The sequence below is a fragment of the Eulemur rufifrons genome, chromosome 15, assembly GCF_041146395.1.
Source record: "Eulemur rufifrons isolate Redbay chromosome 15, OSU_ERuf_1, whole genome shotgun sequence".
Taxonomy (NCBI): Eukaryota; Metazoa; Chordata; class Mammalia; order Primates; family Lemuridae; genus Eulemur; species Eulemur rufifrons.
In genome coordinates this window covers 43029959-43102047 of record NC_090997.1, presented here as the reverse complement: position 1 = coordinate 43102047, position 72089 = coordinate 43029959, and the positions used below count along the sequence as shown (strand labels likewise).

At 40.1% G+C, this 72089-nt stretch overlaps 1 protein-coding gene across 1 annotated transcript; it reads left to right on the top strand.

Annotated features, from left to right (window-relative positions):
• Positions 1 to 24825: 24825 nt before the first annotated feature.
• Positions 24826 to 54350, top strand: TBX18 (T-box transcription factor 18). Its single transcript, XM_069488415.1, has 8 exons — positions 24826 to 25536; positions 26678 to 26882; positions 29092 to 29193; positions 32265 to 32436; positions 38809 to 38976; positions 42179 to 42243; positions 47791 to 47885; positions 49447 to 54350. The coding sequence occupies exons 1-8, from the start codon at positions 25245 to 25247 to the stop codon at positions 50169 to 50171; spliced, it is 1824 nt and encodes a 607-aa protein (XP_069344516.1). The 5' UTR covers positions 24826 to 25244; the 3' UTR covers positions 50172 to 54350.
• Positions 54351 to 72089: the final 17739 nt, after the last annotated feature.

Genomic DNA, 72089 nt, shown 5'->3' with positions numbered 1-72089 from the left:
TGAGAAATTTTATTCTGCATGCGTTTTTTTGTCAGGAAGTTGTGGAAAGAGGTGTTCTATCAAATTAAGGAAGTACAGTAAGAAATAGAGAACACTGAGTCCTGATTAACAGGTGATCCAAGAATAGAGAGGGGAAAGGGAAACCCCCAGGATTCCCTTAGATCCCAGAACCAGAGCTGTGCCCTAGAGAGAAACTAAGACAGATTAGAACAGGTCAAAAAGCTCTGGGATGAGAACCTAATAGAAATATAATGTGTCCAAATATATTGAAGGGAGTATTTGATATCTGGTAACAGATAAGCTCACCTATAGTACCATTTACATAGTCATACTAATGTAAATACTGAATATACATCTAACTAAAATTATGATCTATTACTATATTCTGAGGAGGAGAGATAGGAAGTGTGCGAGTAGTGAGGGCATGAAGGGAGAAGTGTGCAAGAGAACTAATCTCTCCTCTTCCATGTTGAAAGTCAATAATTAAGAATTTTTAAAACATAACCAAAATGTTTGTATGCCCATAATTTCCTGAAATAAAAAAATACAAATAAATAAATAATCAGAAGACTAGGAAAAAACACATTTTATATATAAAACTATTCTGTTATCAGTATTTAGTGTTTTAACTGTGTTATTAAATGTTTGATATTGTCTGGATCTGTCCACCTTCATCAATCATCTTTTCAAGTATACACATACATACACGTGTGCACACATGCACTTCATTTATTTTTTAAAGCACTTTACTGAGATATAGTTCACATATCATACAATTCACTCAAACAAAGTGCACAAGTCAATGGTTTTTAGCATATTCACAGATACATGTGAGCACCATCACAGTCAATTTTAGAATATTTTAATCGCCCCAAAAAGAAACCCTGTAGGCCTTAGCTTTCATCTCCCCTCAACCCCCTCAACCTCTTCCAACCCCAGATAACCACGAATCTACTTTCTGTTTCTATAGATATCCCTGTTCTGGACATTTTGGAAACATGCAATATATGGTATTTTGTGACTGGCTTCTTTCCCTTAACATAATGTTTTCTAGGTTCATCCATGTTGTAGCATGTATCAGTACTTTATTCCCTTTTATGGTCAAATAATATTCCATTGTATGGATATACCACATTTATTTATTTATCCATTCATCAGTTGATACTTGAGTTATTTCTACCTTTTGGCTATTATGAATAATGCTGCTATAAACATTCATATACAGGTTTCTGAGTGGACATATGTTTTCATTTCTTTTGGGTATATACTTAAGAGTGAAATTACTGGGTCATATGGTGACTCTATGTTTAATCATTTCAGGAACTGGCAGACTGTTTTCTAAAGTGGTTGCACACTGTTTTACATTCCCACCAAGAAACATGTGAGAATTTCAATTTTTCTACATTGTCCCCAACACTTGATGTTATCTGACTTTTTGGTTCTAGCCATCCTAGTGGGTGTGAAGTATTATCTAGCCCCACCTAGTGGGTGTGGTTTTGATTTGCATTTCCCTAAGGGTTAATGATGTCAAACATCTTTTCTTATGATTATTCACCATTGGTATATCATCTTTGGAGAAAAGTCTATTCGGATCCGTTATCTAGTTTCTAATTGGATTATTCATCTTTTCATTATTGAGTTGTAAGGGTTCTTTATATAATCTAGATCTGCGGTCCCCCCGCAATCCTGGCCCACAGACCGGTACCGGTCACCCGCCTGTTAGGGAGAAACCGCAGAGCTCTGCCATGCACCCCGTCCCCCGTCCCCACCCCACCCTCAGCCTGTCCGTGGAAAAATTGTCTTCTATGAAACCAATCCCTGGTGCCAAAAAGGTTGGAAACTACTGTTCTAGATACAAGTCCTTTATCAGAAACATGATTTTCAAAATACGTGTAGCTTTTTATTTGACATGTTTTGGTAAACCTCTACAGCTGCAGTCCTCAACTCAAGGTCTACGGACCGGTACCTGTGGGCTCCACGCCCGCCCCCCCGCCTTGTCAGTCATGAAAGTTAGGAAGTGGGGGGGCGCACAGCAGGATGTGAGCAGTGGGGTGAAGCAAAGCTTCTTCTATTATTTATAGCTGCTCCCCATCGCTCCCACCACTGCCTGAGCTCTGTCTGCCTCCTCCTACCCCCCAAGCCCTTCCCCCCACCCTCGTCCGTGGAAAAATTGTCTTTCATGAAGCCGGTCCCTGGTGCCAAAAAGGCTGGGGACCGCTGCTCTACAGGATCATAACTTCCCTTTAGACATTTCCTGTATTCGAGTTAACTTCAAGTATGCTTTGTAATTAAATCCTTAGAATTAAAAGTAGGTGCATTGAATACATATCCAGCATTATCCTTTCCCTCATTAACAGTTCTCATAGATTCATACGTATTGCACACACCAACAGATGGAGGTTGTACATATGCATATTGTTATGGTTAGGTAGGGAGGGGTCACTCTGGAGTTAGACAGCCTAGGTTCTAACACTGGCTTCGCTACTTACTAGTTGTGTTGCTTAGGATATTATTTCACCTCACTAAGGCTTTATTTCCTCACCTATAAAATGAGGGTAATGATAATATCTACTACATAGTGACATAAAAGTTATTAAGGTAGGCTAATATAGTAATGGCTTGATCATAATTTCAGACAAAAATGTAATTGTCTATTATGTTTATTGTTATAATTATGTGTACTCTGTTCCAAGTATTCTAAAAAGTTTGTCTACATTATCTAATTTAACCCTCAGAAAAATTATATAAAATAAATATTATCATAGATAATATTTTCCTTCTCTTAAGATGCAGACATAATTTTAAAATATTATTGTTGGGCCGGGTGCGGTGGCTCACTCTGGGAGGCCGAGGCGGGAGGATTGCTTGAGCTCAAGAGTTCGAGACCAGCCTGAGCAAGAGTGAGACCCCATCTCTACTAAAAATAGAAAGAAATTAGCCAAACAACTAAAAATAGAAAAAATTAGCCGGGCATGGTGGCGCATGCCTGTAGTCCCAGCTACCCGGGAGGCTGAGGCAGGAGGATCGCTTGAGCCCAGGAGTTTGAGGTTGCTGTGAGCTAGGCTGGCGCCACGGCACTCTGGCCCAGGCAAGAGAGTGAGACTCTGTCTCAAAAAAAAAAAAAAAAAAAAAACTATTGTTGTATAATTATAAAAACACATTTAATAACTACTTCCCGGCTAAAGATAATTACTAGATTAGAATATCTGTAAAAATTATTTAAATTTAATTTCTCAAAATCCTGGTTTTTTTGCCTACTATTGTGGAATTTAAGTATTTAAACATAGAATGACTTAAAGGAATACTTCATTTGTTTAATAAAGAGTATTGACAGTGTTTATTTTGGCTTTCAGTTAAGTTCTTTAGCAACTATTCACTTTTTTATTAAATAGATTTTCATAGTCTTTCCTGAAATGTGTTTTAGTGATTTATATTCACTCATCACATTAATAAAATAAATGTTAAATGTTTATTTTCAAGGTGACCAGAGAAAAATATTTCAGGAGACAATTTTTTAAACAGTACATATTAAAAGGGAAAAAAAAAAAAGTTTTGTGGCATGTAGTATTAAATGCAACTGTCCCTGGAAACAGTCATCAAGTCTTTTATATATTTGTTCAATTTATAATTTATAGATGGGATTATAGTGCCAATTATAAAAAACATTTTAGCAGGCTGCAAAAATTTTGTATAGGCAGTTATTGTTACCAAATATATTAATTTGTGTAAAGGCTATTTGTCTTTGGATAAATAATGGATATGCTCATATTCAACAATTATTTAATTGAGCACAAAACACTGAAGCCAATGCTGACATTTCATTGGTATATTTTTTCATTTACTCCTAAGAACAATGAGTAGAGGTAGGTTTGATTATTTCCAATATTCACACAAAAGAGAAAACAGAGCTTGCATGTCCTGACAAAAGTTCTTCAGCTTAAAACACTAATATTTAAGAAAAATCTATTCTACTGCTTGCATCACAAGTAGATGATGAAGTCTTAATTAGTGAATAGAGTGGATACTATTTTTTCTCCAACAACTCTTCCTTGAGGAATTGATCTCTCTTTCATCCCAAAATAATCCAGTTGTTTTCCATCCTTGATACTCTATAGCATTGATTCTCCAAGGGTGGTCCTGGACCAGCAACAGCAGAATTACCTGGGAATTTGTTCAAAATGCAAATATCCCAGACCTACTGAATCAGAATGTGAGGATGGAGGGCGGGTGTGGTCCAGCTTTCTGTTGAAATCAAGAGGTTTCCTAAGGTTCCTAAATTCTCTTTATATCTCTGTTCATGCTTTTAATTGTTCAATTTCATCAACTCCCACAGCCTCAAGCATCACACATATACCACTGACTTCCAAAGCCCTATTTCCTCTCCAGAACTTTGAATTAGTGAATGACTTTGTCACTGACATATTTGTTAGTGGTACAATCTATTACCATTGCACCAGCTGGTACAATCTATTACCATTTGTTGGGGATACCACAAGAAAAAAGATAAATATTCCCTCAGGAGAAAATAATAGAAATTGACAAATGCCTGCAGAACATTAAAATTTCATGTTTTACAAGCATTATCCCAACATTCCCCAGTTTACTAAGATCACTGTTCTTGCTAAACTTTTTCTTTTTGAGTCCAATATCAAAAGTATCTTTATCCACATTGAAACTTTCTGACTCTTCCCTTTCCTTCAGCCCACATACCTGACCAATCCCCAAGTCTTCTTGCTTCTTGAAAAACATACCTCACACGTATCTCCCTTCCTCATGGCCAGTGCCTTGGGTCTTGTTCTCACCTATGCTGTAGGAGATTATAGTATAATATACACTAGACTGCAACAGATTACTACCTGTTTTTTCATTCTTTTCTTTTTCCCATCCAACATACCTTTCACAGTGTTGTCTGGCTTACTTGCCTAAGATTTGAGATCTTGCCACATCATTACCTTCCTTAAAAACACCCAAATAAACAATGAAACACTTTAATGGCTCCCAATTGCCCACAAAGACCAAACTCTTAACTAAAACATTTAAAGTCCTAAATGTGGCTTTTTTCAACTTTCCAACCACATGTCCTAGCCTCCCTGGGCTACTTTCTAGTACCCCAATATGTCATGAACTCTCTCTCCCCCATGACTCTCCTGAGCTCTGTCCCTGTGTAGAGTGACTTCATCAACACTTCTTCCTCTGGCAGTACCCTACATCAGGACTCAGCTCCAATGGTATCTTTTCTGTGAAGTCTTTCCCATCTCTCCTGACAATGCTGCTCTAATACCAGGCAAAAGGAGCCTGCTGTTTCATGCTCCTAGGCTATTTTGTTTTTGTCACTAACAATGTCTCACTAGATTTTACCCAGCTTGGGTAAAAGGATTGTATTGATTGAGCTGTTGTACCTCTGGCAATTAGCTCAGTGCTTGGCACATTAGTAGGTGTTTAATAAATAGAGCTTGAAGTGATTTATTTAACCCAGTTTTAATACGTTTGGTTTCCAGATTGCAGCCATCTGGAAGGAGAAAAATTTTAGAGGAAAATTCTACCTTCTACACACGGGCACACTGAAACAGGAAGAGGTGGAGCTGACAAGGAAAACAGAACCTCATAGGCACAGTCCTCACAAGCAGGTAGTTGTGGGGATGCCAGCCTTTCACGCCACGGTGTACTCAGGTCTCCTGGGTGATGACACTATATAATTGTAGCTCCTCGTGGTGATGCTCATTAATCATAAAATGATTAAAATGTATTTTACATGTTTAAGGGTTATGGAAATAAGCTGAGGGATAGGGAGGGGGAGAAAAAGAAAAAGAAATTAAAGAAAAAAAAGGAAATAAGCCATGTTTAGTTAAGTGAACACTTTAATAAAAATCTTAGGATGTTTAAATTGGTACTCACCTCCCTTGAAATTAGATTCAAAAAATAAATGAAATACCAAAATAACATTGGCTTTAAAATATGAATCATCTTTCTTTTGCACACGTACATTCAGACATGGACAGCTCAGGCTGATATGGCACATGGGACCCATGGTGAGAGGCACCGAGGCTCCACCTAGCCCATTGCTGTGCTTTACATGGCCTCCCCAAGGCAGCGAAACATGTAAAGCAATGATGTCCATGTTCCAGTCCTTTCCCTTTCAAGAGGCTTCCCAGAAGTTGTCACCACCTCTGCTTACATCCTGTTGTCCATAATTTAGCACATGACCACACCAAGCTATAAGCAATCTGGAGAATATAGTTACTATTCTGGGAGTTATAAGTCCAGCTAAAGATTATGGGCTCCAATACTAAGGAAGAAGGAGGAATGGAGGCTGCAAGACCACCAGCATCCTCTTAACCAGTGTTTTAAGCTTCCATTATCCAAAGCATTCCCTAATATGCAATCTCATTATCATTCTCCATCAACAATCCTTAAAGGAAGCATCCCTGTATTTGAAAGATCGGTGCCCCTCCCACATCAGCATTTTAATGTGTCAAACTAGAAAATACTTTAGAGACCATCTACTCTAGTGGCAGTCTGTAAACTGTTTGTTACTAGTCTATAAAGAGATAAGATCAAAAATTGAGAATAAACACTTAAAAATTCACAATAATCTTACATTTCTGCAGCATCCAAGCCCATGATCAGTATACTTACCTCACTGAATAGAGCAGAGACCAATTTGAGTGTTATCTAATTCACTTGGTAAGTCACCTGTGGCACAAGCTAGTATAAGTCATATACACTAAGACCATGTATCAGTCCAAAATGGATTGGAAATTAAAAAAAAAAAATCATCCTTTACAGAGAGTTTGAGAAGAAAGCGTCTACATCTATATAAGGGAAGAGCTGGGGCCAGAACTTGGGGTTTCTGACTTCTTGTCCAGCATCAGTTGCCAGGTTCCTCACTCCTCTCAGATGTTGGCACTGATGCCATCAACCTACTTCTCTGACCACTTGGGGAACTCCAGAGCCATTCCTCATCAGAGTCCTAAACCCACTGTGGGAGCTGCTGAAATCTGCTTAGCTTCTCTATGTCTAGACTCCAGTGTTCACAGGATGGGCCCTGCACACCTGGGCTTCGTGGATACTTCCCCCAGCACTTGCCTCCACTCTATCTCTTCTCTTCAACACCATTCTAGACCCTGCTCCAAACTGCATACACTATAGAAAACTGTCATTTTAACTCTCACTAGCTCTGAAAATCTCTACTGCCTAAATGCCACCACTACAGTATTCTCCTTCCCAAACACACACACACACACACACACACACACACACACAGATAGGGAAAGCAATCTGGACTAAACCCACTCTCATTTGAATCAATAGTCACCCTTTACTAGTCTGACCAAGTTATTGAATGACTAATTCACTGAATAATTGTTGAATTTTTTCAAAATTTTGGTTTTGGTGATTATTTACATCTGTAGTTTTCACGGGTGATTTGATAGGCCTGCTCAGTTCAATGTCAGTTTCCCACGTGATTCACATTTCAGATGCTGAAGCATTTCTCCAGGACTCAACATTTAAGATGTGAACGGACGAGCTTTCCTTTAAACACACTTGACAGCCTTGTCTATTTCTGGAGCATATGCCCTGTCCCTGCCCCTACCTCTGCTGGTGAGAAAGCTCTTAAAATTCTCCACCACCTGGTAAAAGAAACAAGCTGGATGGTATCCTGCAATTGGTAATTTGGCAAATTGATTTTCAGAGAACTGATCTAGAGCCATCACCAAGCGCCACCTCCTCCTCTAGTTAAATTATTTTTCCATTCACAATGTAAATGTTTTCAGCAGCTAGAAGCAAACTTTTGGGGGAAAACTGGCCTCCACCAAAAGTATTGTTTTTACATATACTTATGGTGCCAAATAGCATACCAACCAAAAAATACTCAACACTCACATCATCTCCACCCAAATGTGTTGCTTCCTGTTGACTTCTTCCCTTGTGCTGCAACGAAGGCTCACAGCAGTCTGTGTGTGGATATGGGAGTGTGGAGGGGAGGAAGGAGAAAGCAGAGAGGAGAGAATGAGAAGAGAAAGTACAAGAGTAAAGCCTCTCTTTGCCTTTACCTTTATGTAGCACTTTACCATTTTAAAGCACTTTCAAATATAGCATCTCATCCGATCTGCACAATCAGTTAACACATTTGCCAGGACCCACATTACACTCTCCAATTTTTCAGGTGAGGAAATGGCGGCTCATAAAAGTTAAAGAACTTCCCCAAAGTCATACAGGCAGTAAGTGAAAGAATCTGCACCAGAAACAACCTCTCAATTCTTACTCCTTGCTTAGCCCTGACTCTTACTTGTACACCTTTTGACATTTTTGCCTAAAAGAATATCAGCCAAATATTTTTACCTACATTTCCTTTAGGTATTATCATTAGTGTGCCTCTGGCCATGCTTTCCCTGGCCTATTAATAGAGTTAATTGATTTTTGAATTTCCACATAGTTTATTCAGCTATAAACTCTTGAAGGCCAAGGCCAGGTCTTGTCTGTGGTCAGTATAGTTTGCAACATATATCTCCTGGCATTCAGTGGATCCCCATTTAATTCTCCCTTTGGCTAGAGGTTTCCTTGGGTGCTTTGAATATGGCCAGTGAGCATTGGCCAATCAAGCAGTTTCTAAGGTTCTGGGAGGACATCTAAAACACAAGTTCAGGAATGAGAATAATATTAGGCTATTTTAAACAATAAATGCAATTGTTCTAAGACCAGACAACACAGAGGATTTTTTAGTCTTTTTAACCCAATACAGATTAGCTTGCAAGTCCATTGCCCCTCCTAGAAACAGAAGATTTCCATTTTACCTCTCTGCTATACTTTTCATCTGGAAAATCTGAATGTACTGGTGTTAAACCAACTATCCTAAATGGTGTTACAATATACTGTTCAGTGAGAAGGTAAATGCAAGAGTGTGTTGGGAGAAGAACTTAACAAGAAGGCTGCAACCACTTTAGAAGTATAAAACTCCTTCCACAGGGGAGTTGGGACACTAAAACTTCCATCAAAGCACATGAATATGACATCAGTGGTCTGTTATCCCCTCATAAATGAACCAGACCTAAGCAAAGGCGTTAGAGCAATGTCAGCCCTCGTCAAGCTAATAACAAAGTTTGACATCTGTTAAATCATTAAAGATACAAATAAAAATGTTAACCAAGACAGAGGAGGAAGGGAGAGTGCTGATAGCATGTATTAGGACTAAAAGACCAGAGAAGAGGTGATTAATTCCTGGATTTTGGAATATTACTACAGCTTGTTGGCTAAACTTTCCCAAGTTCCAAGTTATTGGCAACTACTCTGGTAATAAAAAGACTATGGAAATCTGTAATAGACAGCTTTAGGGCTTTTGACATTGATATGGCTGTTTCCACAATAAGTGGATATCCTTTGGTTCCTCACACCTTCATCTTCCTCCAGATACCTTGCTTCAATTCTATGAAATATAATTCTCCCTGACCTCAAAAAGAACTTTGTCCTTCAACCAGTTCCATAAGAGCAAAAACAAATAATGGCCTATAGAACTCATCCCAGTTTTTACACCTGATTAAACAGCAGATTCTACTTTCTCTGTCATTTGAATCCAGGGGCACACTGGCTTTGGAGTTTCTCCTGCACAGAAAAAAGAGGAGTTTCCCTTCAAAACTTGTTACAGAGACAAAGCTAGGTAGTCATCGAATTGCTTTATTTGTTTTTCCTGGGCGGAAAGAAATACTGTATTTCCCCATATTCTTCTGCAGGTACATTGGGCTTTGGGGTTGACCTCTTGCCAATAGAATGTGAACAGAAGTCACAGTGTTACTTCCAGGCTGAGGTAAGTAAGAACAGGTTTGCTATCCCCATATCCTCTCCTCCCTTCCACAGCATACTTGGAAGTCAAGTTCCAAATGACGCGGCTACAAGAAAGAGCTAACCTGTGGGTTCCTGAGTCACCAGTTGGAGGAAGGATACACAGAAGAGCCACCTGACCCACTCAGGTCTCTTAAGTGAGAAGAAAATTGATATTGGGTTATTCCATTGTTATTCAGGGATTGTTTTATGCTGTAGTTAGAATTAATTTCCATGACTAACAAATAATTTCTAGAATGCTGATATTTTCTAAAAAAAAATAAGTCTAAGATTTATACGATAAATGTACCTGAAGCCTATCATATAAAGATTTGTATGATAAATGGATGGGAATGAATATGCATCCAATTGAGCCCAAGGAGCCTAACTGGCCTGAACGGGAGCAGAGACCAGCTTCCATATATGGGTACATGGGGACTTCCTACAACTACAAGTCAAGAGGAAAAGGAAGTATCATTCTATATCTTTGGACCTGACAGTTAAGGACAGATCAGAAAGAACAGCCAGAAAGCATTAGCTCACTACAAGGGACTTTCACTGCTGTGTGGGGGTGGGGCTGGGGAAGGGAGAAGCAGGAGAATCCAGAGCAGGAGGAAAAGACAAGTACGTAGGACGACTCTAGCAGGCCTCCAACATGCAAGACCCAAGCTCGTACCTAGGTATACCGGGCAATGGGAATTTGGGTTGACCATGGAGATGGCATCAGTAACAGAGGCAGTAGGAATAAGTTTAGCAAATGGAGGCACTCAGCAGTAGCAGCAGAAGCTCCAGAAGCACCAGTCTTCCAGGGAGGAAGTGCAAGAATGCTGGGCCAGCTGGCCTGGATGGAGGCTCCGGGTTGGGCACAGCATGAAGGGCTGCTTGGAGGAGCTCCTGTTTAAGGTGAGCACAGGGGACTTAGGGAGGGGGCAGGGCTGCAGTCCCAAAGACCTCGCTAGTAGAAGCAGCAAAGAAATGACTTTTTGTGAGAATTTATTGTATCCTTCTAGGATTGCTCTAGAAAATGGACTAATGGTTCAGCCTGCATTCCTATTCTGGAATCTGTTTCAGGAGAAGAATCCAGAGGCATACACTTTAACACAGCATAGCTGCCTTCTCACTCCTTCTTCCCACCTCCATTTCCCTGGGAGAGCTTCAGGGAGTTGGCAAACCTGGCTAAGCAAACCATGCCATAGGAATAGGTAGACCTCTAGGGCCTCCCTCTCTTGGGCTGTGTAGGCCGCATTGCCGGCTGCATGCCACACTGGAGGCTAGGAAGACACAGCTCAACACCCATTATCTACGCTCATCAGGTGGGAAAAATTCTTCTCCCATGTGCCTTTCTCCTTCTGCCATCATAAAGCCTGCTTCCCTTCCACCATTTTCTGTGCATTAGCTAAGGAAAGGAGCTGGATATTTGTTCTGGATCATTTGATGTGTACCCCTCAAACAAGCACAAGCATGACTGTGTGTAGCCTAGCTTACATGGAGATAAGACAGCAGGACTTGACAGAGAAGGAGCCTACATGTGCCAATTCCCTAAAAGCTTAGCTGTTTCTGTCATCCAATGGCAAGAATGTTAGCCTTCCCTCTTATTATACCAAATTAGTAGATGTTATAATTAAAGGGTCATATTTTATTCACTCAAAAGTATTTATCAGTTCAGTGGTGCAAAACATTGAGCTAGCTCTTTTGGAAACACCGATGTAGACACCTTTCCTGAACTCATGGAGCTTATATCCAATACAGAAGATAAGAAATGTTTGCAATAATTTATGTGCCTAAAAGAGGAAGAAATAAGATGCCATGTGGGTTAATTCAGAGGAGGACAAGACTACTCTCAGCTGGAAAGTAGATTCAGGATGATAAAATGTTGTTGCTACGTGGTGCCACTGGGATCATCTTATATAAATATTTCAGGTAGCCACTGAGGATGTTGAGTGATTACTCGAGCTCATGAAGCCAGTGACAGAGCCAACAAGCCTTGGGCCCCCTCTTCTCACTCCAAGTCCTTGCCCACCCTGTTATATCATGTGGCTTCTTGGCAGCTTAGTCATGAGGCTGTCTCAAGCTGAAGTAAATTATCTGTTGTTCTAGATTTGACCAATCAATGCATAAACATTATGAGGTTTCTGACCTTAGGAAGATAACAATTTAGTAGAACAGGTCAAACATGCACATATACTTCTCCATGCTTATCTAAAATATAACTAACCTTGAGAAACATAATATAGAGACTTAAATACACTGCATTTATATTTAACCTATTATCAACCCATACATTTTAGGAGGAAGAGGAGGGTGAAAGTTTAGTAGATGCCAAGCAAGTAAAACAGGGACAAAAAAGGGAAGACATCTCTGGAGGCCAACTGTCTGGATAGTCTTAGGTGGTAGATCCAGAACAGAGAACTTATCTCCATAAAACCTAGCACCACTGCTGGGTCTTAGCAGGTACTCAGTTTAAAAGCTCTACACAGGAAGTGGTAGTATGAGAAAGGATGAGGGAAAGAGAATGTTACCCTGTGTTTTGTTCCTACCCCTCAGCCCCCATAGAATACTGACTTTCTGCAGTGACCTGAAAAACTTTAGTACTACCCTCTCCCTCCAAAATAATATTCAGATACACTTACCTTCTTTTGGAAGTTATTCACGCCATGACTCATCCCAATATCAAGATGATCCAGGCAGTTCCCACCCCCACTGGTGACTAGGAGTGGGGCTGCTACACGGAGCCACAGAAGGGCCTGCAACCTCAGGAACCGGCCTGCTCCTACCCTTGCTGATTCAAGGAAAGGCCCATATTACCAACAACCACTTCTCCCTCCCAGAAATTGCCTCCACTCTAAAGAGTGGAGAGATCACTATAGACAGGGAGAGAGGGCAAGGGAGCTCAGAGACCTTGCTTACCTGACTGTACTGACAGGTCTTAGAGTCCAAACTTCAGCATTGTCATTTGCTCTGAGGCCCAAAAGTAGAAGTGTCCTTGAATGTTGCGCAACTGTGGAAAAAGAGGAAGGAAACTCAAATTTGTCATTTGTTGATGACAATAAAAACAGCAATAATAGCCTAAATACTTATCTTCATGTTTCCTAGGTGTCAGTCTCTGGAATATCCTCTCTATAAACCTGTGGGATAGATTGTCTCCATTTTATAAAGAAAACTGGGTCTCAGAGAGAAAATGAGAGAGAGAGAGAGAGAGAGAGAGAGAGAAAGTGCCTTGCCAAGGGTTGTTGCAGAATCCTAAGTGCAGAAGCCAAAAGCCAGAATCCAGGTCTGTCTGATTCCAAAGTTCTTTTCAGACACGAAATTGCCTCTATATAGAGAAAACAGCTTTAATCTATATATAACAAAGTAAAAATAGCTCAGGAAGAGTATCTGTGTGTGTTGAAGTGAGGCAGGGACAGTGGTTTCCCAAATGGAGTAGCATGTAAAACAACATGCCATTGCTGCTGCTGCTAGTAGTATCATCATCATCATCATCACAACCACTTTATGGAATATATTGCTTACTATAAGGAATTAATATGATTTTTCCTTGTGTTTGATGAGATTCATGTTTCACTTTTTACCCTTGCTGCTAGGAAGTTCCTCTTTAATAACTGTCTGGTTCTCCACATGCATATCAGAGTTCTTATTTTCTTCTCATCTTGACCCTGGATTGTGATTTCAATTTCACCAAGTCCTAATCTTTTACTCACCATTTACATATTTATTATATGTATTCTCAAGAGACTTCTCAAAATTTTAGTGGAATAAGGTAAGGTATGCATTACATTAAAAAGAAAAATAATTTACCTGGGCAGGGCTTTCATCTGTAGCATCACACAGATTCTTTAGTCCTTTGAATTCTATTGCTAAAAAAAAAAAAAAAAATCTGAAGAAAAATCAAGACACCATCTGGCTGCCTTTGGAAAGACGGAGGTAATTCAGGTCTTTGATCTGCTCTGCACATGCACTAGGAGAGGGAGAGAGGACCAAATCTCTCTGACACAGACAATCGTTTGCTTTATTAAACAAGTGTCTTGTATTACACACAGAGAGTATGCATTATGTGGATGCACACAAAAAATTATGATGAAAAGTAGATACTGAGCATACTGAGTACTTTGGGTTTAGAAACATTAACGTCACAGCTGTTTCTAATAATTTTTCTCTAAATGCAAGCTTATTTCCACAACATGTACTAATGTAACTGCAACTGCCCCAAAATGTTTCATTTTTCTGAAATGAAGTCTTAGAAATAACTATGCAACCGAAAGTCCATAACCACCTTAGATCACCGCCCTGTATGCAGGGTACTTTGCTTTCGTTTTTTTGTTTTTTGTTGTTGTTTTTTTTTCTTCTTTTTGGTCTGCCATCATACAAGATGGGGGCAGTTTGAAACTGTTGACCTACTTATAAACTTGTGAAATAAGCCCTTCTAAAAAGGGGGGAAGAGAACCTTATTAATGAGAGAAGTCAAGAAAGTTACTAGGTGGAGTGCCCTGGGATTTAAAATGGAAATGGCAATGGAAAAGCAGTTCATTTCTCGCCCACTATCTGGGGAGGTGATAATAGTAACAGGGCGTGGGAACTTGACTGGGAATATCCCGCTTGTGGAGACTTAAGTCTTTTTTGTTTGTTAGTTGGTTGATTTGTTGCATTAAAATTCTGGGTTTAACTCACACTCCTGCGCAAGTAAAACGTATATTAGCATTCCTTTCAGGCTCCTCGTCCAAATTACCTTTTATTTTCAATTGCCTCCTTCCATCTATGTGGATGCCCCCTTTTCCCGTTGGCTTTATATTTCTATAAACGGTTGGGAGACTCCTTTTACAGTCTCTCTCCTCGGAGGTTTGACACTGTCACACACAGGTCATTGCCGCCTTTGGGCTGGTTTTGAGCGACTCTGGGCCGCCTCCATCGAGTCCACAGTAGAGGGCAACTTACAGGGCTTCCCTTTCCCCCTAGGTTCCAGTGGGGCACTGCTCTGGTTCAGCCTGGGGTTCCGAAATCTCCCAGAGCTGCCACGGCGCCAAGTGGAGGAGTAGGCACTGAGCCGCGTACAGGGCGCCGGGCCAAGCCTGAGTAGGCGGGATGCGCCGGGCGAGGCTGCTCAGGCGGGGCTCTGGGCAGTGCGGCCGACGGTCCCCAGAGGGCGCCATGTGCCCCCACCCGGTTTCCCGGGTGGCGCCCGGCCGCCCACAGCTTAGCGGGGTACTTCGTGGAACCAAACTACCCACGAACCCCTTTCTGCTGGGGGTGGGGGGTGACACGCAGACCAGAGCCGGCCGGAATTATCCCCCAAATCTGGCCGAGCTGTGAACAGGCACACTGAGGGGTAGTTAACAGTCTCTGCCAACCTGCGTCCTCCCCCCTGCGGAAATACATTATCCCGCCACCCCTAGACAGGCCAGCCCGACAAAGGTTGTTATCCCTGCTGTAACGCTGAGGAAGTTAAGTCCAGGACGTGGTCAGGGTCATGAAACAAATACATGCGTTATCGCGTGGCAAGCGGAGCTCTGTCCGCCTCCCTCCGCCCGCCAGTCCTCTGGAGCCGGGCGGGCGGCGGGCAGGGGCGGAGGCCGAGGCCCGGGGCCAGGGCGTATTCGGGTTTAAGCCAGCGGGGGGAGGCGGTGGGCTCTGCGGCTGGCGAGGTCGGCGAGGGCCTGGGGACGCCCGAGCCCAGAGTGAGTGGTGGCGCGCGCGCCACAGAGCTTCGGGGCCACAAAAAGGCCCAAGCTCCCCCAGACGCAGCCACCGGACCTCCGCAGACAAGCCGCGGACGCCCAACGCCCGGGCGCTGCCAGCAGCAAAGCCGGGGCTGCGCCTCCCAGGAACTAGAGTTTCTTGCCTGGAGGCTTAAGTTTTCACTCCCTTGGCTCTGAACCTATTTTCATTCAAAAATTTGGAAGACAATTGCAGCCCGAACTCCCCCACTCCATTTTCTTCCGCTCTGCTGGGGTAACCCGAATTGACTGCCCGAGGCGAATCCGCACACTCAATCACGCGCGGCGGCCCTTCGCGCGCGCCCTCTCTGGGATGGGCTTCTCCTCCCAGGCTGCCTGGGCAGGGTGGGAGCGAGGCCCGGGACATCGCTCGCTCTGTGCGGTCACAGGGGCTCGGGGATGTTTCTTAGGGTCTTGAAGAGCATTATTGACGCCTCTCCGGGAGTCGGGCGTAGTGCCGAGCGGGTGGCGCGCGTTGGCCAGGGCTGCGCGCCCTTCTCGGCCAGCGCTGGGAGGCGCAGGCGCGGCGCGGGGGCCACTACTAATCTATAACCCTCTGCGGGCTCTGAAACGCAGGGGGCTGAGAGGCCTTTTCAAGACAGACGCCCCGGGAGATGATGTATTTATTCTTCGCACTTACTGTGTGCACTTAGCACCGAGAGGGCTGTTCTTCGCACTTATCAACAGAAACCCACGGTTCCGCAGCCCCTGACTCCCTGTGGTCACTGAGCGCCTAGATGCAGCCGCCGGCGCGGTTCTCTGCCCTAGGCGTTCCAACAGGTGGCGACGGCTGCGGCGACCGGTCGGGACGACTCCCGCTTAGCCTGACACACTCGGCCCCGGGGGCGGGGGGCGGCCGACGACTTCGCTCCGGGGTAGGCGGCATGGGCTCGGTAGAAGCCAGGATCCGGGAATGGGCCGTGTGCTCGGGGAAGTGAATACTCAGGCAGGCTCAGGACTCCAAGGGGCTACACCGCCGCCGCGGAGAGCTTCCCTAGACGCCTTCCTTAAATTTCTCGTAAAAAGGGTTTCATTGTTAATGGCTGAGACGAATCTCCCTTTCAAGCGACTTGAGGAATCAGAGAAACTCCTCAGGGATCAAAAAAAAGTTAGGGATTGTTACTCTTTCCTCCACACCTCCCCCACAGCAACTTTGCCTCCTGCGTCTTTTTTGATTTTACACGCACACACCTCGCTGGAGAATTCTCCATGTGAATTAATTAGGGGGGTCGTTTAGGCGTGGCCATGCCTTTCTACCCCAACACACCCCTTCCACAGATGACTGCAAGCCCGCGGCCGAGTCGGATTCCTGCTCGGCCCCGCTGAGCCCTGCTCGCTTCGGCCGGGCGAGCCCAGCAGCTGCTTAGAGTAGTGGCTGCAGCGGGCGCGCGGCTGTGAGCGCGCAGCTCCCCGCCGCCGCAACGCTGAGCTAAGCTCCAGCCGCTCGCGAGAACCCCGAAGCCTTGGCTGGGTTAATTTTTGTCGATTGTTCTCATCACGCTGAGATAGTTTGTAGCTTGAGGCGGTTTTTATTTATCACCCTGCACATTTGAAATACAGTCAGACATAAAAATAACTGACTCTGGGACTCTGGAGCAATATTGGAGCCATCGGGGAATAATTTGGCTAACTGACTTGGACGTTTCACCTTCTAAACAGAAATGCAACTTTCAGTCAAACTGTAAATCAGATTGTCTTCGGCAATGAAAAAAAAGGCACCAAAACCAGAAAGAATGGAAACTAAATGAAAGAAAACTCAAATATTGACCAAAGCAATACGAGCTTCAGAAACCCAGACTGGATTTTAATTTCAGGTGTAGAACCTCATTGGAAATGTGAATTTCTGAAAGTTTTACCAGCGGGATCCGCCCCAGGGATTTTAGGGTGTCCCCGAAACTAGACTGATTTCTCCCTTTTTACTTTATTGCTAGTTTTGTTGTTAAGTAATATGAAGTAATAACTACTTAAAATATTAATAAACCCGAACTAAGCTTACTCTCTGGTGAAGTCAGGTTGGGGTCCTCCTATAGAGCTCTCATTATAAATGGAAACAAGGAGACGCAGAATGGCCCGGACAGGACAGCGTGGGAGCTCAGGAAGCCGCTAAAACGTGAATAAGAAGGAAATCAGAAATTTCCACGATGCTTTCCTTGTTACCAGCTTTCCACGGATAGATGAAGAAGAATCTGATAGTTTTTTTCTGCGCCTCAGGGATTCCTCTCCACGCATTTGGAAGCCCACAATATTAACCGCTCTGTTTCTCCCCGCCTCACATAGACCCAGCCAGCGATCAAAAGCCTGGCCCGGAGGAGCCCTCAGGAAGGCAGGAACTGGAAAAGAAGAGAAAACCAATATGGGCGACTACTAATAATTGATCACAAAGGGGAAATTGAAAACACAACCAAATAAAACTTCTGCCTGAGAAGGGCGCATCTGCTATGATTTTGCATTATTTCTCCCCCCACCCCAAGTAAATTTCATTCTAGCGCAACAAAGTAGAGACCAGTCTCGCTCATTTCCCAGCGCTCCACTACGGAAATCTGAGGATGGTTTTCTTGAAGTGTACCCACAGCGACCTTATTTGCAGGCACCTGCCCCACTTTTAGGGGATTTAAACAGGTATATATTTGTTTGAACTTGATCAAGACCATTCGCATTACTTGCTTCCAGTATTTCTCCAAATAAACTGTAACAAGAGAGCTGTGACTCTTAAAATCCACAAAATTGACTTAAATTTAAAGATAACACAAGGAGCTTCAGGTAGAAAATCAGAGGGATTATTTTAAAATAACTCTGATAGTGTAAGGGAAGATACCTTGGTAGTTGATAGTACTTGGTACCCATAGATAATACTGAATAAATCATTATTGCAATCAAAACGTGGTTTCAAAAGCTGTAAATTAAATAATCAAAATTAAATCTAGTATTCTCATGGGGAAAAGATCAACAAGTAGTTGAATTTTTCCTCAAAAAGCAAACTGAATTAGTGCCATTTTGACATTTGCATGGTCCAGTTCTTAATCTGGTGGTTTTTATACTGGCCTCAAGCTGGCTTTTCTCAAATTGATATCTCTGCTTCTTCAGAACGGGAACTCAATAAATGCAACATGCCCTGCTGACGGGCACCTCCTGGGTTGTGAGTAATCCTTTGCCAATAGATGGCCTGATGTCCTTTTCAGTATAACCAGCTGGGAAATAAAAGAAAAATGCTTACTTCTCCACATATTTATTTTTATTTGTTAGGGTTTTTTTTTTCTTTATTTCTAATACATCAAGATGAGTTCCTTCTCTTAGAATCTTAAACCACAAATATCTCAAAAAACATATATTTCAAAAATTAAATCTACAGATGTAATACACACTGTGAACCCTATAAAATGCGTTTACAATGCTGACTTAAAGAAAGAAATTTATAACTTTCATATGTACCTTCCTTGTGCAATAGGCAACTGCCATATGTTTCCGACTTCCATAATTCAGTTTTCCTGGACATCTGTAGCAGGTAGTGAGTGCTTCTTAAAGTACATTTTATGTAATTTGAGAAGGAACCTTCACCAAAGACTAAAGGTGAACAGGAAAAAAAAAAAGCACAAGTCTTTCTAGAAATGCTAGTTATTCTAAATTTACATTACCTATTATGCATGGCCTGAGATAGTTTTTTTTTCCTTCCCCTTTCTTCATATGACTGAATTTGGAAATGTAGTAATTTGGAAATTCCAAAACATATAGTAGAATTCTTCTTGGTACTGCTACTCTTTGGCCTTTTGCTTGAAGATTTTCATTTGGCTCTTCCTGGAAACTCTATTTGGAAATCTATTCCAGTATGACTATTTTATTTGAAATAAAGTTTAAGAATGTTATATTGAAAAGGAAAAAGAACCTAAGCTCTTTCATTTATCATCTCTCTTAATTGTTCATGATACACTTCTTAAAGCATGGAAGAGTTTACACAATTAAAAGTGAAAACAAAACCAAACCAAAAGTCATGTAGAAAAGTCATAGCTTCTTGCCAAATTTTTGCTCATGTGTTTAAATGCAGGGCTCATTCCCAATGTTAATAGCTCACTTCTTTTTGCGCAATTCCAGTGCTAGCTTTAAATTAATCTGTTAAAAGTTCTTTCATTCAGCTGAAACTGAAATGCCTCATCTGTCAGTACAAAAATATGAATAAATTCCAGCCACATTTTTCATTGTTTATGCTTTCAGCAGATTATATGAATGTGCACAAAATTTCCACTGTTTAAGAACTGTCGGTATCTACAGATGTAAAATACGAGAACAGGACCTAATTTACAGCCAATTAGAGAGTGTAATAATTTTTATTAAAAGCTAAACACCAAACCTAGTGATTCTTTAATGGGGCCTAAACTGGAATGTTTAGTTCCATTTTCAATTCATTTTGTAAAACCAGCAGGCTCAGGGTAACCTTTGTCTATAGGGGAAAATAGCATTAAATATTTAATTCAAAGAATATGAAGCTGCATATTTAAAAATATCAATTTAAGCATGATTCTATACAGCATAGACTATCAAAATGCCTGTTAACTAATTTGAGAATATTATTTAACTTCCCGATTCAGTGTCTCAGTTTGATTCATATCCAAATCAATTTGTTGCAGTATTGGTGTCAGCAATGTCCAGCTACCCATCTTCAGGTATTCATGTACATATGGCTGTTAATTTCATTACCTCCTTCAAGCAATCAGGTATTAGTAATAGAGAAAAGTGTGGCCTTCTTGAAAATCTTCTGTTACTGACCCTTCACTGTAGTGTTGTGAGAGGGGTGTGGGTCAATAAATAAGGAAGAGAGGGTGGCGGTTTTCCACCGCACAGTGTGAAAAAAATAATCGCAGTATGGTGTGGAGACAGAGCAGATGCTGCCAGAGATTGATCATGAAATCAGGAAGCTCATTAGCCCAGCGCATGAGTTTTCTTCTGGACGCATCACAAATTCATTATTTCCTCACTGCTCCCCGGCTTGGATCAGAAGCCCCCTTCTCCCCTTTACTTTCCCTTCTCCAAGCTGGAGAACTTGTGGGTAGAGGGAGTGAAGGAGGAAGACAAGCTTGCTCTCAGAGTACACACTCATTTAACTCTCCTGAACCCGCTCACCTCCCCTGAGCTACAGTGAGAAATCAGCATTGATTGACAAATCAACGCTAAAGAAGAAACTCTACGAGCTCGAGCTCGACCGAGTCTGGCTCTCAGACTTGAGAACCGCAGGGGTTGTTGGCAGAGAAGAATGGAAAACAGCGGCCCAAGTGAGGAGGTGATGTCCGTGTGTGCCAGTCGGCGACTGGAGCGAGCAGAGAGGAATTGCTGCTCTGGATCTCTGTCTTCACCCGGCCTGCGATTGCAGCGGAAGCCCCAGACCCGGCTGGAAGTCTGCGAGAGCGCGTAGCCGTCGAGCCCCCGACTGCCTGACTTTACTCCCGTAGCCTTTGCAAACATACAGGTTATAACATTATTTTCATTAACCAGTATCAGAGGGAGAGGCCAAAAGAAGAGTACGTGCAAAGAGAAGGAAGAGAATGAGAAAGCGGAGGGGTAGGAATGAAGAGAGGGAGCCGAGCCTCACTGTGCGGAGGAGCTGCCTGGTGACTCCAAGCGGCGTCTGAAGTCCATGTCCCCAATTAGGATATGGCTCCTTCCCAGATTAGATTACAAAGGAAGGCAGCCAAAGAAGTACTCTTCTTGGTGCTTTGATTTGGCCCTTGCCCCACCTCCACTCTCCTGCCTGTTTCTGTATTTTTAGTCAGTTAAACTTTTAGCTAATAATAAAAATATTTTTACGAGTGGGAAGGAAGTCTGGGTCCAGACTGGAAAGTCGGGGACCACCTGATGCGCCCGGAGTTCAGGGGCCAAGAACAGACTTTTCACGTATGCAAAGTGTTCACCTCCCTGTGTCAGGTCTTGAGGCTGGGAAATCAAACACAAAGGTTAAAAACTCTTAGGCGATTGTCAAATGTGAAAGAAAAAAAATCAGTCTATCTAGAGATTGAAGTTCTGACGCCTAGGGCTTTTAAATTTAGAATTAAAAAAGACAATTATTTATAAATAAAATACAAATACCTTATAAGTCAGGTAAGCTCAAATAGCAAACTAGATATATACATACGTATATATATATCAATGCTATGTAAACAGGCTCCAGGCTAAAATACACAGTGGGAGCCAACAGAGAGAATGAGTTTTTAAAAAGAATCTTTCGGAACTGTCCAATTTCAAACTGCACCAAGAAAAATAAAGAAGAGACCGGATATGCTTTTCATAAGTCCATCCCCTCAATAGTCAGTGTTACTTTCTGGGGAGACTTGGATTCCACAGTGTACCCTTGTTCCAGATCAGGACCCTCATGGATCTTCTGTCCTTCTGTTTCTCCCCAAGTCCCTGAGACTGACTCATTCTGTTAATGTTCTTCTCTGAGTGACTTTTATTTGATATAGAGTACGGCTGGCTGCTCTCGCAAGAGGCCTGACAGTTTATTTCAGTTTTAATTGTTTCCTTAGCATAGCTCATACTGAGAAAAGATATTTTCTCTCTTAAAACGATAGGAGCCTCACACTCCCCAATACGTAGACCCCCTCATCCACCAAGTTTACACTTGCACAGGTGCATACGCGCATGCACAGCCGGGCACACAATCACATGGACACGTGCACACGCGCGACCGCGCTTCGCCGACCTGTCCTCCCTTTCTTTGTTCTCTCGATTCATAAAGCGCAAGAGCCTGGCTCTGCCTTGGCAAGAGCGTGCCGCGCTTTTGAGGAAAGGCCTTGCTAGGGTGATGGCTTCTCCATCACTCTGAAGGCCAGGACTCCGCATGTCAGTCAACTTGGGGATTCTTTCCCTCTCGTGCCAAGGAGAGGTTCGACACCTCTCCCCCAGGGGCCAGGGTCGGGGTGGGCTGCAGTCTGCGACCCATTGTTCCTGGGTGGGGATAGGGTTGGGTGGTCCTGCGCGGTCCAGGAGCTTGAGCCAGATTCAGCGCAAGTCCGAGGCGACGAGCGGCGGCGCGGCTCCACAGCTGTGATTCTCGGTAGCCAAGACTAAGGGGCGAGTGCCCTGGTCCTGCCCTGGGCGCCCCGTACACACTTGGATTATTTCTAAGGGCTACATTCTGTTTAGCATCGCAGACGTCGGTGAGGCCAGGCTTTCCATTTTGTCGACTATGCGGTCACCAGTCCCCAGGTGTCCGCGCGTTCTGGAGCCTGCTGTCAAGGGTAAAAGCGAAAGAAGTGGAGGAGGAAAAGAGGAGGGCTCGCTTCTGTGTTATCCTGAGAGCGCCCCGTGGGCCTGTGCAGTCCTTCCTAAATCAATTTGAGCAGTGGGACATATAAAAAGACAAGAACTCATCCACAGAATAGGCTTCATTCACATCAGAAATCATGTTTGCCCCTGGCAGTTTCTGGGAACGAGTAGCTCCCCCTTACTGGCCTTAGGACTCGGGCGACTCCACCTTTGGGCCACAGCGCCGCCAAGTCTCCAAGGCTGCAAGGGCCACTCTGAGGAGCAAGCTGGTCGCTCCTCCTTCGGGTCAACAAGAGCCTGGGCCCGGGTCGGGGCGCTCTGTCTTCTCAGGCAGCTGATGAGGGCTTCAGGCGCCCTAGCCCTACAGAGCTTCGGGCTTAGACTCCTGCCAAGTCCACCCCCACAACCTCATCCCACTCCCACTCCCAGCCCAAGCTCTCCAGATGGCCCCTCTGCCGCCAGCGCCTGCCTTGGACCGAGCTTCAGAAACAGAGTTTATGCTTATTTTTTAGGCTATGATATAGGCCTGGGATACCACGGAGCTTGGAGGCCCACCTATGACCCGACAGTTCCAAACTGGTCCAAAGCTAAAAAACAACAACAACAACAACAACAAAAAAAAAAACAACAACAAACAATTTCTCCCAGTAGAGTTTGTTTCTCAAGCGTTTAAAAGAGCTCTCCTCGGTAAGGAAATTACAGAGTCCTTTTTGACCCTAAGGTTGCTGGGCCTGGCTGGGCGGCGTGCACGTGCCTCTGGGTACCGCCTGTTAGGTTCCCGCTCCAGCCGCGCTGTTCGGACTCGGAGGAACAGCGCGTACCCCCTAGCTGCGGTAAAAAGATAATCCCAGAGGCAAAGCTACTCCCGGAAGCTACTCTACCGAAAGTTTACAGAGAAGTCCGAGGTAATCGCTCAGCAAATGGTTGTGGAGGTTGAACTGAACGAGAAAGAGCCAAAAAGCAATCTTTTGTCGTGTATTTTACACCGAAGATTAATAGAAATATGCATTATTGATTTTATTCTACATGAGATTTGTTCTGTTCACACCAAACATATTTTTGTTAATCCTAATAAAATGTTGAATTGAAACTACAAAACAACTGTACGTATAAATGTTTGATATCATTCAATTAAAAAGCTCTACCTTCTTTTGAATTTGTTTTAAAGAAACAAGTTGACTCCTTAAAAGCCTGAGATAAATGTGGTAAATTGTCAAAAGCAGGACAAATACAAAGTTACGTTAAATCACAGAGAAAAATCTTTAGTGGGGAACTTTATTGCGTCTTAAAACTAATTTCACTTTGAGAAGTTTTAAGGGGTTTTAAAATTGTCCATATCATTAAAGACATACAGAATGACAATCTCTTGGCTTACGTTTTAAAATAATTACCACTCTTTGAAAGAAAAGGGAGGCTCTGGAAAGGGCATGATTTTTCTGGCTGGTTTATAAAAGGGATTGAGCGTTAATGTAACATTTTGCATTCCTAAGTATAAAGGATTTACATATTTTTGAACCCGTCTCCCTCAAGAAAAACCTCACAGTAGTAAAACTTAAATAAGCCAAGTGCCATAGCAGATAAAAACTGGGAGCTACTAAACTCAGGAATGTTTAAATGAGAAAGGAGGGGCCTTGTAGCTGTGAATACTCCATATCTCCCCAAATGTTCCGAGATGTAGTAACATTAAGTGATACAGAAATGGGACGGGAATTTAAGGTTCCTTGAAAGATTCTTGATGTTCTAACTTGGTGAACGTCTGGGTTTGAAGCCAGGAGCCTCCGCCTTTCTAGGTCCTGGGGAAGAAAGCTGGAGACTCCAGGGCTAGAGTGGGATATGAGCTCCAAGACCGACCGGGTTCACAGAGCGAGGGACTGGCACATCCAAGCCAGACGGCGGCGCTTTTCACTCCTAGTTTTTCGCAACCATGTAAGGAAGTGGGCGCGGGCTGCGCGGAGTCAGCGCCTCTTGATTGGCCGGCCGTCTCGGTGATTGACAGGGCCCCAGGCTCCGCCCACACCGCTTTATTGACACTAATGAGCAAGTTCTTCCCACCGCTCTCCTGCCTGGAAGTGCTGACAGATCAAGGCAACAAATTTCAATTACAATCCCTAATTTGTGTCCACAGAGTGTTTTTTTACCCATGTTAGTCCTCTCTGGCGCATCAGTCGAGGCAGATCTTGGAGCAGCAGGAGGAGGTGGAAGGGGTGGGAGCGAAGGAGTGCATCAGTGAGAGCGCGCGCGAGAGACCGAGGGAAGGAAACTTGGCGGGCGCGTCGCTGGTGCCTCGGATCCCAACACGAGCGAGAAAGAGGAAACGCCAAATTTGTTTTTTGCCTGCGGCGGGGCAAGGGGCAGATCTCGGGAGGCCCCGAGAGCAGTTCGATTTTTGGTGGGGAAGAAAAGCGAGTGCGTGCGTGTGCCCGCGTGGGTGTATATGAGAGAGGGGCGGGCGGGCGCCGGGCGGCGGGGATGGCCGAGAAGCGGAGGGGCTCGCCGTGCAGCATGCTAAGCCTCAAGGCGCACGCCTTCTCCGTGGAAGCGCTGATCGGCGCCGAGAAGCAGCAACAGCTTCAAAAGAAGCGGCGAAAGTTGTGCGCAGAAGAGGCGGCTGGGGCCGCGGACGACGGAGGCTGCAGCCGCGGCAACGGCGCGGGCGAAAAAGGCTCCTCTGAGGGAGAGGACTGCGCTGCACTCCCGCTGCCGGCTGGGGCGGCGTCCGGGCCGGCCCGGAGCTGCGCAGACCTGGAGCGTGGAGCTGCGGGTGAGTCGGCCCCTTCCCGCTTAACTTCTCCTTGGCGCGTCCCTTCCTGGGTCCCGCCGGCCCACACTGCCGCCGGGAACCTGAACTTCTGCGAGTCTGTGGGTGTGCGTGCGAGCAGTGTCCCTACGTGGCCGAGGCAACTCAGCCATGAGCGCACTGGCCGTGGGTGTCAGGCGCAAAGCTTGGCGCGCAACCTGGTCACCCTCCAGACGGTTAAAATGCCGCTTCCAGCCTCGTCTCATAGGCAGCCGCCGCCCACTCGGCGACCCGCGCCTGCAGCCGCAGCAGTTTGCGGCGCCGGGCGGCGCAGCTCTGTGCTTCCTGAATCTGCCTCCCTTGGGGTTCCAGCCAATGGGTGCTCTTTTTCTTTACTAACTTTTAAAAGCATGGGGCGGGGTGGGGGAGCGACGGCATAACCCCCCCGAAACCGGAACGGATGCCCTAAACCGTTTGTGCAAACCAGGAAGAGGGCGGCGTATTTGCAAACGTGGTTTGCCGGGGGTAGCTGAGCCGTTCCCGTCCCTTCTCCCTAGAATCCTGCCAAGGCCGACGGCGACCGCCGACTTGCTTTTCACACTCTTCTAGCGGCTTCTCTGCTTGGCTAGAGGCGTAGGCCAGCCGGGGAGTTTGGCGGGAACGGAGTCCTCAGAGCCTATTAGAGGATGCCTCCGGTCGGGCCCAAAGCGAGGCGCCTGAGACGCCTATAGCGAAGGGAGGCCCAGAGTCTTGGGATCAGAGTCCCGGACGCCCGGCGCGTCTGCTACGTGCGTTTTGGGGCTCGGGTTGTGTCCGGGGCTGCACTGGGGACTCTGCACTGTGGAGCTCATCTCAGACTCCGTAGGGCATGCGTCCCAGACCCTGGCGGCGGCGTGACACCTCTTCTGCTGGGGCCTTTGCTCCGCGGAGGCCCAGAGGGTGAGGTGGACGCGGCCTGCGCGCCTCTCCCGGGCTCGGGACTCAGGGGCCGGACAGACCACACTGTCTTAACGATGGGCCTATTCGACCGGATGGCACCAGAGCTTTCCCTTTTCCTCCGGGTCATTTTCCTCTCCCCCGCCACCAGCCGAGAGCGTCCGTCTCCACGGCCGGCTTCCCCTCTGGACCCCTCACTGGTTTCCCCTCTCTGTCCTTTGCTGTCCAGGCGGCTGTGAAGATGGCTTCCTGCAGGGCGCTTCCCCTCTGCCATCCCCGGGAGGCTCTCCAAAGGGGTCCCCGGCACCCGCCCTGGCCCCACCCGGGACCCCGCTGCCTTCGCCGCAGGCTCCTCGGGTGGATCTGCAGGGAGCTGAACTCTGGAAGCGCTTTCACGAGATCGGCACGGAGATGATCATCACCAAGGCGGGCAGGTAAAGGGCGAGCTGGCGCAGAAGCCGCCCCGTCCACCCCCAGCACGCTGGGCCCTGGTCTCACTCCACCCCTAGTTCAAAGGAGAGGGTTAGGAAGAAGGGCCTGCAGCGCGATGGGCGCTCTGGTTAGCATTTTTGGACTGGCAGCACAAGGCCTGGGACGGTGGTTCACTTTGGAGGCTGGCTTTGCGTATCTACCACGAGTGCAGTCAGCGAGGGGAACAGCCCGACCTCTCTCTGGTTGAATGCCAGGGAAAAAATTACTGTTGCCGCCGATGCTACAGCTGTCGCGGTTGATGTTCCGTGTAGTTACAGATTCGAGGTCATATTTACAACAGTCCAAGCATTTATTTAGGCTCTAGTTATCAGTTCTGGATTTAGGGAACAAATTTCATTTTTTTCTTTTCTTTTTTTATTTTTTAAACACAGTTAACTTTTCAGTAAACTATGGTTTGCTTTTTCATATTTGAAACTTCCAGGCTGGTTCTTTATCAAAAGATTTCCTCGCAATATGAAAACAGGAAGGGTTGTGCTATTTTTATATTAAACTAAGATAAAAAAAAAATCACTGGAATCACCGTAATACATGTTTAATACTGTATAGCTGCAAGAATAATTACCTTGATTTTTTTTAAAAAAAAAAACTTAGCTGTTTATAGATTCACAGTGCCTGGTTAAATTTTTTTCCTGAGTGGAATCCAACACATTAGCCTGATTTTCTGAAGGATACTAAAAAAAAAAAAAAAATTATAAGACGTTATATCGGTTTTTTAAAAGTGTGAAATTTGCACTTTCCTCTGTTAGCAGAATAAAGGAATTTGTTGGCCAGATCATATTAATTTGAGGTAGGCACAGAAATATTTGCATTTTAAAGTTTTCAGTTCATTTAGTGCAATGAAATCTGAATAACATGCTCCCTTAAAAGGAACGACGTTAGTTAGAAAGCACACACAATTCTTTCAGGGAGTACACATGGTAAAAACCTGGATAGCATAAAAGTATCCAAACTTATTAGAAATTACAAAAACATATTTTATTGAATCCATATGCTACCTTCTACATTTTCACAGAGCTTTTATTAATGATCCAAATTCAGTCTTCAACAACACAAAGCAACAGTTGTCTTATAAAGGATGTAGTTAAAGACCTTTTCTCTTTATCTTACAGGTGCACTGAAATAACACTAAAACAGCCAGCATATTAAACTGTTCTCATGCCTAGTTAGGAATAATGGACTTTCTTTTCTCTGGAAGTGGTCATTAATAGTATTATTGTTATAGAAAAAATTGGTAAATAACAGTACTAAAATTTGTGTTATAGGTTAAATTAGCAAAAATTAGATTAACTGGAAGGGTCCTAGACATAAATCATTAGATGAAAATTTTTTACAAAAGAACTCCTGAGTTTGTTTTTCATATACAATTATTCGCTGGTGTATTCTTTGCTGCTGTGGCTTTTTAAAGAGATGGGTGCATTTACTTTAGCATTTCCTTTGATATACATCTCTGGAAAGCCAAAAGAAATGCAAATTTTCATTTGTTTTAATTAGCAAAGTTTTGAGTGTGTGGTTAAATTAGAAAGCATTTTCCAGGTATGGTGGGGGAAGGAATGATTTGGTAAATATACATTATGTTTAGTTTCTGCTTTCAATAAAGAAGTTTTACTATACCTTTCAAATTTAGAGCAACTTTTGCACTTCACCTTTACCATGCTGCAGACAGGAAGTCCTGTCTCAATAAAGAACATATTGTTTGGTTATAGCATGGCACATTGGCTCCTTGTGGTTTTTTATAACCCTTTTAAAGTTTCACATTATAATATATTTTATCACTTTCAGAAATTCAAATTTTTTATTTCTACCATTTGGTACATTTTATTATTTGTATTATTAAAGTAAATATGCATTTTGTTTTTTAAAAAAATAAAGTGCTTTCTTTAGTGCCATTACTCTACAATTCTTTTGCTTTTAACTATACTGACATTTCAGTAAACATGGAACACATGTACATAGAGTGCAACAAATTACATTTTAAAACCTCAGTTTTGATGTGTCCTATGTTCTGACTCCTTGAATTATATTACCAAAGTGAATGCTATAATTTTGCCATATTAAAAATAAAGATTCAAGAGGTTTCTTTGCTTATTCATTCTCTATCCTTAATCACAAACAAGAAACCCAAACGCTTTTTCTCCCCTCCCTTATAAATAGGCGCATGTTTCCAGCAATGAGAGTGAAGATCTCAGGATTAGATCCTCACCAGCAATATTACATTGCCATGGATATTGTGCCAGTGGACAACAAAAGATACAGGTACAGTGATTAGATACAGGGCAATAAGATAACTGCTAGAATTTTGTAGGCTAGTGCTTGTTTGATCTGTGGGGACTGTGATCTTTGTTTCCAGAAGTCTGTAGAATTTCCAGATCCATAATCCAACACCCATGGGTTCCAGCAGCCCAGATGGTGCCTTCTCTTATAGCAAATGTGGAAGGTTAATTGTTGTTTGCTTTTAATAGATACAGTAATGTTTTTAAGTATTAAGGACTTTTAAATGGGGCTAGTTTGGTGTTGCTAAACTAAATGCATCTTTCATATTGGCTCACATGTCCCTTAGAATTTTGAGAGAAAATGTTATGAAAAGTTTGTAGATATAATTTATATTAAAGGATATGTTATATTTTCTTCGTGATCTTTTTGATCTTCACAGAAATTCCCTTTATGTTGTTATGTTCAAGATCATGTCTGTAGGCTTTTTTAATTTAAGAAAATTATTTAAGGTTTCTACAAGAAAGAAAAATAAAATCTTTTAATTTATTATGATATTAAGATATCTCTAAACTGGTAGTTAAATATTACCTTTCTTTTGTTTTTTAGTTGATAGTTAACGTAATAACTTTTTAAAAAACCTTTATAATATGTTGATTTTGAAAGAGATTATATTTATATGGGTACGAAGTAAACTTTGAAAAGATACACGTTCTTTAAACCAACCTTTGCTCTTTTTCTTCTGCAAGAAAGCAAATCAGCAATTTTCAGTGACACTGCTTTTTATTTTTCTGAAGGGTTAAAAATGCTAACATATAAATAAGGAGGTTTTAAGTGTTTGGAAGATCAGAAGATGCCATTTTAAATTTTGGTCTTTGTTTCTGGTTTTTAAGGAACAGAGTGTTCAGCAAGTTTTTAAATGAAATCAGATTTGGTTTTTAACACTTTAAAAAATTTAGGGAGTTTTCTTGAAACAGGCTTATGATGTCAAAAATACTCAGATTTTAATTAGTATATGAACATATGAAATCCTACAAAAAAGGGTAATGAAAAGGACAATTTTATTATTTGTTTTGTGTATAAGTTGTATTACTTATTTAAGTCATTATGGAGTTTTGCTAAAATTATCTACTGCATGACAGAAGCTAGAAGACATCGAAGTTCATTCTTTAAATATACTTGGTTTAAAACCCATATTCCAACTTCGGTTTTGTGCTGAGGAAGATAATATTCTTAATGAGCTTAGAAATTATCCCTTTCTTTTCTAAAGTTGTCTCCTATATCTGTCTCCAGATCTTTTCTCTATATTTTGGATGGTTTTTTTTTTTTTATTTAACCGATTCTTATTTACTCTCACAGAATGCAGAGAAATTTCACAAATTAATATTAGGACACCAGATTTTAAAATATCAAATTGTAAAACATAAATTTGCTTTCATTTATGTTGCTTCCCAAGAAGAAATTTGTTTTTAGCATTTATCTTAGTATATTCTGTAAAGAATGTGTAACATGTAGTATTTATTCTCTCAGTGGGCATGGAAGTTTGAACTATTCAATATGCATACTTTTTCAAGGTTTTGATAGAGCATATTACTCTATTTATTTTGGTAGTATCCCAGTTCACTTCCACAGTGCAGTTTTTTTCTTGCATTTCTAAGATTTTCATTTTATTTTCCAACTTTTTCAGCAGTGTTAGAAAAAAAATTGCTTGTACTTTGATTCAAGAGTGGCATTTGATCAAGTTAAAAATGATTGTCACTTATTAGAATGCAAAATTAATATTCATAAAGACCCACAGTTAGGAATTTATTGATTGAAATTATACTATACCAATGAAAGGAAGGTTTTTTTTTTTAAAAAAAAACTTTTCTTAATTTTGTGATATGTATTTTTTCTAAAGAAAAGGGAATTAAAGATATGTTAAAAGGGAATTAAAGATATATTGAGCTTAAAATGAAATACGTGATCATGGTTGAAACAAAGGGACTCACTAGAGATGTTAAGAAAATGTTTCATGCTCTTTAAAAAAGAAATTTGTAGACTACACAGAATTTTCTGAGACTGCTTGCAAATTATTGCTTTAAACTGTATGCCGTATTTTAACACACAAATAGAAGAGAAACATCTAAGTATGTAATTTTATTTTATACTCTTTTCTTCAATACACTAGTTTCTAGTTTTTTAGTTTATTTTAAATTAATATTAATAAATGGTAATCTGAATACAGGGTTAAATATTAAGATCTTATTTCTTACTTGAAATATTTAAATGTATTATTATTACTGAATATATTTGACATATAAACAAACAATAGAATGTGTTTTAATTAGAAAAGTAAAATTAATTACATAATGCCATCATTTTCAAAGTTTGATTTATTTTTTGATTAGCAGTATTTGAAAACTATTTGAAAGAATAGTCAATAAAGAAATATAGGTGATAAAGACCTACATTTTATGATAATACGAAATTTTTTAATTTAACTGAATACTTTGTCCTCAATATATAGTGTCATAGCATTAGAAAAAATAATTCAAATGATAACAGATAAAACTTTTTTTCCTATTAAAAGTTCCTAGAACTTTTGACAATTTCCTCTTGCCTTTCTACTGTCTATCTCATCAGCCTATACATAGCCTAAAATGGGAAGTGATCTTGAAGGAAGTAGAGGACAGTTTTTGAAACAGGCTTGTGATATATAACTCTCGTGTAGATATAAGCTATAACTCTCAAGTATTTTTGAGATTTACTTAAAGGTGGGCTTGACAACTTAATAATTTCTTCATTTCAGTTGAATATCCAGATGGAAAATGGAAAATATCAGAATACAGATGGAATGTCTAATGTGAATAAGTGTGATTCATAAGAATTAAGATCCTTGTAGTTACGGTGGTGACAGTGTGCACATTTTTCAGTAAGCCCTGAGTTGCTAGTAAGCCATTGCTACCTCAGAAAGTTTCTGAAAAATGTTCGAAATCTTATTTTGGATGTCAAGAGGAAATCAATTGATTTTAGACCTGAAAAAAAAAGAGTATACATTTTGTCTGATTTTACTGAGTTGGAAATTTCAAGAAATGCATAGACAGTACACTGAGAGCCTTGTCATTACCCTCTAGGTATGTTTACCACAGCTCTAAATGGATGGTGGCGGGTAATGCTGACTCCCCTGTGCCACCGCGGGTGTACATTCATCCGGACTCGCCTGCCTCGGGGGAGACTTGGATGAGACAAGTGATCAGCTTCGACAAGCTGAAGCTCACCAACAATGAACTGGATGACCAAGGCCATGTGAGTAGACGGCCTGTCTAATGCATCTCCATTGGATGGCACAGGGATATCTAACTGTACTACATCTACTGGAAGGAAATGGACACTTCTAAGATCATAATATTTGTTTCTTGGTTGATCAGCCTGTGCATAGTTTGTACAAAATAAAGTTTATATTTGCATAGGCTTGGACTATAAGGCATTTAATAGGTTAAAACTAGATACTGCATTTGTACTGGAATGAAAGTACCCAAGGCAGAGACTTTTTTAGCCAAAACATTTGTGTGAAATCCCATGAGGTGCTAATTATTATACTCTGACTATGAATACTTTGGAGTTAGGTTAACAGGGGTAATGATTTATTGTGTCCTGCCTGCGTCTAGCTCTTTTCCCAGCTGAGGCTCATTGCTTCTCAGTAATTGCCCAGGCTTATACTGTTTGTGTGTTCCTTCTGCAAGTTCCCAATTGTTTTCTAATAACATCTAATGTGTCAAAATATGTTACAACAATAATTTCCTTTTATTCCTAAAACTGCTGAAACATGATACATAAGTCAAAGTTCAGCCATTTCAATAATACATTTTTAACACTTTATTAATTTTTATGCAGTATTGTTCCTAGGCAAGATTTCTACGTTATTATTTCAATAAATAAGTAACTCTGGATACATGCTGATTTGTGTTCAAACCTAGTATTTTTATTAGGTTTCTGTTATTTGAGTAGGTTTTGATTGCGACAGGATTGAAATGCCTTTTGAAGAATATATCCTACACAAAAGAAACACCAACTTGTTTATTTCTCGAAGTGTGACATAAAGATAGCATATTTATGAGAAAATCTTTTTAAACAAAAATGCAAACTGTCACAAACTAGTAATATAGTGATGACAGGATATGGTTTGCAAGTTGCTAGACAATATCTTAGGGAATTGACATTAATGAAAACATCGAGTACAAATTTCATTGTGGTACAAATGCAGTATCTAGGTGTTTTAAGGTACATCTGGTAAAATCTCACATTGCCAGTGCTTTTTTGTCAATTGAGTGTTGCCTTTTCAGATTTAAAATGGAAAAATAGCATGGTAGGTTTTGTTTCTGAATCCAACTTCATGTCCTATTTTCTAGTGCATTACTTTGTGTCCCTTCTTTTTATGCTTTATTTTTATAATTTAACACAGTCAAGCTGTCACAATTATTTTTCACGTGACGTCAGTGAAATAACACTGATTTCTTCATCTCACTGAGGGAGCTGACTTAAATGTTGGCAGAACATCCATTGAGGGGTTTTTGATTTTTTTTTGGAATAGAAAATTTTAGAGTAAATGCCATTAGTGTTACTTGTTGTCAAAACCTTAAGTATGCTATACTTTTCTGAGTTCTATAGTTTGAGAATGTATGTTTTAAAGAGATAATTGGGCCTAAGAACTATGTATTATCATATGTAAGGTACAAATGTCTTAGTAATTTAAATTACTATAATCATTTTACAGTTCTAATTCTTTCAGTTCAAATTATTGGCCTTATAGCTAATATCTGATGTGTCAAATATTAGACATATATCTAGTAATTTATCTACCTATATAATTTTAACTTTGTAATTTCACTAGACTTTATTTAAAACAGCATTCTCCAGAATTGGGGGGGGGTGTGTGTGTATGTGTGTGGGGGTGTGTGTGTGCGTATGTGTATGGGTGTGTGTGTGTGTATGTGTGTGGTGAGAAAGAGAGAGAGGGAAGAGAATGAGAAAAAGATTGATTGATTTTAAGGACTTGGCTCACCAGATTGTAGGAGTTGGCAAGTCCAAAATGTGTAGGGCAGGCTGGCAGACTGGAGACCAAAGGAAGAAGTGATGGTGCAGCTTAAGTCTGAAAGTAGTGTGCTATCAGAGCTCCCCCTTTGGGGATCTCAGTCTGTTTACTCTCAAGGCCTTCAAGTGATTCGATGAGGCCCACCTAGATGATGGAGGGTAATCTGCTTTATTGAAAGCCTACTGATGTAAGTGTTCATCTCTTTTAAAAAATACCTTCACAGCAACATCCAGACTGATGTTTGACCAAATATCTGGGGACTGTGACCTAGCCAAGTTGACATAAAATTAACTATCACACAGCATTTGTTTAAAACACAAAAGAATAGATTAAAAATTAAAATTTGATTGCTTAACCCTAAATAATATAATATTTTACTATTAGGAAAATCAGAAACATAGCAGAAAACAGGCAAAATCTAGAGAAGTGTGTGTTGTCTTCCAGTGAAATTTCTCTTTCAGGGTTGTGGCAGGATGATAAATGGGGGTAATTGATGTGTGTGGGAAAAGGAAGAAAGATATATTTGTGCAATTTGGAAGCAAGGAAATTGCCTTTGCAAATGGTAAACATGTATGTATGTACTAGTTAATAGTAGAGGAGAATGTAGGAGGGAAAGTGCTCTTTTCTGTTATCCATTTTAAAAACACTTTTGAAGACTATAGAATGTGGTAAAAGACACAAAGCCATGGTCTGTGCTTTTGGTGAGTTTCTAGCCTAGGTGGGGAGAGAAGATGGGCACACGGGTTAACATCCTGCCAGTTTAGAGAGATATGGATGCCACCATACTCCAGCCAGGAGAGACTGGGAAGACTTTGTGAAAAAAGTGTCTGTTGTGTTTATTTACTCAGTTTGATGACCTCAGAAGAGACTAGATTAGAGATTAGGAATTTGTTTCTAATTCTATTGTTGATTGTGACTCAGGGTTTAAAAAGACAGTACTGCCATTATGATAGGACTTTCTAATTCAATAGTCCCTTTCCTGATACAGAGACTCTTGTGGACCTACCTCTCTGCCCTTATGTGCCTGAAGTCCCTCCCTCTGCCACCCCCAGCACGCCACCTCCCCCCATTCTAATGGAAGTAATGCTAATCTCAAATAAAGCTGTAGACTCAAATGAGAGGTGATTTTCTTATTTGCTTTCTAAACTGCTTTATTCCCTTTTTTGCTCTTCTTAGTTCCCAGTTTTACTCTACTAAAGATGTGCAAGTGTGCAGCATAGTGACTTGAGAACTCCATGTGTAGACCTAAGACTTCTATTAGTTTAACACAAAGTGGTTGCAGAATCAAATCCTTGCAGTGCTAGGACTTGACCTAGGATCACATGAGACATGAGATGGTGTGCCATTGTGGTTTTCCTCAAAGTCACTTTTCAGCTGTCCAAATATCAGGGATATTTGGTGAGAGTCCAGAGTGGAAATGTCCCACCACTCCACAGCTAATTTTTGAATGTTGTGAAGACTTTATAATCCCCACCTGATCCTTGGGGAATCCACAGCCAGCTTTATGCTGGCTTTTATACAAACCAAGACTGGTCCTTGGGCTACCCATGTGCAGATGGTTAGTCTGCTTTGGTTGGGTAATTCCTTCTCATCATGTGTATGTTTCCCTGTTCACCTGGAATTTCCCATCTGAAAGGAAACATTTAGGTGAGAATTTCCTGGAAAAATTAGAAGACATTTGATAGATAATGGTGCACTTTAAACCTCAGCAAGAGTCATAACTCTAGTGCTGGGGTGCTTTGGAAGGAAGCATCTCCAAACAGCTACAGCCAGGGGCCTGTGGGAGGGCCTGTGCCCCCAGCTGCAGAGCACTCTATACTCACTCTCTTTCTATTTCTCCTTGAGAATCAAGTGGAGAAACAAACTGTTATAGGGGAGGTTGTGGAGGTCTCGCTGGCGGAAGGAACTTGCAATGGCTGAGGTACGACACATTTGTGTTTGTGGGCACGTTGCTTCCACTCTCCAAGGCTTGGTTTTCTCATGGGTTATATTAGAATCATAAAACTTTGAGTGAATCAAATGAGTGCATGTTTATAAGGAGTGCTTTATGTATAGCATCATGTGTAAAATAGAAATAGGGCCACTTTGCTATGGTGCTTGTGATTCATTGTTACAGCCTTGACCCCCTACCATTTGAAGTGAGTCAGTACCTGCTATCACCAAAACTTGCAGGGAGCCACATTTTTGTTATCTGTTTCCCCTTGGTCCTTTGCTTGACAAATTCCATCATGGGAATTCAGGTCATCTGGAAAATTTCCAGTCAGCAGGGAGTGTTTTCCTATTGAGCTGTTCTGTAAGACTAGATGCAGCTGTCTGTCAATCAAACATCAGGCATTTTTGACTCATCAAATCAGAAATAAACAATATCATGCTTCTTAGGACTCAAATAAAGCATCTTTAAAGTAGAAAAACGTATTATTAGCCTGTACATGGGCAAGCACTCTGCATTTGTAGACATAGATCCATGTGATTGTCTGTGTTAATAGGTAAGGCCAAAAAAAAAAAAAAAAAAAAAAAAAAAAAAAATTCTCCATCTAAACCTAAACAGAACAGAGAGCATAGAACATACCCATCAGATAATGTGATGGACAGTATCATTGTGGTCTGCTTGTTTATAAAGCCAGAAATTCTGGGTCTGCTTGTTCTATTAAATAAGCAAAACATTATTGACCACTCATGATTATCAGTTTGACAGTTTATTAGAAAGCCAATAATGCTATCTTATAAAGAAAAACTGAGGCTTGTTTAGTATTCCCTAAACATATCCGGGGATATGCTAAATTTTCCTAGGTAATATTGAAAATATATTATTTTGATTGAATAATCTTCAGGGTATTATTGGCAGTTGCTCCTTAACATACAGACATAGGCATAAACATCAGCCGTTTCTGTGCCCTACCCCAATATACCCCACCTGAAGTCATTTTTGAAATATAGTAAGGATATGAACAAATAAAAGTTAAAAATATATAACTCCATAGAAAAATCTGCTTGAGAGAACAGAGTGTTCATAAAACAAAAACCTACTTTTCATTGACTGGTAAACAGAAACCCATAAAATTTTTGTTTCCTTCGTTCCAAGTCAGTCCAATCTTCTGGAATTGGCTATGCACTTATTTTTGGTTTATAAATGCTATTATTGTGTTCCTTGTTATTTGCTTACCGCTGGCATTTTGTTTCTTAGTTTGGAGAAGAGAAAGAGTTCCCCCTTAAACTCTCCTATTCCACAAGATACCAAGTGAATGTCATTTTGAGAAATAAAGAGGGAGGGGGGGAAAGTAGGGTTAACATTAACAGTTATTATATTGTTGGCCATTTGCTGTTTTATGTTCATATCTAAAAGAGTATGTTAAAGTCAAAACTTCTGAAACACCAGTCAGGGAGTTGGGGCTTAATCGGCTGCCTCTTTGGGCCTAGTCCAGTGATAATGCCTGCCCGCAAAATATATATTCATAATGAATGCACATAAACGTGGTGGGGGGAAGACCAGCCGTGGGCCAAGGGACCTAGCTTCCAGGTCCAGCCCTGAGGATTCAGAAGTCTCTTGCTTGTGTAGACCTTAGCTTCTTATCTATAAATTGGAGTATTAATGTCAGTTTTTTCATACTTAAATATGTCAAATGTAATGTCACACAAAGCCCTGCCTATCAAACAGGGAAGGGGAGTGCCTTCCCAATTAGAGAGCAGGAAGCAGACCTCAGCTTCCCCCTCGCCTATTCTTTTTTCCCAACATATCTCTGGAAAAAAAATAAAATAACTACCGGGTCCCAATATCTACAAGATGCCCTCAACCCTGCTGATATATTGTAGTTCTTCCACTGTTGTAAATAATGTGATGCACGTCTTTGTACACAAAAAGCTTTTCTGAATTTAGAATATTTCCTTTGGGTAAATTCTCAGAAGTAGAACCATTGGGTAGAAGTTAGTTGAACCATATTATCAGATTTCCCCAGCAGTGTCTGAGAGAGCCAGCGTTTCCATTCTTGGGAGTCTGGGTTTTGGAAGCCGCCTTGTGATGGAGGAATGGACACAGGGCTCTCCTGGCAAACCAGAGACTTTGTGAGCCACATACAAAGCAGATGCTGGTGTGTCCTTAGAATCCCCTTTGCCTTTGAATAGACATATGCAGTCACTGATTAGGGAAAGATTCCCTCTGAAGAAAACCTTATGTGCAAATACTTATTTTTAGAGGGTGGTTGTGGTGCAATTTAAATAATCATTTCAATCTCATTTTTAGTTTTATTGGTTTGGACTTTGTGTTCCATTGGGCTCATTATAAATAAAATGCTTAAGGATTTATTCCTGTATTTTTAGCAACAGAAAATTTGATGTTAAGTTCACATGGTTGTACACAGGGTTTCACTAAAATACTGATTTTTATTTTGTATTTTTATGTACATTTTACAAAAAAACTTCCTAGCCTTCCCTCTTCAATTCTGATATATTTTATTAAATTGGAATAAAATCTGTATCCTTGGAAATGTTAATTTCCAGCACGAATTTACTTTACACATTAAATATTTAGTCATGGTGTTGAGGTTGAACAGAGGTTCTTGATAAATTTTGCTTTTCTTTCTTTAATATAGATTATTCTGCATTCTATGCACAAATACCAGCCACGAGTACACGTCATCCGTAAAGACTGTGGAGATGATCTTTCTCCCATCAAGCCTGTTCCCTCTGGGGAAGGAGTGAAGGCATTCTCCTTTCCAGAAACTGTCTTCACAACTGTCACTGCCTATCAGAATCAGCAGGTATTATTCTCAGAATTGGTATCTTTCTAGACTTTTCATTACAGGTATACATAGGAAGTTAGCTGTCCCCACTATGTCTAAATGTTATGAATTACCATAAAGCATTTGCCATATATGACATACAAAGAGAGAGCGTGTGTGTGTGTGTGTGTGTGTGTATGTGTGTATGTATACAGTAATAACAATTCTATATCCATGATTCCCCAAGTAAGGCTACTCTGGGTGAGGACTTCTGTAGACAAGAATATGTCTCATGACTGATAGTATAGGTTTACTTTCCATTTTGAGATATTGAATCATGATGTCATAATTGAAGTTAGAAAGCATGTTTACTGCCTAGGAAATAGACATGTACAATATAAAAATGATGAATTGTATTGTAGAGTGTGGGATTTGGTAGCTCACCTTATTTTAAAACTACAGCCCATGAATTGTGAGAAATATTTCAGAAGCGTTTATCCTGTATGGTCATTTTGGTGTATACACAAAAAGGGCAATTTCTTTCAAGATATGCTTTAATTGTGATAGAGAGTGACGTACATGCTCGTAGTCTGAGAGATCAGCAATTGTGGAGTAATCCTTTCATAAAGTTATAAACAGTTTGAGAAGTGAGCTATTTCTTTTCTGTGTGAGTAAATATAGGTATTTCTTTAAGGCTGTGTCTACATGTGTCAAGTGGGTGGAGAATTGAGTTAGAGGCAAATATGTAATCCATGCAACCCCAGCTAGTTTTCATAAGGAATAGCCATGTAATGGAGGCTGATGTGCTCTGTGGTAGATTTTTTTTTTTAATTTCAGCAGTCAGGAGAATTGTTTTAGGTCTCTACTTCTCTCTACATGTATATACATCGCAGTTAAAAATATAAGTCTTCATAATGTCTCCATTATGGTTTCTGCTGTAAAGCGTAGGAGATCTGGATGCCATCCCATGTGTTCTTTAGGGCTGAGCGGCTTAGCAGTTCCCATCTGTGTGCAGACGCCAGTCCCACAACCGAAACTGCTCTGTCCTCTCTCACGCATCGCCACTCTTTTATACAGGCTTTCAGGAAAGAACGTGAAATGTAACCTTTACAAGGTCCAGAGATAATTAGGAAGAGATAATTAGGGACAGAAAGTGATTTGTTGGGGTAACAAAGTAATGCATAAGGAGAAAATAGCAGAGGTGCTTAGTTCTCTTTTGACAACCCAAATTTGTCTTCTCTTTCTCTCTCATACACACATAAATTAACTCTCCTCTATGTGTATTTTCCCCTACACTTTGTGGTACAGTAAGTGTGATGCCCTGGGCTTTTGGCACATGTTGGTGACTAATGCCAATTAGTGCACATTGATGAGTTGATTAAGATGGCAAAAAATTAGAGGGGAAATTGATCAAGATAAAATGGAATCACATTCACTTTTAAATTCCTGACTATTATTTTTAATAACTTCTGGAAAATTGGTAAGCAGACGCACCAAGTTGTTAACAGCATGGGCTCTGCAACCTAGGGTCCCAGACCATTTCTACTGCTAGCAACCATATGATCTTAGGAAAATTACTTAAGCTTCAGTTTAAAAGAAAACATGAAATTGGAATAATAGCTATGCATAAATTATTTTGATAATTTTAGTATGCATAAAACTTAGCACAGCATATCTGATATGCCCTCAATAAATGCAGTGATGTTAGTATAAAAATGATGATAATAGTAATAGTGATATATCTCAATTTAGACAAGGCATCATTATATAAATCTATATTCTTTAAATAGTATTTTAAATGAATATTTAAATTATATAATGTTATTTAAACTTTGTTGAAATGAACAGAAAATTGAGCTATAATGATCTGTACAGAAGAATTGCTTCAACTACAGAATGGCAGACATAGTGAATTAATTATCAACCCTTTCATTATATCATTTATAATGTAGTTTTATCCACATCCTAGGACAATATCATATGGAGCACATGTGTTTTAAGTGTTGCATGGCTGATTGGAGGATGGCTGAGAGCGTGCACAGGCAATATAGGGGACTGCAGATGACTTTCCAAAGATACCTCTCTTTGTCTTAGTGTTAGCAGACAGTTTTCGTCCTTAGCCAAGATGGTGCAATCAAAAGTATGTTCATTAACTTTGCAGAGTTCATTAAGCCAAGGAATTTAGAAAGCAAAGCATGATGTGCCTCTTAGAAAATAGGCTGTAAATTCCTCTGGGCAAAGTAAAGACCTGGTAAGAAACAGATGGAATGTTATTTATTAGTGTTAAGTTCAGGATGGCATAACTAAAATAAAGAATTTTTTAATGGAGATGATTAGACTATTTGTAACAATCCCCTCCCCCCCCAATGTTGATGTCTTAGTGGGCAAGCAGCTGATTATGAGTCAACAAATTATAACTCTAGTTAAAATTAAAACATTATCTATAGGAACCATTCCATTATCTATATGTAGTCTATAACATCATGTTGTATACCTTAAATATAACAATAAAAATTATTTTAAAAAGCTAAAAAATAAAATTAAAACACCATTTATTTCTACTACATGTAGTACGGGATTTAATATTATTGAAAGCTTCAAGTAGTGCTTACCACTGGTTAAACATTCACTGTAGTGCTCTGACCAGGTTAGGACTCCACAGATAAAAGACAAAAGAATAAAACTTTCAAATGAGAGCCACAAGGAAGATTAAAGGAGAGACAAAGAAAAATACAGAGGTAGAAAATTAAATTATTACCTAATTCTGAAGAAGAGAAGCCTGCATAGGAGCATAACAATATTCAAGCATAAAAATAGCTGTTGAACAGAAGTTGGATATTTGTTGTTCCACATGACCTCTATTGTGAGAGAAACAGGATTAAACCACATCCTACAGTTAAAAGGAAGAACTTCAGCTCACAGAGGATTGTCAAACATAGGGCTAGTTACCAACAGACGATTTAGAATCTCCGTCCCTGGGAATATTAGAAGCATAACCAACTTATCTGTTATATTCATGTAGATTGGAAAGGAATGGAGAAGTGTTTTTTTCATAGTAGGTGAATATTCTAGATGATTTCTGAAATTTTCTTTTAGATTTACTGCTAGGATATTAAAATGCCTAGGGAACAGAAGAAAGGTAAACAATAGCTTCCTCTAACAGTTAATTTAGTTCTGCAGTCATTTCTGTTTTTAAGAACCTTACTTGACATTTGATATGATTTGTTTTTCTACTCTGCAGATTACTCGCTTGAAGATAGATAGGAATCCATTTGCCAAAGGCTTCCGAGACTCTGGGCGTAACAGGTAGGTCTCAGTGAAGAACATTCTAGTTGTGATAAATATATTTGATTTTTTTATTGTGAATTTTTCATTACAAAATAAATGGATAAATTTACTGACATGGTATTGAAATCATTTCTGGTGAGGATTTAAATTTGTTAATACTATTGGGCCTTAGAGGTAACTTATTTTTGGAATGTAATGTGTAGAGTGCCTTAAGGTGAACTCTTCATGCATGATGCTGAGGTAAAGATGAAAGCTCTCAGGGTGTACATGGTGTGTTGTTTCTGAAGGGGCCTTGAAGGCCCAGGGGCCTCCATATTCCAAGTAAATATCCTTTGTGCCTCTACTATTGGTTTAGAATTACCTTAGTGATGACACAACTATCTATTGATTCTGTCCATGGAGTATGTTGGGGTCTCTTGTTAACTCAGATTTCCAGCTGGAATATGAAACTACTTCCCATTGCCAAGAGAGCTTATGTTCTTTAGTTTCCAGATTTGTCTTGGCTCTGCTGACAGCTACACACTTGTTTATTTTTTGTGTTGTGTTTTATGGTGTTTATACTAAGTGGGAAAGCTACAATAATAAATTCCACTCTATTACTTTTATCAAAAGGCAGATCACCTAGTCGGTATGCCAAGAGTTTTTGAATTTATTGGTACTATTCTATTCCAATGCAGTTCAGTGCAACATTTTCTAAAATAGTAGTAATAGAGAGTAATAATAGACTCACATTCTCCAAATGCCTTTTCAGGGGTAAGGCTTTGATTTAAATGTTTTCAGAAGTAGCTTGTTTTTAAAAAGAAGCATTTGAGAAATTTTTGTTACTTTACTCTTAAATTATTCTAATACTCCTTGAAAATTTGGTATTAATAGGCTCTGTCTACATGAAGTCAAAATGACCCTAGTTATTTTCAGAAACAATTTTATTTGAAAATTCAGAGTGAGAACAATCCAGATTCTCAGTTCCTTCAGTTGATTAATTGGGCAAGGTAGATGATAGAGACATTTTCTCAGAATACACTCAAGTGCTTGCAGAAACTTGATGTCTTCTTCATATGAAGTGGTGTCATTTAAACACCATGCAACATGAGGACTAAAATGCACTGAGAGTAGAGTAGCCTTCACCTTAGTGCAGGTGAGTCAGTGAGGCTGATTCATAGCAGGGCTTCCCTCTGAAATTCTTCACTCTATAGAAAGTTTGGCAAGTATTCTTAACACATAAAAATTGTGTGCTGTCTTTTTAGATGTCTATTTCAATATGGAGAAAAAAATTGCTTGGCTTTTGTTTTGTTACATTAGCTCTTGGTTAACCTTGCTTTTCAGAGGTATTTCTCAAAATTGAATGCAAATTGAATCATACTTTAATAACCAGAGACGATCACTTAATAAGGTGACTGAAAGGAACCTTTGGAATGACTCCTATTCCACCTTGACAAATGCTTTGATGGAATCATCTTGTGATTTTTGTTATAGCAAAATAGTATTTGTCCATTTAAGAGTCTTGCATTACTTTCAGGTTAGTTTTTCGTAAGCAGAAAAGGAATTCATTAAAACTCAATGAATTTTCAGGGCGGGCAATACTCAGGCTTGGAGAATATACAACCAGGAGCTATGTCCAAGCTATCGATTGCTCTAGTAAAGACTTCACTGCTACTGACATGGGGTCAAACTGCTTATACCCTGTCAGTTTATTTTTGAAGCAAGAAATTAAAAAATATTTTTAAAAGTATATTTTGGACAGATAATGATGGTGAATGAACTTCCTACAAGAAGTGAGATGATAGATGCATATGACAACTTTTCAGGAAGAATTCTAGATATGTCAGCATAATGAAAAGACATTTGGTTATTTAAATTTGGTCAGTGAAAAAAATTGCTGGCATTGGTGAAAATAAACTACTAGGCCTGGTGTTTGGTATGGCGAGGTCAAAAGGCTAGCTTTGGTATGGATTTTTCCATTGCTTTGGCTGTTTTGGGAATAGGTAGGTATGGCATCCATGGTACTTGCTACTATTTCTTTCCTGACTCCAAAACTTTTAAACTTTTTAATGGATGTACAGAAGACAACAAATTATGTTTTAACATTTTCTAAATTTTGTTAAAATTAAAAATTTTTAATTTTGCTTCACGTGTCTAAACAGTATCTTTGTACCAGTTACACTTGTTGAGCCTATACAAAACTTTCTTGCCAGTGAAATAAAGTTTCAACTTTTTTCCTCACTGAAATTATTTTTCTTGATTATCATAGGTTAAGTTATTTACTGTTCACTTTGGAATGCTAAATATCCATAAATCATTATTTTTCTTTTAAAAAATCTAATTTGAACATTTTCCATTGATACATGTAAAAGACACATACAGAGAAGAGAGAATGGGTCAGCTTTAAGCATTTCTAATTTATGTAGTATTTTCCTTTTTTTTTAAAAAAAAAAGAGCCTAGGTTATACAGAAGACTTGGTGGAGGGTGGATTTTTAAAAATATGTTAATAGAGAAGAAAGCCCATGGGAAAAAATTCAATCTATTTCTTTATTACCCCAGTTCTGTTGTGCTGTTGTTACTGCTTTTTAAAACAAACTATTTGTATTTCCCCCCATACCTGAAATAAACAAATTGAGCGGGACAAGAAATAAACATGGACTTGTGATTGTTTAAACTTTATAAAACAATTTGCTTTAATTAAAAATTATCCTTTTCTGGCTATTTATGGCTCCACAGCGTATTTTATAGGAATCAGTAGCTTCGGCCCTTAAAAGCTCTCCTGCAAGACATTTGCTACGTGAGAGAGAATTTATGTGCTGAGAATAGTTTCATTCTTCAGTTAGGCCTTAGGTTTGACCCTATAAAATTTTTTACTCAGGAAGGTACAAAAATTTCTTCTCTTTAAATACTTCAGGAAAAACATAACCATTTTACTAAATAAACTTGGCCATTTGATAGCATAAATTAGGGTGGTGATAAAATGTGGAAATTGTTCAAAGGCATCTTGTATAAATTATCGCCTTGGCTACACTCCTGCAGGAGGTGCCTTTTATCTTTTCTTTAACTAGACGGGAAAAGTCTCCATTACTGGAGAAAATGAAGGCTTTTTTTAAAAAGTCCAGATTCAGCTAATAAATATTTTATAACTGTTTCCTGCAAAATATCTGAAATCCTTTCTGGAACTTGCAGTGTGAAACAGCAGCCTCAGAAAAAAATATCAATAGCTCCAAATCAGATTGTTTGTAGATAAGTCACCTTTGGAGCATCTCTAAAGCTTAGGGTTGTACGTTTGTGATGATCAGTAACTTCTCCCCAAGAATTTGATTTACGGATTTGTATTTGAATAATAAAGTTTACATCGCTAAAGCAAATAATGTAGTAATACACATCTCTATAGTTAATAAATTTCTAAGTCCAGTGGGTGCTTGTAAATTATCTTGGTAAATTCCCCTCAAGGCTGCTCCATAAGCACGTTGGTATCTTTAATATTTAAAACTACCATTACCAAAACTCATCTGTGCGGTAATAAAAAGCTGTGTCCTAACATTCTTTTGCATTTAAAATAATCTTGTTTCTAGAAAGCCATAAAAATTTCATATTGGTATAAACTGAAAAGAGGGTAATCAGCTAAACAGCACCGAGGGTTCATTAGTCCAGCGCTGAATACAACCCACAGCAATGTAGGGTTTGGGGACTTACCGGGCCTGACAAACTGCCTGGAAATCAATACACAGAAGACATTATTGAGTGATATGATCTTGGATTTGGCTTATAGTTTGGCCACACATATGATGATGTCTGGTTTGGAAAAAAAAAAAATCACTTAGAGTGAAACAACTTTAGAGCTAGGAGGGATTTCAGAGCTTTTGTAATCCCATGCTCATTTTGTGGGACACTGAAGTCCACGAAGGTTAAGAAAGTGACTTAAGGTCAGACAATGAGTTTTAGTGAGTTGCAGCCCCAGCCCAATTCTCCTGACCCCAATCTAGTGTCCTTACCACTAAATAATCCTCTGTCTATGGCACATTGCTTATGTCGGAAGCCAGTTTCTGTTCTTCCCTCTCACTGAGGGCCAGGTAAAGCAGGTGCAGGTCCCCTCTGTCCCCTGTGGCAGCCCCACACTGGCACTTTGAGGCTGTAGACGGCTCTTTGAAGTGGTCCCAGAGCAGCACCCCCTTGAACCTGCAACTTAAGAGATGGGTCAGGTCCACATGTGGACTCATGAAGGATGTGTCCACGCGTGCAAGTTTGTGAACGCACACACACCACCCATCCACATAGGCACAGCTGTCTCCTTCTGTCACTACAGAGGCATGCCCCTCATAGAGTGAGGACAAAAATCAATAAATTAATGGAACTATGGCCTGAAACCCTACGGAAGCAAATTTTGGGTGTGAAACCTTGGAACAGAAGGACAAGTAGTGTGAGACAGTTTTATCTCTACACAGATCACTTACCACTGATGTTTAGAGAGCTTTAAGTGACTTTCTATGGTGGTTTTCTCTAGCCTTGGTTCATAGTTCATGACTTGGAGTGCAGGGGATCCAGAGGAGGTAGCACCTTGAGTCAAGCTCTTAAAGATACCTGATAATCACAAGAGATGTCTGGGTATTATTGGACACCCCAGGAAGCGAGCATTTCCTACAGTGGAGCTATAGGTGTCCTGGAGAACATAATGTTATCTAGATTAACAGATTGCTTAGGGCTGAGGTAGTTGAAGGAAGAGCGGTGAGGTCTCAGGTGTGCTGTCTTGAGAATGGGCTGGTTGGGTGAAAGGCCTCATTCCTAGAACCTAGAGGACTTAGTCACCCGATCCAAGGAGGGGAAGACTCTGAATCACTTATGGTAAGAAGTGACTTACATATGGATTTAGAATAGTTAACCTTGCTTTAAAATATACATATGTCATGTAAATAGTTCATAATCAACTTTTCCTGTCTCTTTAAGTATCCATTCATTAAGTGTATTTGGGGGCCTTAATATAAATTGTGATATTACTACTAAATCCGTATACCAGATAGCCATGGGAGAACCCTTCTTGGCTGCACTGGGTGTAGTGGAGATTGTACACCTGAAAGAAAAGCCAGTTTTCTTTACATGAGTGCTTCTCTGAGCTGGCTGCCGAGGCACTGAATTATGGGCAGAAATTCCTCCTAGAAAAGAGGTGGTGTTACAGGGGCATGCTTTTGTGGTAACGTCTTCCTCACCAGAGGGAGAACTAACAGGACAGGAAGAGAAGGTGTGCTTCAGCTCACGGCAAAGCCTTGGACTCACAGCAGCCAAGACAGACCCACTCCCCCTCAGTTCCTTAGACCACAGGAACAGCTTTTGATCCCTTCAGGTCAGCTGTGTTTTCCAAGAACATTAACAGGTGTCTTGGGTGGTTTCCATCCTCTCGTGTTCCTGGTGACAGAATGGTAGCCCATCTCCAAAGCATTTCTTCCTGCCTGAGGCTCCTCATCTGCCAGTGCAGGGGGTACTGTCAATACCAGTGTTGTTAACAAAGACACTCATTATTGGTGGAAGCTCCAAATGCTCCTAACTAGACTTCTTTTGTCCACCCCAATCCTCACCCTTCCCTTTAGAATGGGTTTGGAAGCCCTGGTGGAGTCATATGCATTCTGGCGACCTTCACTACGGACTCTCACCTTTGAAGATATCCCTGGAATTCCCAAGCAAGGTAACTCACAAGTCTCCAGAGTCATATATACATCCAGTTCTCACCTATAAGCTCAGGCACTGAAAGTGTACAAGTCATTGTTTATACCTACAATGGCGACCTCATCACCAACATCGTCTTACTACAGAATCCATCGGTTTTTTTTATGTTATGGGGATGGACCAGGAAGAATGTCTGTTGTGGTTATAGGTTAAATCTTGGATGTTTTAGGCTGTTTATATATTTCATGACTTTGACCTCATCCTTAAATCTTGTATTAAAATTAGAGGTGGAACTGTGGGCTCCAGTGCCAGGTACACTTACCAAGAAATTGCTGCTGCTGGTCTCAGTCCACCCTTTCTTGACACTGCTTTCTTCTCTTTCCTTCAGCAGCATTGCCTCTGGGAAGGGTTCTCCTGGTGGTTAATGATGAGACACTCAGGCAGACCTCCCTGGGCTCATCGCTGAACATTTCCCACCAGCCAGGGCTTATGTCTCCTCAGAGGGAGCTGCACAGAAAGGGATGGTGCCTCCACTCTGGTCTGCTTGGTTGGTGGGACCTTCAGCTCACTCCTACAGCCAGGCTCCTCACCACAAGCCTGCCCAGCTCCCAGTGAGGATTTAGCATGCTGGGTTTTAGATAATTACCACTGGTTGGATTGGGCTTTTAGATTATTTTGAGAAGCCATATAAAACACCATTGCTGGAACAATGAAGGTTTTACAGCCTGTCTAGCCCTTGGAATTCTCCTCTCTACTTGATTCTGTGAGGTTTGCAAACATCAATGTGCCGGCAAATCCAGAAGGGGAGAGTCAACCACCATCACGGTCCCTGGTGGGACACAGGGTTAACCACCCTCTCCGAGTTTCACAGGACTCTTTATTTGTTGGACCTCTTGTGTTAACATGGGATTCAACAGCTTGTTTTCTGGCTGGAAATGAGATTTTTGAAGGGCTACACTATTGCCTTACTACAATAGCTGAGATCTTCATCATATAGTCACTGATACACACAAGCTTTCAGTGAGAAGCTGCAGATATATTTGAGGCAATGTTTGTATCTTTGACCAATTTGGTTCTTACCTTTGAGTTACTTCTTTTTCCTTGCAAGAAATATATTGATCCAGAGCAGGTTTTGCTAAAAGAGTAAAAGGTGGGTAGAAGAGACGTGATGGTTACACTTTTGAAACAAGATAACAGAGTAAGATGAAATTTATAAAGTTGCTGGTAAAGTCAATATTTGTAATATTTACAATAGTAAATAAGAAAACTTTGAGAAAGCTAATTGAGACAGAAAAATATGAAAATTCCAAGCGATAGTGTCCTACTATCTTCTGCCCCCCCCCAAAAATTCCCTGGGGAGATAATTTGCCTTGAAAATATTGACAGAATCTGTATTTAAATTATTTCAATCTGAATTCAATTAAATTGTGAATTCCTTGAAAGCTAAGACCATCTCGTATTCCTCTTTATAGCATCCCCCATCTCTGCCTTGTAACAAGCTTATGTCTAGCTCATATTGACAAGATTGAAAGGAAGAGATGGCCACAGGGTCGTTCTTTACATTTGAACTTCTTTTGTAGGCAATGCGAGTTCCTCCACCTTACTCCAAAGTTCTGGGAATGGCGTTCCCGCCACCCACCCTCACCTTTTGTCTGGCTCCTCTTGCTCCTCTCCAGCCTTCCATCTGGGGCCCAACACCAGCCAACTGTGTAGTCTGGCTCCGGCTGACTATTCCGCCTGTGCCCGCTCGGGCCTCGCCCTCAACCGGTACAGCACGTCCTTGGCCGAGACCTACAACAGGCTCACCAACCAGACCGGCGAGACCTTCGCCCCGCCCAGGACTCCCTCCTATGTGGGCGTGAGCAGCAGCACGTCTGTGAACATGTCCATGGGTGGCACTGATGGGGACACCTTCAGCTGCCCGCAGACCAGCTTGTCCATGCAGATTTCGGGGATGTCCCCCCAGCTCCAGTATATCATGCCTTCACCCTCCAGCAACGCCTTTGCTACTAACCAGACCCATCAGGGGTCCTATAACACTTTCAGGTTACACAGCCCCTGTGCCTTGTATGGATATAACTTCTCCACCTCCCCTAAACTGGCTGCCAGTCCTGAGAAAATTGTTTCTTCCCAAGGAAGTTTCTTGGGGTCTTCACCGAGTGGGACCATGACGGATCGGCAGATGTTGCCCCCTGTGGAAGGAGTGCACCTGCTTAGCAGTGGGGGTCAGCAGAGTTTCTTTGACTCTAGGACCCTAGGAAGCTTAACTCTGTCATCATCTCAAGTGTCTGCACATATGGTCTGATGAAGTCTTTAAGTTAAATTACATTTGAATCTGTCTAATGTATTTTCTTTCGTTTTCTTTTTTCTTTTTAAAAAAGCAGTATGGAAAGAAACTATCTGTAGCTTGTAAAATGTACATATAATAGAAAATGAAGGCTCACTAAGTTTTTTGACCTCATGGTGAGATTGTAATTATCTATGGTATAGATGTATACTGTACATACATATCATGTGGAATGTTGCAGCCTCTATTTCTCCCCCAGTTCGTCCGGTTGCACAGAGTATTGGCATCCATATAGTATGTTTAACCAAAGTTCTCAGACTCTTTTAAAAACAAAATGGTAAACTTAAAACCTGGCAATGATACTTACCAGATGAAGACTTATAACTTAATTTATCAGAAAAATGCTCTGAACAGTTTCATACTTGAGTGATGATAACCAGCGGTGACCAGCACATAGTCCTGTGATTTCTGTTATCCTTGGACACAGTGTGAGAACCTAACATACAAAAGCCAGTTGAAGTCTTAGCTTTAGCTCTAAGGTATTTGTAATCATCAAGGATTAGCTTTTTCGTTCCTGCTGCTTCTTATTTACCACAGATATTATATGACCTTGGGTCTTTAAAAATTCATAACCCATAATAATTATTTCCGTAAGGAAGGTAGAGGAGAGGCTTGTGATGATTTTTTTTTTTTTTTTTTTCGTTTTCCACTGGGCGTGTAAGAGGTACTTATTTATCTGCAGAGAATACATTTCCAGTATTTTGGATTTGGGGCTCATTTTATTTAGTTTATCAAATAGACCATTAAAGAATGTCCTATAAAGATTTTTAAATTCAGCCTTTCACCAGGGAAGGAATATATGATATGAGTGGAATGGCAAAAAGAAAATAGATCCACCTCAAATTCTTTGACTCCAATGAGAAATGTCTATCTTTTTAAACTAGGAGGAATAATATTGTCACCTATCCCTTGGGTTTTTATATAGTTTGGTTTTTCATTTAAGATACTTTTATCCATCTTTCTTTGAGCTTCTTGACCCATGCTGTATAAGTAAGGAAAAATGCATTTATGCTATTTATTTATGTCTTGTAACTCTTACAAATTGAAAACCTCCCCCCTCCTTAACCTTGTCCCTGTCTGAGTCGTTCCTCAAACAGCGAGGTCCTGGGCCTTTATGGTGTTAAATAACTCATCCAGGAATTTCAAGAGGTTGTCTCCAGCTGTCTGTCTTCTGGGGGTTGTAGTGCAAAGGCCAAAGCCCATTACTCTATAAAGGCTCTCTCGGAGTACTGAGGAGGAAGATACTAATTATGATAAAAGAACTATAAAACTTTTAACCTCAACAGCATTTTTAACCTTGGGACTGGAGAAATGAAGACAGCATTACTTTTTTTAAATCTCTAAAGTAAGGTATACATGGTTGAAGAGTTAAAAACAAGTAACTTTGATAGCACATTATGAGACAAATAGAAAAGACTAAAATACATTGATGAGGAGCATTACTGTCCTGATGAGAAAGTAAAATGATGTATCTGCACATTGACTCATTACATTTCATATATTTGTCAAGCAAAAAGGAATGTGCTTTCCTTTCTTTGCTAGACAGTATTGCTTTAACTCATTCCTAATTTAGGTGGGGGAAGGGTATAGCTCCTGATCTGCTTCTTTGCTTTAAAACAGCACAACTGTTAGAAATCTAGGGGGATATACTGTTTGAAAAGAATTTGCACAGGATGTGATTCTGTTTAGTAGATACTGACAAATTTCCTCTTGGATTCTGTAGCAGTTCATCAAATTAATATTGATTTTTACATTTAAAATTAACAGGAAGGGACATGAAATATTTGCAATAGGTATATCTATAAAAGATGGTTGAGTATAGTATTAATAGCCTGACGAAGATTTGGGAAAAGGCTTTGAGAATGAGTGCTTTACTAATTAAAGGGGAACAGATAGTTTTCCATCTTGAGAAAGCATGGAAAGTAATGCTCTATACCTAGGTATTAGGGAGAGTGTTTCACATTTTGCTTTTGGTAACTTGAGATGACATCTATATGCATAGAATTTTTTATTAATCTTTTTTTGGTAAAATTTAGCAATATTGTACAAATCCTGTTTCCTTTAGGTTTTGCTGTAAATATTAATCACCATGTCACTTCAAAGACTAGCCTTTTATTGTTGTATTAAATAACATACGTACATTGATAATTATAATTATATATCTGTATTATATTAAAAATGCTTAAGAAATTATATTAAAGTGTGTTATTAAACCTTTTTATGATTTTGGAGGATAATCATTTTAAGTGTCCATAAATATTATTCCAAGAATTAGCACACACGTGCATACCCCGAACACAAATTCTGTAGCTCTCAATTACAAGGCAGGTCGAAATGGGGCTGCTGTTCATTTTTCATGTGTTAAATATAATTTCTTGGTGTGTTGACCATGTCATTGAAGGTGAAGGCCCTGACAAATGTTGAACACATGAAAATTTGAATGTGCAAGGAGGAGGGTGAGTGGTATGTTTTGTTTTAAGTCCAAGGGAGAAAGGCAAGGATACAAGAATGAGCTGCTTGCACCACTGACCAGTGATGACAGATGACTTCTATGCCCCTTGACTAGTAAACATTCCAAGGGACATCGTGATGGGGTGAGGTTGCTGCTATCAAGACCAGTCACATTTTGAAAATTAACACTTGCTTGCATACAAGCTCCCTCCCAGAGGTCAACAGCTTTTCACAAGTGGAGCACCCAGTTGCTGACCCTTGATTTCTGGAATGTAGGGGGTCAGGAGACCTTGGTGGCCCCCAGAGGAGGTTGGGGCACAGTGTATCCTATATAGAGAAGGATCACACTCACTCTTTCCATTAGTTGGCAAAATTTTGAGCAAAAGGAGCCTCACTTTTAACATGTAAATAGCTCTTCATCACCCCCCAGACATAAACCCATCGGGGACTCACACCTTAGTGTACAATCAATAAACAGCTTTGGGGATAGCTGGAGATTTGATTAGGAGAGAAAACTAATTTTTGTAACAGGGCAATTCTAGGAAGATTTGGGTAGGGACTGGGGAGGTGCAAGAAGAGATATGCCTAACTAAACTGCAGATTCCCATGAAGTCCTGGTGCAGAACCATTAAAAATAATCATGCCATAGGCTTCTTTCAGGAGCCATGGTAGAGTTGGTGGATGCATGCTAATGTTCTCTCATTAGGTTTGTAAAGAATCCTTTATTTCCAAGCATAACACAGTGTTGGATTTCCTCATGGGGAATTTATTGTCTCATCTACATGAAGGTATTCCTAAGCTTTCCAATGGGAATTAAATAATTTTATTAAATTGTTACCATGTTATATTTTAATTGCATTGTTCATCCTTTCTGAAAATAAGTTCTCAGGTAAGTTGAGAGTGAGGTTGAATGTGTGAGCAATTAAATAGACATAGCAGCATTCTAGGAACTCAAAGCTTAAAAATTAACATTAGTGATAAAAATGAACAAATAATATATATTCAAGTATAGAAACATTCAATAGATGTATAAACTTAGTATCCCTTTCTATTATGATAAGTTTTAAAATAATTTTATTTTTATGGAATTTTTGTATACTTAGAATATCATTACCTTGAGATTTAGGGAACTTGGTTTCAAACCATGGATTTCTCAGTCATGATGCTGGGCAAAACTTAACCATTTTAGGTCTCAGTTTTCTCATGTGAAACGAGTGGCTAGAATTAGAATTGTTACTATTCCTTTTAGTTTCAAATTCACATGATCCTAGTTTCTAAATATTAGCTTAATATTAGGAAACTAGTTTTATAAAACTAATATCTTTTGGAATGTATGTCTATTTATTTTTGGATATATATACAGTTTCTATATCTTTACAAGGAACATAACACTACTAGGATTATTTTCAATTTGTTGGATTATATAAAATTTGTCTTTTAAATGGAACTGCTCTTTAGTTATGTAGGACAAATTTTAGTATTTTAATATTTGAAAGGTAATGTAATGTATTTGCTACTTTATAGTGCATATTAAAATATATTAATAAAATTTCCTTTTCATGATGCTCTTAATTGCATGACATAAAATTATTTTATTTTGGAATAAGCATGACAATCTAATATTAATCTAATAAAATATCTAGAGAGCATTCCAAACCCATTCAAACATTTAAATCCTCAAGAAAACATTTGAACTTGTCTTTTTGAAGGGTTTTATTCATGCTGAGACTCCGACACGTAAAATAATATGAAGCAGTTTATGACTCTGCACTTCTCTGAGTTTATACAAGGCTGGACCAACATGCACATCCTATGTCCCTGTTTTAAATCATATTAATCAGGTCACTAGAATGACTTAAAGCCAAGATATTTTTCTAAAAAACAACTATATTGAGATATAATTCACATACCGTATAAGTCACCTATTTGAAGTAAACAATTCAATGGTTTTTACTATATTCACAGAGTTGTGCAACCATCATCACAATCAGTTTCAGAACATTTTAATCACCCTGCAAAAAACTCCATGCCCATTAATTGTCACCTTCCTTTTCTCTCCACTCCTTTCTTATCCCCAAATCCTAGGCAACCACTAATCTACTTTCTCTCTGTAGATTTTCCTAGTCTGGACATCTCATGAAATGGAATCATACAATATGTGTTCCTTTGTGATAGGCTTCTTTCACTTAGTGTAAGGTTCATCCACGTCATGGTACACGTCAGTATTTCATTTCTTTTTAATGCTGAATAATATTCCATTGTGTGGATATACCACAATTTGTTTATCTATCTATTAGTTGGTGGACATTTCCACTTTTTAGCTATTATCATGCCGCTATAAACATTTGCATATAAGTTGTGTGGATATATGCTTTCATTTCTCTTAGATATACATGTAGCAGTGGAATTGCAGGGTGCTGAGGTTACCTTCTGAGGAACTGCCAGACTGTTTTCCAAAGCAATTGTACCATTTCACAGGCTTACCAGAAATGTGTGAGGGTTCTGGTTTCCCCACATCCTCACCAACAATTGTTATTATCAGGCTTTTTGGTTATTGCCAGCCTAGTGGGCACGAAGTGATGTCTCAATATGGTTTTGATTTGCATTTCCCTGGTTATTAATTATGTTGAACATCTTTTTCTGTGCTTTATTGGCCCATCGTATTAATATCTCTTCTTTGCAGAAATGTTTATTCAGATCCTTTGCCCATTTTTTTAATTGAGTTGTCTTTTTATTACTGAGGTGTATGAATTCTTTATATATTCTAGATACACATCTATTATCAGATATATGATTTGCAAATATTTTCTCCCATTCTGAGGGCTATCTTAGCAATCTTGACGGTGTCTTGCAGCACAAAAGGTTTTAATTTTGAGAAAGTCCAATTTATTTTTTTCTTTTGTTCCTTATGCTTTTGGTATGAGGGCCAAGGCATTTTGGTGAGCTCTTTTAATCTAACTTTTTGCATTCTCACTACTAGTAGTAGTAGAAGCAGAAGCGCATTTTTCAAGTGCTTTTCAGATGTATAAATTTAATAGTACTTGATGAATTACTCCTCCTCCCAATACACCTGAAATGTTCTTGGGGAAATAAACTATTCCTTCAGTGTCTTAAAGGGAAGATAAAAGTATCCCAAAGAACCATGAACTTTTTATTACCACAGAAAATGGTTGGCACTTTAAATATTTATTCAATCAGTAAATATTTGTTATCGACTATCGACTATTTCTTTGGCATCGTTTTAGACATTTGGGATACAGCTGTGAACAACACTGTCGGTGTCTCCAAATGCTTTATACATACTGAAATGCTGGTTTGCTGGAGAAAAAACCTTCATACTGCAATATATCACAGTTGGCAGGAAAAAAAAAGTGTTGCCTCTTGGCTTTTCTATGAGTTGGTGCCCTCGCCCTTACTACGATGTTACATATCCCAGATGGTCAGTGCAAAATGCTTGCTCTTGTGCCAAGGTACAACAGGGATGCATTATCGCCTTAACTCTGAGTTAGTTCTGTGGTTTTCTTTGGAAACCCTAACATCATTTAAAATTCATTTTTTTTCAGTTTGGCTCTGTTTGCAGAACTGTAATAAGATATATCTCTATTAATAGCAGGAAAGGAAAACCATGCTTGTTTAGGGTTTTGGAAAACTCCACATTTTTCTCAAAGGTATTTGGTGAAATGGATTGCAGAGATTTGCAGATTATTTTTTCTTAATTTGCCTAAATGAATTTCAAGGGAAAATTTGTTGAACCATATGTTTTTCAAACAAAATAGAAACTCTCACTCAGCAACAATGAAGAATCTTAAAAGGCGCTTCTACCAAGTAACATTACACAGCCCAACAGTCCCTTGCTTTGGTAAAGTTGGCTCAGAATGAATGAACATCACAGTGGACCCCTTGTAGCTTCTGCTCGTTGTGTTTTTCTAAGTTCAATGACTTTGGCGTATGGGGAAGAGAAGAACTAAAAATTGTACACATGTCAATGTTTGCTGTCTACTCAATTTTACTTTGAGGATACTGAGAGGGTGGGGAGACAAAGACATAAAATTTATAACTGGAAGGTTCTTAGAGATTGAGTAGGAGAGAGAGGTGTGTGGACACATGGGACCTCCAGAGGTAGCCACTGGGACCCATCTGCAAGCTTCAGAGAATGTTCAGCAACTTCAGTGACAGTCCCCTTGGCAGTCCCCATCAAGCATTTTCGATCTTCCTTGTCTGAATTCACACTTTTCCCTCAGTCTGAAAGTCCTTCCCCACCTACCTGCTCATTTTCAAGGACTTCTTTACTCAGTGAAGATTTACCCAGTTTTCATCCCTCCCATCTACCTTTCCCCAGGAGAAATAAACTCCCCCTCTAAAATGTTGCCACCGCTCTCCATGCATACTTCTCTTGAAGAATACACCTCAGTGTGTGCTTCTCATGGAGGCCACCCAGCCCAGTTATAACGGGCGTCCACAAGGGAGGGAGCTGCATCTCATTTATTTTTGCCACAGGACCTCGCAAAGATAAAGTGATTAATACAGGAGTGAATACATACATAAATGGGAATTAAATGAATAAACCAATGAATTTTGTAGGCCTAGAATTAAACCTCAAATTTGGGAGATCTGGAAGTATTGCTTGGTGAGTTGCTCATTCACTGTATCAGAAGAGACAGAGAGGACTGTAGTTTCTTCAGAGAAAGATAGGAAAGGAAAGGCTTCTTTCTTTTTCTCTCCTCTCCCCCGCCCCACCCAGGTTTGGGCAGAGTCTTATAAACAGAGGATTATGGCTAGCACCTAAATAAGATGCTCTCCCAGAATTTTATGTATTTTATCATCAATATCCTCCAAAGCCATGAGGATGTTATGTGAATACAAAAGCGAACGACTCCTAAGGAAAGAAGATATTATATACAACTTGGAGTTCATTCCATCTAGGGAGCTTCAGCCCGGTAAGCTGTAGTTTCAAGGAACAACTGTTTCTGTTGCAGGCACCCCCTAGAGTCTAGTCTAGGAATAACACTACGAAAGTGAGGCTTTTAACATCCTAAGGCACCCAGCTAGCCACAGATGTGTTGTTGATTGCAGTGAGATAGAGTGAAAAAAAAGCCCAGGTTTCCCGAGAGATGGGTATATTGTATCCTGGTAGTTATGGGCCCAAGAGTTTCTGAAGGGGGTGCTGTGTTAGATTACTAACATGGTTACTTCTAGGTTATTAGTTGTACCTCTGCACAAGTGAATTGATATTGCAATAAATATTTCATCTAGGAAAAAATGCTTGTTTTCTAATATATAATCATAAAACTATAGAAGAAGACCTAGTGATATCTCTAGTCCCCATAGATCAGGGGTGCTCTGTCAGTCAAAATTTTTTCTCTCTTAGTAAGAATCCAAGACACTTTGGAGAAAAACTTTGCTCTGAAATAAACCATGTGGGTGGCTGTTAACCCAGTAGGTGGTGCCATATTATGGTGAGCCCCTATGCTGAGTGAGGTACTGTGGTTAGGGCATGTATGTTTCTTCTTGCTGTCTGTCTCATTCCTTTTTCTCTGGAGCCTATGGGAGTACTGTTGCTTGGTTTTTCCTCAGATTCTAATGGTAAGAGCCACCCAAGAGATTGGGGGTGAAATAGGCATAGAGCAGGGACAGGAGGTGTAGAGAAAGCAGGAGGCCTTCCTGAGCTCCCTGTCCCAGCTTTTACCACAGCTCTGCTTTGGGGATACCAGGTGAGTGCCCAGATTAATAAAACTATATTTTGTTTCTATTTTTTTTTTCTGTTTTCCATGTTTACAATCTGTCAGAACTTCAGGGGGAGAGGCATGAATGACACCCTGTGCTCCTAACCACATGTTTTTGCTTGTTTACTCCAAGTTCAATCATTCATTCATCCCTGCATTTAGCATTCATTGTGCACTTGCCACGTGCCAGATTCTCTTGCTGCATATGTGGTGATGAGCAAGAAAAAGTTGTTCTTTTGGGAGGTTTCAGAGCCTCATCAGTGAATCACATGTCCAAACACATAATCATGACACAATGTGGTAAGTGTTAAAAGAGAAATGTATTAGTCCCTTTTCTGTTGCCTTTAACAGAATACCTGAAACTGGGGAATTTATAAAGAAAAGGAATTTCTTACAGTTATGGAAGCTGAGAAGTCCAAGGTGGAGGGGCCACATCTGGTGAGAGCCTTCTTGCTGGTGGGAACTCTCTGAAGAGTTTTGAGGCAGCGCATGGTATCCTATGGTTAGAGGGGCTGAGCATACGAACATGCTAGCTCAGGCCTCTCTTCCTCTTCTTGTAAAGCCACAGTTCCCCTCCCATAATAACCCATTAATCCATTAAAGCATGTGTAGATTTATCCACTCACGAGGGCAGAGCCCATGTTGGCGATTAAACTTCAACATGAGTTTCAGAGGGGACATGCAAACCATAACAAGGGGCATGTACCACGAGCAATGGGAAATTGGAGTTTGTGACTAAGGTTATGTGGGGGAGAGGGAGGGATTAAGGAGAGCTGGGAAGATGAGAAACCATGTGATCAAAGCCAGGGAAGGTGGTGGGAGTTGGGGTGAGTGTTCTAGGACAGTGCTATACAATAGAACTTTCTGCAGAGATGTAAGTATTCTCCATCTGCACTGGCCAATGCAGTAGTCACTAGCCTACATGGCCATTGAACACTTGAAATAAGACTAGTCCATCTGAGGGTCTGCGTTTTAAATTTTATTTAATAACGATTCAAATTTAAATTTAATTTTAGCCACCTGTGGCCGGTGGCCACCATGTTGGCAGTGAAGCTCTCAGAACTCTGCAAAGCAGGAAGCACTGTGCATCCTAAGGGGAGTCTGGGTAATGGGCAGTGGGGGAATAGCCCCTCATGCACAGTTCATTCACTGTGTGGAAGCTGCTTCTGGAGGGTTACTATGACTAGGCGTGACTCTGTGACTGTGGCGACTGACTAGTGCTGCTGTGTGACTTTGCCAGACAACACACTCTTGAGGAAGTTTATTGAACACCTAAGCAGTTCTTCTGTCTGCCAAATGGTTAGTGTCTTCACAATCACAGCAATGACCAAGGTCTCACGTCATTTCTTTTCCATCAGGCAGAGGCCAAAAAGTTTACTTGGGGAATTATACATTGTAATCTCCTTTGGCAGGGTTTGTTTTGGGAAGAGCAGCTATTGATTTAGAACAGAGGAGACTGTTCACTGTGTCTGGCATTGACTTCCTGGCTGACGAATGGCTGGAACCCTACTCCTTTCTCCTTGTCCCCTGCTCGCTCTCTCCGTACAGCGCCCACTGTGGAACCGCTAGAGAAAAACTTTGCTGCCACCTTGTCCTCTTCTCTTGCCAAATCAGGCCAAAGCCCAGCTAATCCCTTACTGGTGAAGGTGATTCTTTCACTTGCCTTACCCCCATTAAATGCGTTAAGAAGACAATTATTCCCAGGGAAAGATGGAAAAAAAATTAATGCAGAATTTTCCTCATAGAAGATAACTTAGAGTTTGCATAGCTTTTTATAGTACATGCTACATACACATTCACATACATTATTTCTTATTTAGTCTTTTCAACAATCCTGTGAGATGTTTTTATCCTTTATAAATGAGGAAGCCAAGAAGCACAGAAGTTAAAGACTTAACCACAATCATTTGGACATTAAGGGACAAGCTGGGACTCAGCCTCAGTCTTCTGATGCCCAAATGGTGTCTGACAACATGGAAGGAAGGAGATTAGGACAATAATAATGATTAGGGAAATAATTCTGGCTGGGAGAGGAGAGAGAGAGAAAAAGAGGGGAGGGAACAGAAAAGGGGAAGAAGGCGCTCCTTGCTGCTTTCTTCTCTCTTGGTGGGGATCTAAGACACTATGGAGAAATCCTTATTTGCTCCAAGAAAAGCTGCCTGGATAGCTGTTGACCCAGCAGCTGGTGCCATCTTAGGGGGGGAGTTCCCATCAGAGAAAGCAACTGGTTGGCAGGAACAATCACCAAAGTGTATCTGTTAACACAACTTCCCTTTCTCTTGCCACCTACTTCCATCCAGTGAACAGTACCCTACCATGAATGGGCAGCTGAGGAATTCAGAGCTGGGGTGAAGCCAGTGGGAAAGTCGTAGTGATTTTTTAAGAGTTTACCATTAGAGATTGGAAAGGGGGAAATGAAACTGTCAGCTTTCCCTCTTATAATGTTAGTTCCCTTGGAGATACATATATACAACTTCAAAGTGCTATGGGAAATTATTACTAATATTTCTAAAATGAGGTCTGTAGAGAAAATTCTTTTTTCCTGACTTCTTTAAAAAGGGAAGAAATAAATTTAGATAGTAAAGATAAAAAGAAGAATAGTATCAACTTATTTCTTGTAGGTAAATTTTATCACATTCCAAAGTTAACTGGTCTTGTAGCTAAATTGGCTCAAGGAAAATCCCACCAGCTTGAAATTTAAATCTTATGATTGTTGATATAATTGACTAATATTCTTATAACATGAATTGTGATCCTGAAGCTCCTTTACATATTTTAGTTCCCAAAATCTAAACAAGAATGTTATTATTTAGTATGATTTCATAAATAAGTGAATGACAAAATATGGGACTGAGCTACCCAGGGCTACACAGCTGGAAAGGAGAAAAATCAGGATTTAAAGTCAAGTCCATCTGATCCCCGGATTGTTTTCATAATACTATGTTGCAAAACATAATGCTAGGCAACAAGAGAAAGAATAGATAAATTGGACTTCATCAAATTTAAAATCTTCAGTGCATCAAAGGACACAATTGACAGAGTGCAAAAGCAACCCACAGAATGGAAGAAAATATGTGCAAATTATATATATGATACAGATTTAATATTTAGATAATATAAAGAACTTCTACAACTCAGCAACAAGAAATGAACAATTCCATTAAAAAATGAGCAAAGGACTGGAATAGACATTTCTCCAAAGAAGATATACAAATGGCCAAAAAGCACATAAAAAATGCTTAGCATCACTAATAATTAGGGAAATGCAGACTGAAGTCATAATGAGATACTCATTAGGAAGGCAACAAAACAACAACCCAGAAAATAAATGTTAGTGAGTATATAGAGAAATTAGAACCACTGTGTATTCCTGTTGGAAATGTTAAATGTTGCAGCCAGGATGGAAAACAATTCCTTAAAAAATTAAAAACAGAATTACCATATGATCCAGCAATTTCATTTCTGGGTATATACCCCAAAAAATTGAAAGCAGGGACTTGGACAGACATTTGTATGCCCATGTTCACATAGCGTTATTCACAATAGGCAGAAAATGGAAGAGACTCCAGTATCCATCAGTGGATAAATGGGTAAACAAAATGTGATATCTGTGTTAGTGGGTTCTGCATTCATGGATTCAACCAACCACAGATAGAAAATATTTAAAAAAAAAGGATGCTCGCATCTGTACTGAACATGCATAGACTATTTTCCTTTTCATCATTCCCTAAACAATATAATGTGGTTGGGTGTGGTGGCTCACGCCTGTAATCCCAGCACTTTGGGAGGCTGAGGCCAGAGTATTGCTTGAGGCCAGTAGTTCGAGACCAGCCTGGGCAACACAGTGAGACCCTGTCTCTACAAAAAATTTAAAAACAAATTAGCCAGGCATGGTGGTATGTGCCTGTAGTCGTAGCTACTGGGGAGGCTGAGGTAGGAGGATTCCCTGAGCCCAGGAGGTGGAGGCTGCAATGAACTATGATCTTGCCATTGAACTCCAGGCTGGGCGACAGAGCAACACCCTATTTCAAAAAGGAAAAATAAATTCAGTGCAACAACTATTTACATATCATCTACATACATTGTATTAGGTATTACAAGTAATCTAGAGATTATTTAAAGTATACAGGAAGATGTGTGTAAGTTATATGCAAATACGACACTATGCATCAAGGGACTTGAGCATCTGTGGATTTCGTTATCCAAGGAGGGTCCTGGAATTGATCCTCCAGGGATACTGAGGGATAATTGTACCTACCTTGGAATATTATTCAGCTTTAAAAAGGAATGAAATTTTGATACATGTTACAACATGGATAAACCATGAAAACATTATGCCAAGTGAAATAAGTCAGACCCCAATGACAAATACTGTATGACTCCACATTTTTCAATGCTGTATCCTAGTGTAGGCTTCTTGAAGACATTTTATTTGGTAAACTCAATCCTTGTTGTACCAACAGTGCAAAGAACTAAATGACAGTGATTAAAATCAGACCAGCATGCTGCCTGCCTTACAGGGGGTTGTTAAGATGCCATCGACTCAAAGATGCATTCATGTTCGGAAGCTGTTTAAAATATTAAAAAATCACATAGCCTTAGACCTTTGACATATGATACATTATAAATTATTTAAAATATTTTACCCAATATTTATGGAAAGTCACATCTGACTGAAAGTTCAAGGGAAACGCAGCTCACGTGGGATGTAATCTCAGTTTGCTTGCTCCTTGCTCTATCCCTACCTTGCCTCTCGATCTCTCCAAGACTTGTCTTTCCTAAGAAAGCAGTGGCTTTGCAGATGTGCTACCTTTGAGGTGTTGTCATGAACTTAAACCTGTTGCCCAGATTCTTGACTAAGCTCAGTAATGGAAACACCTCCAGTATATGCTGAGCAGCTTTTCTCCATGATGCGTGGACACTTGGCAGAAGTGTTGATGACAGTTGCAAGAATGTGATGCACAGCAGTATTCTTTACAGCAGTTTAATCTGTGTCATCAAATCCCCAGAAACCATGATTAATAGCAGCACTTGAGTTTGTTCTCAAGTTGTATATTTGGCAGTGGTGAACTTTGATCTATGGTTTCACTTTAAAGAATCATTTTGACACAAACTTTTTCTGTAATCCTTCCATCTCACTAAGCCCCACACAAATACCACATAGGGGGACATTTAATGCCATTTCTGTAAGCTATGTGTTTATTTTTACACCATTTTAAGCACCTTTAAAAATGTTTGGAACTCAATTTATTTATTATAACATATTTGCATGCCAAATTGTGCTGACCAAAAACGTGAATTTCAGATCACATAAACATAAGTGAATGAATGAATGAGTTAATAAGAGTATACCTTCAATACCCCTCTACTGGATTACTGAAGGGACAGGGGGTGTGTGGTGTCCAGATATTGAATAGTCAGTGTCATGCAGAGGAATCCCATCACCTGGAAGTGGCAAGCACAAGATTTCTCAAGGTCAGTTTTGATTAGGAGCATGGAATGGAAAATTAATGCCACAGGGAATTACAAGTCCATGATTTAGTCTCCGTAAGATTATTTTCCTTTCGTATAGTTAACTGGGCTAAATTAGTATTTTCACATTTTTTCTCCTTATATTCTTTGCCCTCTACATTTCAGTGTAGGAAATACTTTTTCTATTCTCTTTATAATTTTCTTTCTAAAGTATTGCTGTGCAATAGAAACATAAAATGAGCCACATATGTAATTTAAAATTTTCTAGTGGCTACATTAAGAAAGAAACAGGTGAAATTAATTTTAATAATCTAGTTAACCCAATGTATCCTAAATATTATTCTTTCACCATGTCATTATAATATAAAATTATTTATGTTAGATTTTACATTCCTTTTATTTTGTTTGTTTTTTAGTACTAAGTCGTTGAACTCCAATGTCTGGAGTTCTCAATCTAACAGCATATCTCAATTTGGATGCAGAATTTCCAACGTAGCCCTTCCAAAACAATAAAGTTGCTTGTAATAGAAAAATATTTTAAGTTGCTTCTGTTTTTTAAATTTAGACTTAGATTAATTACTACTGAGTAAATTAAAAATCTGGTTCTGCAATTACATTAGCAACATTTCAAGTGCTCAATAACCACGTGTCTAGTGGCTACCATACTGGACAGCATAGTTCTCAAGAATCAGTGAGAGAAATAGCTCTATGATTTGGGAACTTAATTTCATTCTATTAAACACTTACTTGAGCATATGTAGTCTTATTCCTGAATTATTGGAAAAATGAAAAGTACGAGCATTGGGATCCCTAGGTCCTATGTGGTACTTGAAACTAAAAGGCCATATTTTCTTTAGAAAATAAGTACTGAAAAGAGAAGCCCATAGAAAGGGAATACAGGATCATTGGGAGTGATTTAAAAGAAGTAGCCAATATTTTGAGCATTTAGTTTTATGTTAACAGTATAAATGTAAGATCCTTGAAGCTGCAGAATAGGATTGACAAACAATAGGTGTTTAGTAAATGTTAGTATCCTTTACTTTTTTCCTTATATCCAGCATAGTAGCCATATAGTAATTCATTAGTAAAAGGGGAAAAAAGGGTCTATTTATCCTTATATATGGTTAACAGTTGTGACTCAGGGTGGGGTTTCAAATAGAGACAACTTTTAGATGATTGTTGAAGAAAAGAGGAAATTCTTTCATACTCTATGAAAACAATTATTGTTTATAATAAGCATTAAATATACCTGGTGTGCTAGAGTGATAACGTATTTTGGAAAGAAGATATAGTTGGCATTGGGTTTTGGATTGATCTGCTACTATAATATGATAGAAGTGTTAGAGTGTCAGAGTGGAGCAGGTGGTGTGGAAGCAAATGAAATTGCTTAGAAAAATGAAGGAACTTGTGGGCTGGCCAGTGGGGCGGCCTAGGGGGTGGCTGGTCCTCTGTTGCTTAGTCTCTGGAGAGTAGAGCTTTAGTCCCAGGCTGAGTCTCCTCAGGATGGCCTGTCTTCGGTTTCCCCCTCTGCCACATGGTTTTAGATGCAATCCAGGCTTTCCAAGAGGGCACTATTCCAAGGTTTCTAGGCTGGAGGACAAGATAGCAACTTTTGATGGAAATATGTCTGGCCTGCGTGATGTAGTGATTTAATTAATGATGTTCAAAGTACTAAACTACCATCAGCTGTAACGGTTACAGGAACTGAGACTCCATGAAGAACATTGAAGTAATGGAAATCCAATAAAAAGTAACATTGAGTTGGCTTAGATAAGGGGAAAAAGGGAGATATCAAAGAGGAGGCTGGACATCTTGTCTGTGCAGCTGACCCATCATAAACTTCAAGAAAAATCCGCTGGGCCCCAACACCATCCATCTTTCATCCTGAAGTGAAAATAGATTGGATAAAGAGGATTATCACTGTGACTTCTAGAGACTATGATCTGTTTCTGCTGTTACTGAGTTTATAAAAAGAAAAAAATAGTGTGCTGTTCCCAAAGTGACTCATTTATGGGCTTCCACATTGGGATGATTCTGTAAGTACTTGAATCATGTGAATCTAAAATGTGCTACCAGGACGAATGTCACTTTAGAGATTGGATCGAATGCAGTATCTTGTGAAGATTAGGATCACATTAAAGTTATTTTTTAATTTCTTTTGATCTGTTGGCATATTTGGCTTTTTAAAATTGCCACTTAGAATTTCAGTCATTGACATTATGGACAACAATTTTTTTTTCTTAAATTCTTTGGAATTTGGTCTTCATGTTAACTCTATTATAGAAAAGTCTCTGTTTTCCCAAATAAACAGCCAGGGGTTTCTTGTCAGTCTACTTCTTTTCTATCAAGAAATGGGGGGTATGCATTTTCAGACACCATTAAGCATCTGTGACTTGAAATGAGGGAAGGCAAAGAGCTGAGGGTTTCCCTTTCTCCTCCTTCTTGCTGGTTTAGGCCATTCCTTCTCCCACACTTCTCCCTAAATCTGAGCTGAGGTTGTGAGTTGACTAAGGGCTTCACTAAATGCTCTCATACATGTGCCAGTATGCGCTTTGAGGAAAGGGGGTAGAGAAAGAGAGCTTTAAAGGAGAAAAATACTTAATAATGCTTCCTATGCACCCAGTAAAATTCTAAATGCATCATATGCATTGGTATATTTCCTCCAAACAACCAGCCTCTGTAATAGGTGCTGTTACTATCACCCCATCTTACAGACATGCACACTGAGTAACAAAGAGAGATTAAATAATGTGCCCAAGGTCACACAGCCTGTGAGTAGCAAAGTCAAGATCTGACCCAAAGGTTCTGACTCTAGAGACCATACTTTTCTTTTCTTTTTTTTTTTTTTTTTTTTTTTTTTATTATATATATATTTTTTTTCAATTTAGTTTTACAGATTCAAAGAGTCTAACAGTATATCTTGTTAGATACAGTATGTCCTCATAATGTATACATTATTTCTTGTACAATGATATGAAATAATATGGGAAATATTCATGATAAATTATTAAGTGAACAGTGCAAGTTAAAAACAATAGTTTCATATTTTTTTCCCCACCCCCCCTTTCCCGAGTCAGCACCTTCAAGTGTCACCACTCCCCAAACGGTGTGCAATGCACTCGTTGTGCAGGCATACCCCCATCCCCTCCCCCACCCCCCACCCCAGTCTGATGTCCAATTGGTGTCATTCCCAGATTTGTATTTAGGTGATGATCAGGGAAACCAATTTTCTGGTGAGTACATGTGATGCTTGTTTTTCCATTCTTGGGATACTTCACTTAATATAATGGGTTCCAACTCTCTCCAGGAGAACCATAGAGATGTCGTATCTTCATCATTCCTTATAGCTGAGTAATATTCCATGGTATACATATACCACAGCTTACTAATCCAATCATGTATTGATGGGCATTTGGGTTGTTTCCACATCTTTGCTATTGTGAATTGTGCTGCTATAAACATTTGGGTACACGTGCCTTTGTTATAGAATGACCTTTTTTCCTTTGGGTATATGCCCAGTAATGGGATTGCTGGGTCAAATGGCAGGTCTACTTGAATCTGTTTAAGATACCTCCATAATGCTTTCCACAGGGGTTGCACTAGCTTGCAGTCCCACCAGCAGTGTATTAGTGTTCCTGTCTCTCCACACCCACGCCAACATGTGTTGTTTTGGGTTTTTTTGATAAAGGCCATTCTCACTGGGGTTAAGTGATATCTCATTGTGGTTTTGATTTGCATTTCCCTGATGATTAGAGATGTTGAACACTTTTTCATATGTTTGTTAGCCATTTTTATATCTTCTTTTGAAAAATTTCTATTCATGTCCTTTGCCCACTTTTTGATAGGGTTGCTTGATTTTTTCTTGCTGATTTTCCTGAGTTCTAAATAGATTCTTGTTATCAGTCCTTTATCTGATGTGTAGTATGCAAAAATTTTTTCCCATTCTGTAGGTGATCTGTTTATTCTCTGGACTGTTTCTTTGGCTGTGCAGAAGCTTTTTAGTTTAATCATGTCCCATTCATTTATTTTTGTTGCTGCTGTGATTGCCTTGGGGGTCTTCTTCATAAATTCTCTGCCTAGGCCAATGTCTGTAAGAGTCTTTCCTACATTTTCTTCTAGAATTCTGATTGTATCACGCCTAAGGTTTAAGTCTGTTATCCACCGTGATTTGATTTTTGTGAGAGGTGAAAGCTGTGGGTCCTGTTTCAGTCTTCTACAGGTGGCTAACCAATTCTCCCAGCACCATTTGTTGAATAGGGATTCTTGTCCCCGGAGTATATTCTTTCCCGCTTTGTCAAAAATTAGGTGACTATATGAGGATGGTTCTATATTTGGATTTTCTGTTGTGTTCCACTGGTCTGTGTCCCTGCACTCGTGCCAATACCAGGCTGTTTTAAGAACCACGGCCTTGTAGTATAGTTTGAGGTCTGGCAAATTAATACCTCCCATTTTGTTTTTATTGCTTAAAATTGCTTTTGCTATACGGGGAGACCATACTTTTCATCACCCTACTGTCCCAACACCTAAGCTATGTCATGTAACTTCAAAGTTTCCAAAGAACCTTATATATGCTTTGCAAAGCATCTCAGCAGTTAAGTTAGGCTCATGAAATTGGTGGGCTGCAAGGCTGGGATTCAGGCCCAGGTCTTCTCTCTGTCCAGGACTCTGTCTACTATATGTCATGCACACTGTAGTTTCACAATAATATTTGTTGAATAAACGAATAATCTGGAAAGAGGAAAGGGAAAAAGTGTTTCTGAACACTGTGATACTGAGCACAGATACGGGGATACTGGGAATGGATATTCTTAATTCTGAGTTGTAGGACATAATCTCCTTACCCCTTCACTACACATGCACAAACACACACAACTCACACACAGGCACACATACACTATTTAGTTTCCAACTGGCATACCATCCAAAATCAAATTTTCCCAAATGCATCCTCTTGAGAGTCTCTTGCTGAGAAATAAAAAGTGTAATTTTCACTTATTGGTGAGAGATACTTCTTATTTTACACTTTTGCAGGGATTGCCTACCCAGACCCCAGCACAAACCCACAGAGTGCACAGAGGATGACCGTCCAAGAGTGTCCCTCGAATTTCCCCAGCTGAGTGGGGCCCTCCGCAGTGACCGAGGACAAAACATGTGAGCCAAAGCACATGAGCTCTTGGATGTGGCCTGTTTCTTTCCCTGCAGCTCTGTAAAATCAAAGTTTGAGGCACCACAGGAGCTCTTTTAAAACGTCCTGGCCAGGTTGCTGCAGCCCAGATGTTCTTCCAGTCGCTGCGCGGCGAGCTCCAGCAATTGCATGACTTGAGCCGCTCCTCTGCAGCCCCGCTCGCCTCTGCTGGCACCGCTCTGTAGATGCTACAGATGCCACAGCTCATTTCTTTGAAGTCAGTGTGTTTTTTAAAAAAACACCCTTTTCGACAGATTTGGCCCAACTTCTCATTATATAAGCTGATCTGTTGGAACATCTGTCACCATTGTGGCTTCGGCCTCCATCCTCCACTGAAGTATAATAAATTGACATTAATAAATAATGAGGCAGTGGTGAGTTTAACACACATATTATGAGGCATTGAGGCTAAAATGGCAGACTTTCTTTCATGTTTCAGGAAGACCAAAAGCCTAGATTAAGTAAACAAGGGAAACATAGCTAGGCCCAAGATGAAAACTTCCAACTGTTGCTGGCTTAAAAAAAATTACAATATACCTCACATAATTGACAGCCTCTTAATAATACAGATTGACACAAGGTTAATGGGAATGGCTGGGGCTTCATAGATGGAGACACATTAACACAGTATAATTTCCATTCTACACCCCCTTGATTACTGCTTCTCTAAATGTCCTTTTCTGTCCAGAGAAAGTATTTTCTTAGCAGAAATAACTATTGTAATTCAGTCTCATGTTGACCTGTACTATAAAGAATAATGCCGTAGTGGTATTATGCACTTAGGTAACACCAGCATATCTCATTGAATGATGTCACCTCATTGGTCACAAACTCCTTGGTGCTGTGAATGTTCGATTGCTCATAATTCTTCTGTGGGGGCCATTCTGTACACCTGCCTTGTGAATTCCTTTGAGCATATGCTAGTGAATGCCCTTTGTGCAAATAGAAGAGGAGGCAAACTGGTTATTCTCTAGTGTCAAATCCAGTGTTTTTGTAATTCAAACATATTTCCATTTATTCATGGCCAAAGACAACCTAAAATCAAGGCAAACACACGTAGTCAGAAAAATGGCAAATGGGCTGTGGTTACAGCCTTTATTTTTTTGCGTGCATGCACACACACATACACACTAGTTTGCACCCTCTGACCCTGTACTTATGTGCCCAGATTCCACCTGTCTTTTGCCTCATGATAGCTCTCTAAAGCCAGGGACAGCGCCTGTCTGGTTTAGCTTGTACAGTTCCAACTTTGTGTCACACATGTGAATGCTTAATAAATACTTAACGGCAAAGGAAACAGTGCTGTGAGGATGGCTGCTCTTATTCCCATTCAGAAATGAATGAATGGATGGAGAGAGATGAATTGCCTGATGCCAATACTGCAAGTTAGTTGCAAAGTATAACTTGCAAGGCTGAGGCCCTGGACTGTGCCTGGGTTTCTTCAGATTTGGGCATGGAACACTTATCTTTGGTGTTGGCTTGCTAAAATTAAAACAAAAACACAGACCTCTGGGCGCTTACATTTTAAAGTGAAGATAGCACGGATGCCAAAAATAAGAGTACGAAAAAGCAAGAAGACCAGCCCAAATCCGTGGGCACTAGTGACAAAGTGGGAGAAGAACAGGAAGTTTCTCTGCTGGTGCAAAGCCCAGGAGTTCCTTTAAAAAAATGCTTACACCATAGTTCAATGTGGTTATGAAAAAACTCCATTTTGTTCTCCAGCCAACATTCAGCATCATCTATCAGTCACAGTTCTTAGACATAAAGAATGTGACTCACTACAGGCTTGCAGGCAGGATCACAAAGACAATTGCTCCTATCCCTCCTCACCCCTAGGCTTGACCTATCTGAAAGCAATTGACATATTCGCATGTCTATATATTGCAAGTATAAATGACAACTTGTATTCACAATTTTAATGCACATTCTCATGTAGAGACTGATTTATTTTAATCATGATTCTTTCCCTGCAGACTATGACACTATGTAAATATTTATGTAATTTTTGCTTGATTCAACACAAAAGTGGCAGTCACTTTAATATGCCTGCGCCCAAGCTATTTGATAAAATACTGGATAATTTTGATATTCATTTTTATTCCTGGACTAAAATCCTTTAATTAGAAAGAATAGTTGAGTTGTCGATGTTATGATAACCCACGTGTTATATCACCTTCTGTTTCTTAGCAATTCATGACTTGGTCTTAGAACTCAAAAAGGAGAGGAAAAGGATTATAAAAATATTTGTATGTATTAAAAATGTAATAACTCGAGATATTTTATATCCCATCTGCCTAGAGTTGACTTGTTATAACAAAATCCTTCATAACTTCACAGGATACTATGTAGAGCTTAGCTCTGCACATTTGATGTATTTGTCCAATTTATGTTACCAAAATATCTTGTGACCTCTTTCCACTATTGGCTTTGGGCTCTTTGGGACACACTGCAAGTTGTGTATCCAATAACCATTCTTCCTTTCTTCTTTGCTATCAGAACCTCAATTTTCTTTTGGGAACCATTTGTCCTCCCAGACTCCCTTGCAGCTATTGGTGAGTATGTGAACACTTCAGGCCATTAAGTTATAAATTGATATGTTTTAGGGATTTCTTGAAAAGTTTTTGCTTTCCTAGTATAGGGACCACCTCTTATTTCTTATTCCTTTTCTCTTTTCTTCTTCCTCTTCTCACTTAAAATATAGATATAATCCTAGATGTGGAAGAGCTATTTTTGAGCATTTGAATTGAGGCATAGTAAATATACATTTAAAATTGAAGATTTGAGTCAGATGTAGAGGGCCTTGTATGTCAGGCCATGAACTCTGAATTCTTTCCAGTGAGCCAGGAAGAGCCACTGACAGGTTTTGAACATAAGAGTGGCAAGAGTAAAGTGGAGTAGAGGCTCAGTGGTAGGGATGGAGGTTCCTTTACAGAATTGGAAATTGGAGGCATGGACGCGAAGAGGCTTGGCTTTAATTGAAAGACTAATATAGAATCTGGAACCATATTACAATGTACTACTGAATCAGTAACTAAAACTGGGCTG

Excerpts from the sequence above, each read along its gene's own strand:
- TBX18 (XM_069488415.1), top strand. The coding sequence starts at position 25,245 with ATGGCCGAGAAGCGGAGGGGCTCGCCGTGCAGCATGCTAAGCCTCAAG. Across the intron at positions 29,194-32,264 it reads GTGGACAACAAAAGATACAG|GTATGTTTACCACAGCTCTA; the intron begins GTACAGTGATTA and ends ATTACCCTCTAG. Across the intron at positions 47,886-49,446 it reads CCCTGGAATTCCCAAGCAAG|GCAATGCGAGTTCCTCCACC; the intron begins GTAACTCACAAG and ends CTTCTTTTGTAG.